Source organism: Pan troglodytes, chromosome 2 (assembly GCF_028858775.2).
Source record: "Pan troglodytes isolate AG18354 chromosome 2, NHGRI_mPanTro3-v2.0_pri, whole genome shotgun sequence".
Taxonomy (NCBI): Eukaryota; Metazoa; Chordata; class Mammalia; order Primates; family Hominidae; genus Pan; species Pan troglodytes.
Window position 1 is genome coordinate 187,383,595 of NC_086015.1, and position 67,698 is coordinate 187,451,292.

General features: G+C 50.3%; 4 protein-coding genes and 1 non-coding gene across 18 annotated transcripts; 3 read left to right on the forward strand and 2 right to left on the reverse strand.

Moving 5' to 3' along the window:
* Window positions 1-28,336: 28,336 nt before the first annotated feature.
* Window positions 28,337-41,483, forward strand: VWA5B2 (von Willebrand factor A domain containing 5B2). 12 transcript variants are annotated; one of them, XM_054681283.2, is made up of 20 exons: window positions 28,337-28,874; window positions 29,004-29,745; window positions 29,825-29,995; window positions 32,243-32,474; window positions 32,641-32,798; window positions 33,331-33,462; window positions 33,697-33,821; window positions 34,219-34,374; window positions 35,307-35,417; window positions 35,498-35,706; window positions 35,793-35,904; window positions 36,381-36,566; window positions 37,455-37,626; window positions 37,712-38,025; window positions 38,549-38,738; window positions 38,844-39,191; window positions 39,945-40,082; window positions 40,178-40,261; window positions 40,341-40,558; window positions 40,644-41,483. In XM_054681283.2, exons 2-20 carry the CDS (start codon window positions 29,607-29,609, stop codon window positions 41,190-41,192), a joined length of 3,744 nt encoding a protein of 1,247 aa, XP_054537258.1. In that variant the 5' UTR covers window positions 28,337-28,874; window positions 29,004-29,606; the 3' UTR covers window positions 41,193-41,483. The 12 variants fall into 12 exon arrangements, with proteins under 12 accessions (XP_054537258.1, XP_054537259.1, XP_016797886.2 ...); XM_054681284.2 differs by having other exon boundaries at window positions 28,337-28,791; XM_016942397.4 differs by having other exon boundaries at window positions 28,337-28,791; window positions 29,458-29,745.
* On the forward strand, window positions 40,559-40,643 carry MIR1224 (microRNA mir-1224). The gene has a single exon (NR_035530.1). It is a non-coding gene; the product is annotated as a microRNA mir-1224 (primary transcript).
* Window positions 41,484-41,576: 93 nt separating the features above from the next.
* ALG3 (ALG3 alpha-1,3- mannosyltransferase) lies at window positions 41,577-48,493 on the reverse strand. Of its 3 annotated transcripts, none has more exons than XM_054681289.2 (9): window positions 48,405-48,493; window positions 44,879-44,978; window positions 44,634-44,781; window positions 44,364-44,524; window positions 43,768-43,888; window positions 42,961-43,166; window positions 42,723-42,800; window positions 41,962-42,105; window positions 41,577-41,826 (listed from the first exon to the last, which is right to left on the reverse strand). In XM_054681289.2, exons 2-9 carry the CDS (start codon window positions 44,950-44,952, stop codon window positions 41,664-41,666), a joined length of 1,095 nt encoding a protein of 364 aa, XP_054537264.1. In that variant the 5' UTR covers window positions 44,953-44,978; window positions 48,405-48,493; the 3' UTR covers window positions 41,577-41,663. The 3 variants fall into 3 exon arrangements, with proteins under 3 accessions (XP_054537264.1, XP_054537261.1, XP_054537263.1); XM_054681286.2 differs by lacking the exon at window positions 48,405-48,493 and adding an exon at window positions 47,924-48,119; XM_054681288.2 differs by lacking the exon at window positions 48,405-48,493 and adding an exon at window positions 47,961-48,092.
* A 321-nt stretch (window positions 48,494-48,814) lies between these two features.
* EEF1AKMT4 (EEF1A lysine methyltransferase 4) lies at window positions 48,815-57,945 on the forward strand. Its single transcript, XM_003310148.7, has 3 exons — window positions 48,815-49,069; window positions 56,665-56,948; window positions 57,480-57,945. Exons 1-3 carry the CDS (start codon window positions 48,874-48,876, stop codon window positions 57,765-57,767), a joined length of 768 nt encoding a protein of 255 aa, XP_003310196.1. The 5' UTR covers window positions 48,815-48,873; the 3' UTR covers window positions 57,768-57,945.
* Window positions 57,946-58,404: 459 nt separating this feature from the next.
* On the reverse strand, window positions 58,405-60,743 carry CAMK2N2 (calcium/calmodulin dependent protein kinase II inhibitor 2). The gene is made up of 2 exons (XM_001149517.6): window positions 60,307-60,743; window positions 58,405-59,418 (listed from the first exon to the last, which is right to left on the reverse strand). The coding sequence occupies exons 1-2, from the start codon at window positions 60,473-60,475 to the stop codon at window positions 59,348-59,350; spliced, it is 240 nt and encodes a 79-aa protein (XP_001149517.1). The 5' UTR covers window positions 60,476-60,743; the 3' UTR covers window positions 58,405-59,347.
* Between the last annotated feature and the right edge of the window lie 6,955 nt (window positions 60,744-67,698).

Sequence of the window (67,698 nt, forward strand, 5' to 3'; positions counted from 1 at the left end):
TTCAGTGAGCCAAGATCGCACCACTGCACTCCAGCTTTGGTGACAGAGCGAGACTCCATCTCAAAATACAACAAGAGGAGTTTGGGGCTGAAAGATGTTGTTTTGCTTGGTTTAAATACCTGTGTGTGCAGAGATGGGGCAAGAACCCAAGTATCTGGGTCCCAGCCTTTTTACATCCAGGTCAACTGGTCTCAAATTTGTTTTGAGCCCCCTGTGGGGCTATACATGCAATGGGTGACATTCTCATGTCCCTCATGCCTTTGAGCACACCCAGGGGCATGCCCATCTGTCCTTTTAAGGAAGTATTTTGAACCCAGAATGAGGGATAGTGAATCTGATTTAATTTGTTTTTAACTTGTAAATTAGGGAGCCCACTCTGGAGTCAGGAAGAACTGCATTTGAGTCTGGATTCTATTATGTATTGGTTGTGTAACCTTGGCAAATGAAGCCTCTCTGCACTTCAGTTTCCTGTTCTATAAAATGGGAATGATAATAGTCCCTGCACTGAAGAATTATGGTGAATATTAAATAAGACAATACAAGCAGGCCAGGCACAGTGGCTCACGCCTGTAATCCCAGCACTTTGGGAGGCCGAGGCGGGTGCATCACGAGGTCAGGAGATCGAGACCATCCTGGCTAACATGGTGAAACGCCGTCTCTACTAAAAAATACAAAAAATTAGCCAGGCGTGGTGGTGGGCACCTGTAGTCCCAGCTACTCAGGAGGCTGAGGCAGGAGAATGGTGTGAACCTGGAAGGTGGAGCTTGCAGTGAGCTGAGATCGCACCACTGCACTCCAGCCTGGGCGACAGAGCGAGACTCCATCTCAAAAAAAAAAAAAAAAAAAAAAAAAAGAAACATCAGGTTGACTAGGGCACAATAAGCCAAAGAAGAACACAGTGATTGGAAGAACACGTGAGGTATGATCGGATCCTGCAATGGGGAAGGGTGTGACGGAGTGAGCTGTGGTCACGGGATCCCCAGCCCTGCCTTGGAGGAGGCAGACCCCATCTAGTGACTCGTCCCGCGAGCAGGACTGGGCAAGGCCCTGGGTTCCTCAGTTCATCAGAGCTTAACACCACCGGCCCCTGAGCTCCTCGTTCCCTAACTGCATTCCACTCTCGCGTAGCTCCTTTGGTGTATGACTCGGCTTCTGGTGTAACTTCTCACCCACAGAGGATGTGCTGACTTAGGAAGATGGACTTTCAGGCCACCTGTCAGCTGCGTTTCTAATGATGAATTAATAAACTGGCATCTAGCTTACATATCAGTCTCTATGTTTCACCAGTATAAGATAGAACCCCTTAGCTTGATCCAATAATAACACAAGCACTCTGTACGAAGCATTGTTCTAAGCATTTAACATGAATTAACTCATTTAATCCTTACAACAAGCCAATGAGGTATGATTTACACCCCACCCTTTTTTTTTGAGACAAAGTCTCACTTTCTCTACCAGGCTGGAGTGCAGTGGCGCAATCTTGGCTCACTGAATAGCCTTAACCTCTCTGATTCAAGCAATCCTCCCACCTCAGCCTGCTGAGTAGCTGGGACCACAGGCACACACCACCACGCCTGGCTAACTTTTGTATTTTTTGAAAAGACGGGGTTTTGCCATGTTGCCCAGGCTGGTTTCAAACTCCTGATCTCTAGCGATCCTCCTGCCTCGGCCTCCCAAAGTGCTGGGGTTACAGGCATGAGCCACCACACCTGGCCTTATCCCCATTTTATAAATGAGAAAATGGAGACCCAGAAAAGTTACATAAATGAATGTTTGCTCAGGTCTGCCCAGCTAGTAAGACTCTGTGTTGGGCCTTGAACTAAGGTCACCTTGGGCCCAAAGCTTAAGCATGCCGAGCTTTAAGCACAGCGAGACACCCCAACCACGGACACTGGGGACGTGAGGTAGAGGGACCTGGTGCTCTGTGCTGTGGTGACCTCTGAAGGTCATATCTGAACAGCCTTCCTGGGGCATACCACGTTTCAAAAGACTTTATCTATGAAACAAACCTAATTTGTTAAATAACAATTATTTTCCATAAAAATTTCATCAACTAATACTAATCATGGTTTCTGATCAGCCTTAAATAATCACAGTTGTCAACTCAAGTTATCTAATATCAGCTTCAAGAAAATAAATGTGGGCTGGGTGCAGTGGCTCATGCCTGTAGTTCCAGCACTTTGGGAGGCCAAGGCGGGTGGATCACCTGAGGTCAGGAGTTTGAGACCAGCCTGGCCAACGTGGTGAAACCCTATCTCTACTAAAAATACAAAAAGTAGCTGGTCATGGTGGTACACACCTGTAACCCCAGCTACTTGGGAGGCTGAGGCAGGAGGATCGCTTGAACCTGGTGGGTGGAGGTTGCAGTGAGCCAAGATTGTGCCACTGCACTCCAGCCTGGGTGATAGAACGAGACTCTGTTTAAAAAAAAAAAGAAAGAAAGAAAAGAAAAGAGAAAAGAGAAGGAAAAGAAAAGAAATGTGGCCGGGTATGGTGGCTCACACCTGTAACCCCAGCACCTTAGGTGACTGGGGTGGGAGAATCGCTTAAGCCCAAGAGTTCAAGACCACCCTAGGCAACACAGTGAGACTCCCATCTCAAAACATTCTCATTCACACTTTTTTTTTTTTTTTTTTGAGACAGAGTCTCGCTCTGTCACCTAGGCTGGAATGTAGTGGCATGATCTTGGCTCCTCATTCACACTTCTTAAAAACTGTCTTGAGGCCGAGTATGGTGGCTCACACCTGTAATCCCAGCACTTTGGGAGGTCAAGGTGGGTGGATCATTTGAGGTCAGGAATTCGAGACCAGCCTGGCCAACATGGTAAAATCATGTCTCTAGTAAAAATACAAAATTTAGCTGGGCATGGTGGCGCACACCTGTAATCCCAGCTACTGGGAAGGCTGAGGCATGAGAATTGCTTGAACTTGGGAGACGGAGATTGCAGTGAGCCAAGATCCTGCCACTGCACTCTAGCCTGGGCCACAGAGTGGGACTCTGTCTCAAGAAAGGAAACAAATAAAAACCTTCTTGAACTTTTTTGCTCATTATATACAGTAGCTTTATTTTTCTGCAGTATCTTAGAAATCTCATTTAGGGAAATTATCATGCTAGGAATTGTGAAATCATCTCTCTTTCTCCCCCTTCCCCCTAGTCCATCTTTATCTCTGTCTCTCTCTTTCTCTCTCTCTCTCATGGCGTTGTTTTCCCTGAAGCTTGTTGAGCACCGGAGATCCTATGTTTCTGAGACAGTGAACACTTAGACAAGTTTTGTGCAGCAAAATACATTCAGCCCCATAGAAAAGGTGAAATTAGGGTTGGCGTGGTAGCTCACACCTGTAATCCCAGCACTTTGGGAGGCCAAGGTGGGAGAATTGCTTGAGGCCAGGAATTTGAGACCAGCCTGGGCAATACAGAAAGACCCCATCTCTAAAAAAATTAAAACCCGCAAAAAAAGAAACCCCTTCCTCCTGAGTAGTCTCTCCCCCTCCTCCTCTGGCTTCCTATGGCACTTTGGTTCCACCCCTCTTGGTGAACTGGTTACTTGCGGCCTTAAAGGACCATCCTCTGCATACAAGTTGCAAGACAAGAGGCCCTGTCTGATTCATCTTTGAATCCCCTGTGGGGCCAGCATTGAGCCAGGAACACAATGGCAATACTCAAAAGTATGTGGAAAGGAATATTCTTAGGTCTCCATAGCTGCACTTCTCTAGCCTTATGGGTCTATATCCCAGCAAGTCCATGGAAGTATTTGTACAATTAACAGTGCTGTGTATGGTTCCTTGCGTTGGAACAGCTGGTGCAGCTCCTTTGAAAGAAAGACTATGGCAAGCACTTATTTAGCATCCTCCCTCCTTCTCTCTGTCTCTCTCAATCTCTCAGATTGCTGTCACCCCGGTTGCCACTGAAGATATTAGTTGTGCATTTCTGCTACCGCCTAATTTCAGGTAAAGCTTTCTCCTGATTTTGTTTTTGTTTTGTTTTTTTATAAGAGCAATTAGCACACTGGTTGGATTTTTGAAAATTAAAAAAGTCCTGCTTCTTCTTCTTCATTCTTCCCCTTCCCTTCCTGAGTAATTCAGTCCTGACGCCATTAGGTGGAGAAGAATGGGGTTAGGTATCTGCACTAGTGTTGGGGGCTCCCTTGGTATTTCAGAGCAGGATGTCCGACCCTGAGGAGGGCATCTGTGTAGGAAGGTTGCCCAGTGTGAGTGTCAGAGCCTGAGCAAGGTGAGGACATCCATGTATGGCCTGGTACCAGAGCGTCAGAGACTCAACAGCGTGAACCTGCAGCAATGGGGTGGGAGTGAAGCCCGGTGTGGAGAGTCAGAGCCCAGGAAGGGCCCAAGGAGGGCATTGCTGAGGAAGGAAGGGCCAGGGCAGGGTGTCTGGCAAGGCTGGGATGCAGAGGGCATTCATCATTTATCATAGGTGATGGGGAAAGCAACCCAGTGCAACCCAAGACTGAACAAAGTGAGAAGGGCACTGAGTGTGGAAGCGGGAGCAATGACAGGAGACTGATCTAGAGGTAAACGTGTGAAGGAAAATGACAGCCAAGATTCTCACGGGTGGAGAAAAAATTACAAATATAGAAAGAAGAAAACTAGAATGAACTCTGTGGTGCTGGATCAAAAATGTAGATACTGGTGTGAACTCACGATTTTCAATACAAAGAGGCAGATATAGAAATAAATACAGATTTAAGTGTGTATGTAAGCTCTGTCCCAGCTCTGTCCATTGAGAGGGTCTTGGAGAAGTGACACCCACGCCCCTCCCAATGAGCACACCCAGCGTCCAGATCTTGGGTTCCTTTATTTGAGATGAAGTCTCACTCTGTCACCCAGGCTGGAGTGCAGTGGCAAACATCTGTCTCCTGGGTTCAAGCAATTCACCTGCTTCAGCCTCCTGAGTAGCTGAGATTACAGGCGCCTGCCACCACGCCCAGCTAATTTTTTGTATTTTTAGCAGAGACAGGGTTTCACCATTTGTCCGGGCTGGTCTCAAACTCCTGACCTTGTGATCTGCCCGCCGCGACCTCCTAAAGTGTTGGGATTACAGGCGTGAGCCACCACACCCGGCCCCAGATCTTGGCTAAATGCCATTCTCTACTATAAGGTACCAGGGCTCCCTGGTGAAAAGCCTGAGACAGAAATTACAGGATGAGTCTAGGACTCTTATACTAGAAAGCAAAGAAGCACTGAAACAATGATGGAGACATCTAAAAAGGATACAGGGCTGGCACAGTGGCTCTTGCCTATAATCCCAGCACCTTGGGAGGCGAAGGTGGGCAGATCTCTTGAGCCCAAGAGTTTGAGACCCCTGTCTCTGCAAAAAATACAAAAATTAGCTGGTGGGCTGGGTGCAGTGGCTCACGCCTGTAATCCCAGCACTTTGGGAGGCTGAGGCAGGTGAATCACCTGAGGTCGGGAGTTCGAGACCAGGCTGAACAACATGAAGAAACCCCGTCTCTACTAAAAACACAAAATTAGCCAGGCATGGTGGTGCATGCCTGTAATCCCAGCTACTCAGGAGGCTGAGGCGGGAGAATCGCTTGAACCTGGGAGGCGGAGGTTGCAGTGAGCCAAGATCGCACCATTGCACTCCAGCCTGGGGAACAAGAGTGAAACTGTCACCAAAAAAAAAAAAAAAAAAAAATTAGCTGCTGTGGTGGCGTGCACCTATAGTCCTGGCTACTCAGGAGACTGAGGCAGGAGGATCAATTGAGCCTGAGAGCTCGAGGCAGCAATGAGCTCTGATTGCGCCACCGCACTCCCTGTCTCAAAAGAAAAGAAAAGAAAAGAAAAAAAGACAAAAAAGTCAGCTTGAGGTGCTCCCACTTCAAATTAGGGACTGTTTGAGCATCAGCATAAATAATGATAAGTCTGAGGGTAGTGGCTCATGCCTATAATCCCTGCACTTTGGGAGGACGAGGTGGGCGGATCACTTGAAGTCAGGAGTTTGAGACCAGCCTGGCCGACATGGTGAAACCCCGTCTCTACTAAAAATACAAAAATTAGCCAGGCGTGGTGGTGTGCACCAGTAGTCCCAGCTACTTGAGTGGCTAAGGCAGGAGGACTATTTGACCCTGGGAGGCGGAGTTTGCAGTGAGCCAAGATGGGGCCACTGCACTCCAGCCCAGGCAACAGAGTGAAGCTCTGTCTCAAAAAAAAAATATATATATATGTATGTATATATATGTAACTATATATACACATATGTGTATATATGTAACTATATATACACATATGTGTATATATGTAACTATATATACACATATGTGTATATATGTAACTATATATACACATATGTGTATATATGTAAGTATATATACACATATGTGTATATATGTAAGTATATATACACACATATGTGTATATATGTACATATATACACACATATGTGTATATGTGTACGTATATACACACATATGTGTATATGTGTACGTATATACACACATATGTGTATATGTGTACGTATATACACACATATGTGTATGTGTACGTATATACACACATATGTGTATGTGTACGTATATACACACATATGTGTATGTACGTATATACACACATATGTGTATGTACGTATATACACACATATGTGTATGTGTACGTATATACACACATATGTGTATGTGTACGTATATACACACATATGTGTATGTGTACGTATATACACACATATGTGTATATGTGTACGTATATACACACATATGTGTATATGTGTACGTATATACACACATATGTGTATATGTGTACGTATATACACACATATGTGTATATGTGTACGTATATACACACATATGTGTATATGTGTAAGTATATACACATATGTGTATATGTATGTATATACACATGTGTATATGTATGTATATACACATGTGTATATGTATGTATATACACATGTGTATATGTATGTATATACACATGTGTATATGTATGTATATACACGTGTATATGTATGTATATACACGTGTATATGTATGTATATACACGTGTATATGTATGTATATACACGTGTATATGTATGTATATACACATGTGTATATGTATGTATATACACATGTGTATATGTATGTATATACACATGTGTATATGTATGTATGTACACATGTGTATATGTATGTATGTACACATGTGTATATGTGTGTATGTACACATATGTGTGTGTGTATGTACATATATGTGTATGTGTATGTGTGTGTACATATATGTGTATGTGTATGTATGTGTACATATATGTGTATATGTATGTATGTATACATATATGTGTATATACATACATATACACATATATGTGTATATGTATGTATGTATACACATATATATGTGTGTACACACATATATGTATGTATGTATACACATATATGTATGTATGTATGTGTATACACACATATGTGTGTATGTATGTGTATACACATATATGTATGTATACACACACACGTGTGTATGTATGTATACACACACACACGTGTGTATGTATGTATACACACACGTGTGTATGTATATGTATACACACACGTGTGTATGTATATGTATACACACACGTGTGTATGTATGTGTATACACACGTGTGTATGTATGTGTATACACACGTGTGTATGTATGTGTATACACACACGTGTGTATGTATGTGTATACACACACGTGTGTATGTATGTGTATACACACACGTGTGTGTGTATATATACACACACGTGTGTGTGTATGTATGTATATATACGTGTGTGTGTGTGTATGTATATATACGTGTGTGTGTATGTATATACACGTGTGTGTATGTATGTATATATACACATATGTGTGTATGTATGTATATATACACATGTGTGTGTATGTATGTATATATACACATGTGTGTATATGTATGTATATATACACATGTGTGTATATGTATGTATATATACACATGTGTGTGTATATGTATGTATATATACACATGTGTGTGTATATGTATGTATATATACACATGTGTGTGTATATGTATGTATATATACACATGTGTGTGTATATGTATGTATATATACACGTGTGTGTATATGTATGTATATATACACGTGTGTGTATATGTATGTATATATACACGTGTGTGTATATGTATGTATATATGTATGTGTATATAATGATAGCAATGAATTATAACCCCTGAATAAAGTAGAAAACCACAGGTTCATACTGATATATATAAATACATTAATACAGTAAAAATTTAATGAGAAATGAGATACATATGTTGAACATATCTCCACCCCAAACATTAATTCACTATGGGGGTGGGGAAGAGTCACTTTGCAATGAAGGAGCCTGGCAGACACCGCTTTAATCAAGTAATCGAGTGAACATCATGAATAACGGGATAAATCAGCATCTTGTGCCACCCGATAGGAGGCAGTCAGAAGAACACAGCATTGCTTCTGTGATATTCTTGCCAAAGTTGCATAACCTGAATCTAAGCCCAAACTGAGGGACGGTCTACAAAATAAACATCCTGTACTCTTTCAAAATGTCAAGGTCAAGAAAAGACAGATAAATTGTTCTGGAGTGAAGAAGAGATTAAAGAAATATAACAAAATGTAGCATGTAATCTACACTGGCTTTTTTTGTTTTTTAAGAGACAGGGTCTCACTCTGTTGCCCTGGCTGGAGTTCAGTCATGAAATTATAGCTCACTGCAGCCTCAAACTTTTGGGCTGAAGCAATCCTCCCAGCTCAGCCTCCCAAATAGCTAGGGCTACTGGCACTCACCACTGTGCTGGGCTAATTTTATTTTTGTAGGCATGGTGGGAGGTCATGGTTTGCTGTGCAGGCTGGTCGTGAACTTCTGGCTTCAAGCGATCCTCCCACTTTGGCCTCAGAGCACTGGGATTACAGGCGAGAGATACAATGCCCAGCCAGGAATTTTTTTTTTTTTTTTTTTTTTAAGACAGAGTCTCACTCTGTCACCCAGGCTGAAGTGCAATCGTGAGATCTCGGCTCATTGCAACCTCCACCTCCCAGGTTCAAGCACCACCATGCTCAGCTAATTTTTGCATTTTTAGTAGAGACAGGGTTTCACCATGTTGGCCAGGCTGGTCTTGAACTCCTGACCTCAGGTGATCCGCCAGCCTCCGCCTCTCAAAGTGTAAAGTGTTGGGATTATAGGAGTGTAATCCCAGGCCCAGCCAATTTGTTTTGTTTTGTTTTGTTTTTTAGTCTCGCTCTGTCGCCAGGCTGAAGTGGAGTGGTGCGATCTCAGCTCACTGCAACCTCCGACTCCCAGGTTCAAGTGATTCTCCTGCCTCAGCCTCCCAAGTAGCTGGAACTACAGGCACCCGCCACCATGCCCAGCTAATTTTTGTATTTTTAGTAGAGATGGGGTTTCATCATGTTGGCCAGGATGGTCTCAATCTCTTGACCTCATGATCTGCCCACCTCGGCCTCCCAAAGTACTGGAATTACAGGCATGAGCCACTGTGCCCAGCCAATTTTTTAAAATTTAACTTAATTTATTGAGACACTAAACAAAACTGGAATGAAGTTTGAGGATTAGATGGTAGAGATATATCTAGGTTAATGGCTTGATTTTGATGGTTGTGCTGTGGTTATGTAGGAGAATGTTTGCATGAAATATACTGAAGTATTCAAGAGTGACAGGGCATCAGATTGGCTACTTACTTGTAAATGGTTCATGGGGTAAAAAAGCTATTTGTTCTGGGACTACAGGCACCTGCCACCACGCCCAGCTACTTGGGAGGCTGAGGCAGGAGAATGGCATGAACCTGGGAGGCGGAACTTGCAGTGAGCCAAGATCATGCCACTGCACTCCAGCCTGGGTGACAGAAGGAGACTCTGTCTCAAAAAAAAAAAAAAAAAAAAAAAAAGAAAAGAAAGAAAGAATAAAAAAAGCTATTTGTTCTGTACTTCCATTTTTCTGTATGCTCAAGATTGATTATAGCTCATTGCAGCCTTGAACTTCTGGACTCAAGCAATCCTCCCATCTCAGCCTTTCAAAGTGCTGGGATTATAGGCATGAGCCACTGTATCCAGCCCAATTTTCTTTATAGAAATATACAAACAGCTGGGTGCGGTGGCTCACGCCTGTAATCCCAGCACTCCAGGAGGCCAAGGCAGGCAGATCACCTGAGATCAGGAGTTTGAGACCAACCTGGCCAACATGATGAAACTCAGTCTCTACTAAAAATACAAAAATTAGCTGGGCGTAGTGGCACACACCTGTATTCCTAGCTACTCGGGAGGCAGAATCACTTGAACTGGGGAGACGGAGATTGCAGTGAGCCCAGATCCCGCCACTGCACTGGGGCCTAGGGGGTAGAATGAGCCTGGGGCCTGGTGGATAGAATGAGACTCTTGTCTCAAAACAAACAAACAAACAAACAAAACAAAAAACAAAAAACAATGTTTTTTTGATTCAGGATCCAATTCAGGATCCCATATTGCATTTAGTCATTACATCTATTTAGGCGTCCTTTTATTTGGAACAATTCTTTAGTCTTTATCTTTCATGACCTTGACATTTTGGAAGAGTGCAGGGCATTTATTAATTTGGGCTAGTCTGGTGTTTTCTCATGATTAGATTGGGGCTATGCATTTTTGGCAGGAACACCACGGAAATGATGCTGTTCCTTCTCAGTGCATCTTATCAGGAGGCATGTGATGCCAATTTGTCCCATTACTGCTGATGTTAACTTCGATTACTTGGTTAAGGTGGTGTCTGCCAGGTTTCTATGCTGTAAATCACTATTTTTCCCTTTGTAATTAACAAGTTTCCTGTAGAGAAGAAATATGTAATTTTTATCTAATACAAATTATCGATGTTTTGCAAGAATAATTTGTTCTTTTGAAGCTTTGAGTCCTTGAGATTTTCTACACCATTGTTTTCTATTGATAGTATCATTTTATTTTTATTTAGGTCTTTAATCCATCCAGAATTCACCCTGTACGTATTGTTGTATAGGAACATGGTTTTCATTTCTCTCCATAGAATGAGCTAATTTTTCCAACATTACCTATGAAACAGTCTGTCCTCTCTTCAGTGATGGTGATGCCACATTTACGCACATGATGTTCTCATTTATATTACATTGTGGGTCAGGTTCTGTTTTGGTCTCTTTGTTCTTACACCCGTACCATACTGTTTTGATTACTGTAGATTAGAATCTTTTTTTTTTTTTTTAAGACAGAGTTTCACTCGTCTCCCAGGCTGGAGTGCAGTGACACCATCTCAGCTCACAGCAACCTCTGCCTCCCAGGTTCAAGCAATTCTCCTGCCTCAGCCTCCTGAGTAGCTGGGATACAGGTAAGCGCCACCACACTCGGCTAAATTTTTTTGCATTTTTAGTAGAGATGGGGTTTCACTATGTTAGCTAGGCTGGTCTTGAACCCCTGACCTCAAGCAATCCGCCCACCTTGGCGTCCCAAAATGCTGGGATTACAGGTCTGAGTCACTGCGCACGGACTGATTACTGTAGTCTTTAGTCTTGTAGTATGTCTTGATATCTGGTAGAGCAAGCCTCATTCTTTTTTTTTTTTTTTTTTTTTTTTTGGAGTTGGAGTCTTACTCTGTTGCCCAGGCTGCAGCGCAGTGGCACAATCTGGGCTCACTGCAACCTCTGCCTCCCAGATTCAAGTGATCCTCCTGCCTCAGCCTTCTGAGTAGCTGGGACTACAGGCACATGCTGCCTGTGCCACCACGCTCGGCTAATTTTTTGTATTTTTAGTATAGATGGGGTTTCACCATGTTGGCCAGGCTGGTCTTGAACTCCTGACCTCAGGTGATCCACCCACCTCGGCCTCCCAAAGTGCTGGGATTACAGGTGTGAGCCACTACACCCTGCCCAAGCCCCACTCTTTACTCTTCTTTTTATATATTGACTTTGCTAATTTTGAAAATGAACTTCCGCAAATAAATACTAAAGTAAGTTTAAGTTTTTCAGAAAATTCCCATGGATTTTAGGTGGAATTGCATTGAATATACACATTAACTGGGGAGAACACTAATATCATTTGTTATTAAGCCATTCTGTCCAAGATAATGAAATATCTCTCTATTTTATTTGGATCATCTTCTGTGCCCTTTGAGTTTTTTTCCCCCATAACGCTTCTATTGGACTTTGAGTTTTAATGTTTTCTTCAGAGTTTGCTGTGTTTTGCTTTGCTTGAGATGGAGTCTTGCTCTGTTGCCCAGGCTGGAGTGCAGCGGTGTGATCTCGGCTCACTGCAGCCTCCGCCTCCCGGGTTCAAGCAATTCTCCTGTCTCAGCCTCCCAAGTAGCTGGGATTACAGGCACCACCACCACACCTGGCTAGTTTTTGTAGTTTTTAGTACAGATGGGGTTTCACCATATTGGTCAGGCTGGTTTCGAACTCCTAACCTCAGGTGATCCACCCGCCTTGGCCTCCCGAAGTGCTGGGATTACAGACGTGAGCCACCACGCCTGGCTATAGAGGTCTTATATTAATTAAGTTCCTAGACACTTTATAGTTTTTGTCATTATTGTGAATGGCTTCTTTGATTGTCATTTTCTAGTTGGTTACACCTGGTATAGAGATATGCTATTGAGGCCGGGCGCAATGGCTCACACCTGTAATCCCAGCACTTTGGAAGGCCAAGGCGGGTGGATTACTTGAGGCCAGGAGTCCAAGACCAGCCTAACATCGTGAAACTCTGTCTCTACTAAAAATACAAAAATTAGCAAGGTCTGGTGGCGGGTGCCTATAATCCCAGCTACTTGGGAGACTGAGACAGGAGAATTGCTTGAACCCAGGAGGCAGAGGTTGCAGTAAGCCAAGATCAGACCACTGCACTCCAGCCTGGGCAAGACAGCAAGACTCCATCTCAAAAAAAAAAAATAAATACGCTATTGATTTTTGTAGATCTTCTATCTGGCTACCTTGGTGAATTCTCTTACTAATTACAACAGCTTCTTAACTCTATTGGTATTTTGAAGTATACCACATAAATAATTATGGTGTTATGTATATGAATACATACCAATAAATATTTTTACATGTGGCTATCTATATCTACAGTAAGCTACACATGGATTCATACTGATGACTCCAACTCCAATCCATTACTGCATGGAACATTCTGACCTATCCCCCTTGCTCACCTATATGTTCTCATTCTTTTTTTTTTTTTTTTTTTTTGAGATGGAGTCTTGCTCTGCCACCCAGGCTGGAGTGCAGTGAGACGATCTTGGCTCACTGCAAGCTCTGCCTTCCGGGTTCACACCATTCTCCTGCCTCAGTCTCCTGAGTAGCTGGGACTACAGGCGCCCGCCACCATGCCTGGCTAATTTTTTGTATTTTTAGTAGAGACGGCGGTTTCACCGTGTTAGCCAGGATGGTCTCGATCTCCTGACCTCGTGATCCGCCCACCTCGGCCTCCCAAAGGCTGGGATTACAGGCATGAGCCACTGCGCCCAGCCTACGCTCTCATTCTAACAGCAAAAACCTGCCTCTTGGCTGGGCACAGTGGCTCACGCCTGTAATCACAGCACTTTGAGAGGCCAAGGAGAGCAGATCACTTGAGGTCAGGAGATCGAGACCATCCTGGCTAACATGGTGAAACCCCGTCTCTACTAAAAATACAAAAAATTAGCCAGGCATGGTGGCGGGTGCCTGTAGTCCCAGCTATTCGGGAGGCTGAGGCAGGAGAATCACTTGAAACCAGGAGGTGGAGGTTGCAATGAGCTGAGACCTCATCACTGCACTCCAGCCTGGGTGACAGAGCAAGACTCCGTCTCAAAAAAAAAAAAAATCTACCTCCCACCATGCACCACTGGAACTTAATTGTTCAAATCCAGGATACACGTGGAGTGATCTCAACAATTGTTAACCTATTTCCTCAAGGAAACAGCTGTATCCACAAGAGTACAGTACTTGTGTACAGTTCATTTTACCTTTAGTCTTACAGACTCTACACATTTCCAATCGACTGAGGTCAGCACCATTCTCCCCACTACTCTTCTGCAGTTATTTCACATGTTTGTAATACAGGTAGATTCTTTTATTCCATTCTTCACTCCATCCTGGGATCTCTCAATCTCCTAAATGATTTTTTAAAATTTGCATACATGATGTTTTACTCTTTGAGCTGTAAGGGTCTATGGGTTTCCACAAACACATAGTGTCACGTATCTACAATCACAGTATCATACAGAAAAGCTTCAATGCCCCCCTCCGAAATTTCCTGTGTTTCCTCATTTAACCCTCACTGCCCCCTCCCTCCCAAACCCTGGCAACCACTAATTTGTTTGTTATTTCTATAGTTTTTCCTATTCCAGAATGTCATATAAGTTACATTATACACTCGGTAGCCTTTTCAGACTGACTTCTTTCGCTTAGCACCGTGCATTGAAAATTCATCTATGTATTTGTGTGGTTTGATAGCTCATTGCTTTTTATTGCTGAATAGTATTTCATTGTAGAGATGTATCACAGTTTGTTTACCCATTCACCTATTGAAGGATATTTTGGTTGCTTCTACTTTTCAGCAATTTTGAATAAAAATGCCATAAACATTTATGTGCTAGTTCGCTAGTTTTTGTGTGAACACAAGTTTCGCATCCGCTGGGTAAATACCTAAGAGTGTGATTGCTGGATTGTGGGTAAAACTGTGTTTGGTAAAACTATGTTTGGCTTTGTAAGAAACTGCCAAACTATCTTCCAAAGTGGCTGCATCGGGCCAGGTGCACTGGCTGACGCCTATAATCCCAGCACTTTGGGAGGCCGAGGCTGGCGGATCACCTGAGGTCAGGAGGTCAAGACCAGCCTGACCAACATGGCGAAACCCTGTCTCTACTAAAAATACAAAAATTAGCCGGGCATGGTCGTGGGCGCCTGTAATCCCAACTACTCAGGAGGCTGAGGCAGGAGAATCGCTTGAACCCAGGAGGCAGAGGTTGCAGTGAGCCAAGATAGTGCCATTGCACTCCAGCCTGGGCAACAGAGCGAGACTGTCTCAAAAACAACAACAAAAACCGAAGTGGCTGTATCATTTTACATTCCCGCCAGCAATGAATGAGCATTCCTGTGTCTTCACCTCCTTGTCAGCAATTGGTATTGTCAGTTTTCTGATTTTTGCCATTCTAAAAGATGTGTAGCAGTTATTTATGGTATTTTCAAAGTGTTCTTTTTGTTATTTATTTTTAGTTGTACTGCATAATGGTTAGGGAACATAGTCTATGTGACATTGATGTGGATCTAATGGTGGAATGAATTTTGGTCTTTCTTTGTGACCTAATGCATGGCTTATTTTTGTAAATCTTCTGAGTGTACATGAAAAGAGTATTTCCTGTTTGTGCAATCCAGCAGAACACAGGAGTTCAGAGCATAAGCTTTGGAGTCAGCCTGCGTAGTTTCCCATCCTGCTCTAAGGTTAGTAACAATATGAGCTCAGGCAAGCTTTATTCCCTATGCTTCAGATCCTTTAATAAGTGGAAATAATAACAATAGTATCTACCTTTTAGAGTTATCGTAAGGATTAAAACAGCTACTATTTGTAAAGTACCTAGAACGGTGCCTGGCACTGTAGTAAGTATGATATAAATGTTTGTAAAATAAACTAATGTATCTAAACTTATTGTATATTTTAAGTCTTTTACTATTTTCTTTCTATTTATTTATTTATTTATTTATTTATTTTTTGAGACAGTCTCGCTCTGTCACCCAGGCTGGAGTGCAGTGGTGCAATCTCAGCTCACGGCAACTTCCGCCTTCCAGGTTCAAGCGATTCTTTTGCCTCAGCCTCCCGAGTAGCTGGGATTACAGGTGTGTGCCACCACGCCCAGCTAATTTTTGTATTTTTAGTGGAAGTAGGGTTTCACCATGTTGGCCAGCTGGTCTCGAACTCCTGACCTCAAGTGATCCACCCGCCTTGGCCTCCCAAAGTGCTGGGATTACAGGTGTGAGCCACCGCGCCCAGCCTGTTTTTATTTTTTTAGGGAGAGGGTCTCACTCTGTCACCTAGGCTTGAGTTTAGTGGCACGATCATAGCTCACTGCAGCCTCAAACTCCTGGGCCCAAGTCATCCTCCCGTCTCAGCCTCCTTAGTAGCTAAGACTACAGGCATGCACCACCACATCCAGCAAATTTTTATTTATTTATTTTATTTCTTACAGACAGGGGTCTTGCTATGTTGCCTAAGCTAGTCTCAACCTCTTGGCCTCAAGTGATCCTCCTGTCTCAGCCTCCCAAAGTGCTTGAATTACAGGTGTGAGCCACTTCACCTGGCCTATGTTTTTGATTTTTCCTCTTTTTTTTTTTTTTTTTGAGACAGAACTTCAATCTTGTCACTCAGGCTGGAGTGCAATGGCACAATCTCGGCTCACTGCAACCTCCACCTCCCAGGTTCAAGCAATTCTCTTGCCTCAGCCTCCCCAGTAGCTGGGATTACAGGCGTGCGCCACCATGCCAGGCTAATTTTTGTATTTTTAGGAGAGACGGGGTTTCACCATGTTGGTCAGGTTGGTCTTGAACTCCTGACCTCAAGTGATCTGCCCACCTTGGCCTCCCAAAGTTCTGGGTTTACAGGCATGGGCAAACATGCCCGGCCTTAACTGCAGTTTTCATATCTAAGAGGTCCACAATCATTTACTGAAAATCCATGGGTCCGGGCCCAGTGGCTCATGCTTGTAATCCCAGCACCTTGGGAGGCCAAGGCGGGTGGATCACCTGAGGTCAGGAGTTCGAGACCAGCCTGGTCAATATGGTGCAACCCCGTCTCTACTAAAAAAAAAATACAAAAATTAGCTGGGCGTGGTGGCATGCGCTTGTAATCCCAGCTACTCGGGAGGCTGAGGCAGGAGAATTGCTTGAGCTTGGGAGGTGAAGGTTGCAGTGAGCTGAGATTGCGCTATTGCACTCCAGCCTGAGTGACAGAGCGAGACTCTGTCTAAAAAAAGAAAGAAGAAAAAAAGAAAAAATCCATAGGAACACATATTTTTCAGAATTCAGAATATTTCAAATTTTAGAAAGTTAATACAATAATACCTTAACACAGGAGTCCTAACCCCTGGGCTGCACATCAGTACCCTATTAGGGTGGCCTGTTAGGAACCGGCCGAACAGCAGGAGGTGAGCCACGGGCCAGGAAGCATTATCACCTGAGCTCAGATCAGCCCCGCATTAGATTCTCATAGGAGTGCAAACCCTATTGTAAATTGTGTGTGCGAGGGATCTAGGTTGCCTGCTCCTCGTGAGAATCTAACTAATGCCTGATGATCTGAGGCGGAGCAGTTTCAACCAGAAACAGTCCCCTGCATCCGTGGAAAAACTGTCTTCTAAGAAACTGGTCCCTGGTGCCAAATAGGTTGGGGACCACCGTCTAATGCAATACTGCCTGTTAGGTAACATCCCCAGTGGGGTCTGGAATGGTACTCTGTAATCAGACACATTCTTACTTCTGAAGCAAAACATGAATATTCACCCTGAATGGGATAACTACTATTATTATATAAACAGCCCTTGTTGGTTCAGATTTTGCTACCCAATGAGTATTGTCCTCAAAATTATTATTATTGTTGTTGTTGTTATTTTGAGACGGAGTCTCACTCTGTTGCCCAGGCTGGAGTGCAATGGTGTGATCTCGGCTCACTGCAACCTCCGCCTCCCGGGTTCAAGCAATTCTCCTGCTTCAGCCTCCCGAGTAGCTGGGGTTACAGGTGTGAGCCACCACATCCGGCTAATTTTTGCATTTTTAGTGGAGACAGGGTTTCACCATGTTGTTCAGGCTGGTCTCAAATTCCTGTCCTCAAGTGATCCACCCACCTCGGCCTCTCTAAATTCTGGGATTATAGGCATGAGCCACCATGCCCGGCTAATAAAACTTCACTTTAGAATGTACATGTTGTTCAGTTTGTTGTCCTTCACCTGGACTCCCTAAGTGTGTGATGATTTTGGCCTGGGAGCTTATATTCCGCTGGGGGGGTCTCAGCCATTCCATCTGGTAGAGGGTGTTGGGAAAGCTCTGAAGGCTGTGTCACCCAGTCTATGGTAGTCCTGGTGAGTTCCAGGAAAGAACCCTACGGCAGAGAGCAGCACACTACATGACTAATCACTCCCATTTGCTGCCACCCACCAAGACATTTAAGCCCTTTAAACTCACAGGGAGAAGCAGGTGGGGAGGAGGTAATCTCCCAGCCCTGGGGTTTTGGAAAGAGGAAATGGCAGAGTGGTGCCAAGGTGATTCAGTCCCCTTCTGTTCTCATCAGATCCTCTTGTGGCAGGACTTCTGCACTCTCCTGATATTAGACGTAGTGGTAATTTTTTTTTTATAAAACAGGTCATAAAAGTGATAAACGTGATCTAGAAGACATTGACAATTATTTGTTTTTATAAAAATGGAATCATACTATAAAATCATTCTGCACTCAGCTTTTTAAAATTTTATCGATATACATAAATAGAACCCATTCTTTTTTTTTTTTTTTTTGAGATGGAGTCTCCCTCTGTTGCCCGGGCTGGAGTGCAATGGCATGATCTTGGCTCACTGCAACCTCCGCCTCCCGGGTTCAAGCAATTCTCCTGCCTCTCCTGATTGGCTGGGATTACAGGTGCCCACCACTACACCCAGCTAATTTTTTGTATTTTTAGTAGAGATGGGGTTTAACTATATTTGCCAGGCTGGTCTCGAACTCCTGAGCTGGTGATCCACCTGTCTCAGCCTTCCAAAGTGCTGGGATTACAGGGGTGGGCAATCATGCCCGGCCAGAACCCATTCTTTTTAACAGCGGAACAAAACTGCACAATATTTTCTGGTATGGATGCACCATCATGTATTCAATGGTTCTCTCTTTGGTGAACATTCAAGTTGTTGCCCTCTTTTTTTGCCCCTTCAGACAGGTTTGTATCTGTGACTATATTCCCTTACCCAATAGTGTGCTCATTTCTGTAAGACAGCTTCCCAGTGTATTATGGAAGGATCATAAGAGATACCGATAGCATTAATTACTTCTAGGAGTGGGACAGAGAAGGGAAAGGGGGGTACTTTTTACTTTCCACTGAATACCCATTAAGACTTTATATCTGGAATGTGAACTAATTTTACAATATTAAAAATAATTAAAGCACAACAATGTGAATGTACTTAGTGCCACAGAGGTGTGTACTTAAAAATGGTGAGAACAGTACATTTTATGTCATGTATATTTTACCATTTAAAAATATAAATATGGCCAGGTGCAGTGGCTTATGCCTGTAGTCCCAGCACTTTGGGAGGCTGAGGTGGGTGGATCACTTGAACGCAGGAGTTCAAGACCAGCCTAGACAACATGGCAAAACCAAAAAAAAAAAAAAAAAAAAGAAAGAAATACAAGAAAGCTGGGCATGGTGGCGCACACCTGTAGTCCCAGTTACTCAGGAGACTGAGGCAGGAAGATGTCTTGAGCCCAGGAGGTTGAGGCTACAGCAAGCAGAGGTCATGCCACTGCATTCTAGCCTGGGCAACAGAGCAAGACTCTGTCTCAAAAAAAAAAAAAAAATATATATATATATATATATATACACACACACACATATATATACACACACAGGTGCACACCTGTAGTTCCCAGCTACTCAGGAGACTGAGGCAGGAGGATCACTTGAACCCAGGAGGAGTTCGAGGTTGCAGTGTGCTGTGATTGCGCCAGCTTGGGTGACAGAGGGTCTGTCTAAAAAAACAAAACAAAACAAAAATAACCCTCCACTAGTTTCCAAACAAGTTTGAAAATCCTTATCAAGGTTCCAAGGCCCTGAGTAATCCAGCACCTCCTGACTTCTCCAGACTGTCTGGCCTCACTCTCCGCTTGCTCTCACAAGACCTTCCCTTCACCCCCTGTTAGGCTCCAAGCTTCTCTCAACGCATGGCTTCTGCACACACAGGTCCTTGTGCCTGAAAACTTATCCTTCATCTTGTTTGCTTTACTAATTTTTTTTTTTTTTTTTTTTTTTTTTTTTTTTTTTGAGACGGAGTCTTGCTCTGTCGCCCAGGCTGGAGTGCAGTGGCGCAATCTCGGCTCACGGCAAGCTCCGCCTCCCGGGTTCACGCCATTCTCCTGCCTCAGCCTCCCGAGTAGCTGGGATTACAGGCGCCCGCCACCACGCCCGGCTAATTTTTTGTATTTTTAGTAGAGACGGGGTTTCACCGTGTTAGCCAGGATGGTCTCGATCTCCTGACCTCGTGATCCGCCCACCTCAGCCTCCCAAAGTGCTGGGATTACAGACGTGAGCCACCGCGCCCGGCCATTTTTAATTTTTTTATTTATTTTTGAGACAGGATCTCGCTCTGTTGCCCAAGCTGGAGTGCAGTGGCATGATCATGGCTCACTGAAGCCTCAACTTCCCAGGCTCAAGCAATCCTCCCACTTCAGTGTGCACCACCACACCCAGCTGATTTTTGTATTTTTTGTAGAGATGGGGTTTCACCATGTTGCCCAGGCTGGCCTCAAACTCCTGGCCTCAAGTAATCTGCCCACCTCAGCCTCCCAAAATGCTGGGATTATAGGCATGAGCCACCATGCCTGGCCAGCTCACTAATTTTCCTTTTTTAATTATTGTGGGTAAATAGCAGGTGTATATATTTACGGGGCACATGAGATGTTTTTATATACCATGTTGCCCAGGCTGGTCTCAAACTTCTGGTCTCAAGCATTCCTCCTGCCTTGGCCTCTCAAAGTGCTGAAATTACAGGTATGAGCCACCGTGCCTGGCCTTTTCTTTTCTTTTTTTTTGAGACAGAATTCCGCTCTTGTTGCCCAGACTGGAGTCCAATGGCACGATCTCAGCTCACCACAACCTCTGTCTCCTGGATTCAAGTGATTCTCCCGCCTCAGCCTCCCGAGTAGCTGGGATTACAGGCATGCGCCACCACGCCCAGCTAATTTTGTATTTTTAGTAGAGATGGGGTTTCTCCATGTTGGTCAGGCTGGTCTCGAACTTCCGACCTCAGGTGGTCCGCCCTCCTCGGCCTCCCAAAGTGCTGGGATTACAGGAGTGAACCACCGTGCCCTTGTCTTTTCAACAAGTGGTGCTGGAGCTATTGGATATCCACAGACAAAACTAACAAACAAAAAGTTGACCTAAACCTCATACCTTATACAAAAGTTATTTCAAATGGGTCGAAGATTTAAATGTAAAACTATAAAACTTTTATAAGCTAACTAGAAGAAAATATCTGGGATGTAGGGCTTAGTGAAAAGCTATTAGACATGATACCAAAAGTATGATCTATAAAAGAACAAAACAATAAACCGAGGTTTTGGCCGGGCGCGGTGGCTCACACCTGTAATCCCAGCATTTGGAAAGGCTGAGGCAGCGGATCACCTGAGGTTGGGAGTTCGAGACCTGTCTGGCCAACGTGGTGAAACCCTGTCTCTACTAAAAATACAAAAGTAGCCAGGCATGGTGACAGGCACCTGTAATCCCGGCTCCTCGGGAGGCTGAGGTGGGAGAGAATCACTTGAATCCGGGAGGCAGAGGCTGCAGTGAGCCGAGATCACGCCATTGCCCTCCAGCGTCGGCAAAAAGAACGAAACTCCATCTCAAAAAATAAATAAATAAATAAATAAATAAATAAACTGAGGTTTGGATTTGTGTTGGTGAGGCTGTGGGGAAATAGAAACCCTTACACATTGCTGATGGAAATGTAAAATTGTCCAACTCGTGTGGAAAACTTCAACGAGTTAAACACAAAATTATTCTCTGACCTAGCAATTCTATTCCTGGGTGTACACCCAAAATAACTGAAAACAGTTGTTCAAACAAAAACTTACATACCAGTGTTCACAGCAACATTATTCACAGTAGCCAAAAGGCGGAAACAACCCGAACTTCTATTTACAGATAGATGGATAGATAAAATGTGGGATAGCCATACAATGGACTATTATTTAGCCATAAAAAGGAATGAACTGGCCAGGCGTGGTGACTCACGTCTGTCATTCCAGCAATTTGGGAGGCAAAGGTGGGCGGATCACCTGAGGTCGGGAGTTTGAGACCAGCCTGACCAACATGGAGAAACCCTGTCTCTGCTAAAAATACAAAAGAATTAGGTGGGTGTGGTGACGCATGCCTGTAATCCCAGCTACTCGGGAGGCTGAGGTAGGTGAATTGCTTGAACCCGGGAGGCAGAGGTTGCAGTGAGCCGAGATCATGCCACTGCATTCCAACTTGGGCAACAAGAATGAAACTCTGTCTCAAAAAAAAAAAAAAAAAGGAATAAACTGATTAATACTACAATGTGGATGAATGTTGAAAACACTATACTAAATGAAAGAAACCAGACACAAAAAGTCATATATTATAGGATTCCATTTATATGAAATATACAGAATAGGCAAAGCTACAGAGACAGCCATATTGGTGGTTTTTAGAGACTGGGAAGAGGGGACATAGAGAGTGACTGCTTAATGGATACAAGGCTTCCTTTTGGGGTGAGAAAAATGTTCTGGAGCTAGATAGAGGTGAATGAGTGCACAATATTGTGAATGGGGCCAGGAGCGGTGGCTCACACCTGTAATCCCAGCACTTTGGGAGGCCGAAGCAGGCAGGTCGCCTGAGCTCAGGTGTTTGAGACCAGCCTGGCTAACATGGTGAAACCCCATTTCTAATAAAAATACAAAATTAGCCAGGTGTGATGGTGGGCGCCTGTAATCCCAGCTACTTGGGAGGCTGAGGCTGGAGAATTGCTTGAACCCGGGAGGCGGAGGTTACAGTGAGTCCAGAAGGCTCCATTGCACTCCAGCCTGGGCGACAGAGTGAGACTCCATTTCAAAAAAAAAAAAAAAAAAAATCAATTAATCACTATTGCAAATGTGCTAAATATCACTAATGGCAAATTTTACGTTATGTATATTTTACCACAATAAAAAATAGTGCATTTTACTACATGTAAATTATACCTCAATAAAACTGATGTAAAATATTATTTAGGTAATTAATGGATGCTAAAACTGATGGGTAAAATTTTGATGACGATTAGAATAGTTACATACAATCAAATTGTCTCCCTACAAATGTACTTATTTAATTATAAAAAGAAAAATAGTAGCATTATAGTGGAAAATCTGGCAAGCAACACCCGTGATGGTTAATTTTATGTGTCAACTTGAAGTGTTTTTGAATGAGATTAACACTGAAATTGGTGAATTTTGAGTAAGCACATTGCCCTCCAGAATATGGGTGGGTGTATGAGTCACAGTTCTCCAGAGAGACAGAACCAATAGGGGATAGATGATGGATGGATGGACAGATAAATAGATAAATGGATGAGAGGGGATTTATTAGGCGAATTAGCTCACATGACTATGGAGGCTGAGAAATCCCACAGCCAGCCCTCTGCAAGCTGGAGACCCTGGGATGTGGCAGTCCAAGTCCAAGTCCAAATCCAAAGGCCTAGAGCCAGGGAAGCCAATGGCGTAACTCTCAGTTTGAGGCCATCGACAACCTGAGAACCTGGGAGGCCTCTGGTATAAGTCCCAAGGCCTAGAGAGAGCCTAGAGTTCTGATGTCCAAGGGCAGGAAAAGGAGTGTCCCAGCTCCAGGAGAAGGAGACAGAGGAAATTCTTTTCTCTCCTTTTTTGTTCTATGTGGGCCACCAGCAGATTGGATGGTGCCCTCCCACAATGAGGGCAGATCTTCCCTACTCAGTCCACTTACTCACATGCCAATCTCTTCTAGAAACACCCTCACAGATGCACCCGAAGGAATGTTTTACCACTTCTCTAGTCTTCTTTTTTTTTCCAGACTATAGTCAGGCTTCTTTTTTTTTTTTTTTTTTGAGTTGGAGTTTCATTCTGTCACCCAGGCTGAAGTGCAGTGGCGTGATCTCAGCTCACAGCAACCTCCGCCCCCAGACTCAAGCAATTCTCCCACCTCAGCTGGGATTACAGTTGTCCACCACCACACCTGGCTAATTTTTGCATTTTTAATAGAGACAGGATTTTGCCATGTTTGCCAAGCTGGTCTCAAACTCCTGACCTCAGGTGATCTGCCCACCTCGGCCTCCCAAAGTGCTGGGATTATAGACGTGAGCCACCACGCCTGGCCCCGGCTTCTGAATAGGTCTTCCTTAATTTAGTCAAGCTAAGACCCAGAGTTAACCTTCACAATGTTCCTCATCTAATCACTTGAGGCCTGAACAGAACAAAAAGATGGACCTCCATGAGAAAGAGGAAATTCTCCAGCAGGCTGCCTCCAAATTTCATCTGCACCATCCGGTCTCTTGGGTCTTTAGCCCGCCAGCCCGCACTGGACTTGCCTGTACAAGCACACGAGCCAATTCCTTATTTTATATATACGTATTCTCTCTCTCTCTCTCTCTCTCTCTCTCTCTCTCTCTCAATCTCTGTTGGTTCTGTTTTCTCTGGAGAACCCTAACACACCACCTTATTGAAAGGATCAAAGTTAAAATCGCCAGTAACAGTAACTGACATGTACATCCTCCCAATGAGATATAGTGAGAAGGGTACAACGTCACTTATGTGGTGTTCCTACGGGAAGTGCATATCCTGAATCTAATTATGAGGAAACAACAGACAAACTCAAACTGACGGACATTCTACAAAACAACTGGCCAGTACTCTTCAAATGTGTCAGTATCACAAAAGACAAAAAGGAGAAACTACTCCCAGTAGAAGACTCTTAAAGGCTGGGAGCAGTGGCTCACACCTATAATCCCAACACTTTGGGAGGCTGAGGCAGGCAGATCACTTGAGGTCAGGAGTTTGAGACCAGCCTGACCAACTTGGTGAAACCCCATCTCTACTAAAAATACAAAAATTAGCTGGGCATGGTGGTGGGTGCCTGTATTCTCAGCTACTCGGGAGGCTGAGGCAGGAGAATCGCTTGAACTGGGAGGTGGAGGTCACAGTGAGCTGAGATTGCACACGCACCACTGCACTCCAGCCTGGACGACGGAGTGAGATTCCATCTCAAAAAATAAAAATAAAAACAAAACCACAAAAATTAGCCAGGCATTCTGGCGTGCACATGTAGTCCCAGCTACTCTGGAGGTTGAGGCATGAGAATCACTTGAACCCGGGAGGCGGAGGTTGCAGTGAGCTGAGATTGAGCCATTGCACTCCAGCCTAGGCAAAACAGTGAGACTGTGTTTCAAAACAAACAAACAAACAAACAAATAAAAAAACTACCCCCCCGACACACCAACTGGCTGGGCATGGTGGCTCACACCTGTAACCCCAGTACTTTGGGAAGCCAAGGAGGAAGGATCCTTTGAGCTCAAGAGTTCAAGACTGCAGTGAGCTATGATTGTGCCAGTCCACTCCAGCCTGGGCGACAGAGTGAGACCCTGTCTCTGGAAAAAAAAAAAAAAAAAAAGAAAGAAAAGAAAAGAAAAGACAAACCGAAGTGTTTAGGGGTAAAGAGGTAGGATGTGTAAAACTTAATTTGAAATGGTTCAGAAAAAAATGCTTTATTTGCAACTTTTGTAGAAGTTTTGAAGTTATTTTGAAATACAAAGTTTAAAAATTAATTGTGTAATTGTTTGACGTCTTTCGTGAGGGGAGGGGCTACCACTGTCTTGTTTTCTGCTGTAGTTCCAGCTCTAGCACACCACAGGCTTCAACAAGAAATATTTCTTGAGTGAACAAATGAATGAATGAATTAAACCATCTTCCAATTTGGGTTTCAGGCAGGGGCTGGGATTTTGGAAGTCAAGCTTTAGACAGCAAGAGGCAAAATTCCTCTTTTTCTCTAGGTATATCTCTTCTGGAGCTCCAATGTGAGAGGGTAGATCATCTATAGTTTGGGGAAATAAGACCTCTGCCCTCCAAAGGCCGACAGGCAGCCCACAAGCAGGAGATAATTGAGTTGTGCTTTGCAACAAGAAGACCTGGCTGAGTGCCATTTTCTAAGTCGGTTCCCTAAGGTTCACCCTATTCCCCACATCACCACCACCCTTGGTTAAGATTTTTTTTTTTAATTTTTAATTGTTATGGAGATAGGGTCTCCCTATGTTGTCCAGGCTGGTCTCGAACTCCTGGCCTCAAGGGATTCTCCTGCCTTAGGCTCCCGAAGTGCTGGCATTACAGGTGTGAGCCACCGCCAGCCAGTTAAAAGCTTTTATAATATCCATTACTATTACTCTTGTAATGCAGCACTTATCTCAAGCTACTGTAACTGTATATTTGTCTGCCCTTTTCACTAAAGTGTGAGACTCTCCTTGGCAGAGGCTAAGTCTTTTCAGCTCAATATCCTCCTATGGGCCAGGCGCAGTGGCTCATGCCTATAATCCTAGCACTTTGGGAGGCTGAGGCAGGCAGATTGCCTGAGCTCAGGAGTTCAAGACCAGCCTGGACAACATGGTGAAACCCTGTCTCTACTAAAAATCCAAAAAATTACCCAGGCATGCTGGTGCTCGCCTGTAATCCCAGCTTCTCAGGAGGCTGAGGCAGGAGAATCACTTGAACCTGGGAGGCAGAGGTTGCATGCAGTGAGCCGAGATCGCTCCACTACACTCCAGCCTGGACGACAGGGCGAAACTCTGTCTCAAAAATATATCTATATATCTATATCTATATGTATATAATCTATATCATCTATTCTCCTATGACTACCACGTAGCCCACCCCATGCTATCCCTCAGTCCGGCCTCAGATCTCCTGGAATCTGGTTCCTGTGCTGTCCCTTCTGCCCTTGGCTGTCATGCTGCTGCCTCACCACCAGAGGGCCTTCCAGCTGGGCCTCAGAGACCCTTCTTACTACCCCACCCAAGGTGCCAGGCAGCAGCACTGGCTCCCCACCCCCTGCCCCTCATCCTGCAGGGTGCCCTATGCTTTTTGTGGAGCCATTCACCTGTCTCTCCCTCCATTTGCCTCAGCTAAGGAGACCTTCCTAGCAAGATCTCAGGGTTGGTCCAGCTTTGCAGCAAAGTTTGACTTCTGCCAGTGTGTGTGTCTGGTCTCTGATAGGGATGCTATCTTCCTGGGAGGCTATCTTACATCTAAGCTCTCCTCAGGACCAAACAGAAGGACCTCTTTTTCCATTTCCATGTGTCGGAGACCTCCCTAATGACTGCTATTTGCAACCTCATGTTTGTCCAAGGGCTACATGTAGCTCTTGGTTCATTTGTAGAAGGGGCAGAGCACAAGGTGCTTGTGGAAAGGTGGCCACTGCCTGGACCTTTGTGAGGCCCTCAGGGCCAGGGCTGGTCCTACCTGAGGCCCTAGATCACCTGGAGGGACCATCAGCCCATCCACTGTTTCTCCCTAGGCCTGAAAGAGGGACCCTCGTTCAGGATGAAGCTGAGAACAGACTCAGTAGAGAAAGGGGGAGACAGGTGAATGGAACCATGACCCAGGCAGTATGGAAAGAGGGCTAGGACCCAGCTGGAGCTCCCCGTGTGTTGGGTACGTGTGACTGTGTCTGTGCTCCCTGTATCATTCCTGTGCATTTCCACCCATGAAATTCCCTGGGAAAACGTCAAGCTCTCTCCACCATGCTAAGTAGGGTGAGCAAAGGAGATGGTTGGGGTTGAGGGCTCAGATGCTCAAAGAGGCAGGGATTCCCCCGGGGGATGATCCCTGGTGATAGTGATTGAAATCAGAGGGAGAGAGTTAATGCGGAGGAGTGAGAACCATGGGCCCGACTCGAAAGCTCACTTCCTACTGGCTGTCCTCCATCCCCAGCTCTCCTCAAGCTCTCTCTGCAGAATCTCAGTATGGCATCTGCCAAAAAGCTTACATGGATGATCCCCAAACATGGTCATCTCCTCTCACTTCCCCAGGGCTCTCAGACTCTTCCTTGGGGGACCTGGGAGAGGTTTTCCGGACCTTCCTACTTTTTGACAGCATAACGCTGTCAAGCACATGCAAAGTCTGCCAATAACAAGGGGCCCTCCTGACAAGCAGAGATGTTTTCTCTTCAGGGCTGCGGTGATGGGTGGGGGTCACTGCTATGAGGGGACGGTCTGCAGCCATAAGAAGGCTCTTCAGGCTAGAAGGCTTCACTCCCAAGGCCCGCACAGCTGAAGAGACCAAGGGGTTATAGGCTGAGGGCGCTATTGTGCACACCCTCCCACCCCAGCAGAAGTGGTTGGCACTGCGGCGATGCCAAGGCCGGCTGGGAGGAGGTCGCTGCAGTGATGAGGAATCCCTGCTTGGAGTGAGTGGTCACTGAAGTGGCTGCATGAACTAAAAGTACCTGCAGGGATGGGGGAGGTTTTCTGCAGTGATGAAGAGCACTTTGCAAAGGAAAGGGGCCAGCTTCTTGGGGGAAGAGTCCTGCGGTGACGGTGATGGGGGGCTGGGGGGTTCGCTGCAGTCAGGAGGGAGGGTCTCTGCAGCGATGGGAAGCAACCCAGGGCAGGGGGTGGGGTGGGCTGGGGAATGGGATGCGGTCGTGGTAATGGGATAGCTGGGGTCGCGGCAGTGTCGGTGGCACTTGCAGGACGCCTGATTCCTGAAGAATGGAAAGGGTGGGGTCTCTGAGGCCTCGGTCCTGCAGTGACGGGGATCCGTGCGGCGGCGGGGACGCGGTCCCTGCACTGCGGTGCCCAGTCTGGCTCGGGCTGCCGCGGCTGGCGCGGAGGCGGTACCGCGCCCGAAGGAGGGGGGAGCGCCAGCCCCGCCGCAGCAGCAGCAGGCGGGGCCAGGGCAGGCCGGAGGGGCGGCCTTTCGGAACGGGGGCGGGACCACCGCCGGCAGGGCCCGCGCCCCTGCCGGGACTCAGAGCCGCTGCAGCCACAGTCGCGAACTGGCGGCCGGCAGGTGCCGGGACCGAGGGCCACCCGGAGCGCAGAGGCGGCACCACCCACACGGATCCCGTGGGCACCTAGAACTCCGCGGAGGACGCGACGGTGAGGCTGAGACTGCCACAGGGAGCGGGGCGATCCCCAGAGCCAGCCCGCGGCATCCCCTGCGCGGGCCGCGGCCACTGCAGGTGCCCCCTCCTCCCACATCAGCTCTGCCGGGGTAGGGAGCGGTGCCCTGGCGGCTCCCACGGACTCTCCCTGGCCCGACACCTCTCCCGGGCTTGCCTCCCAAAGACCCCCTCTTTTCGCTTTCCCAGCTCGTTCTTCCCACCCTTAACCCCTCCACTCCGGCCAGCACCCCCGTCGGATGAGGCACCAGGGAGAGAAAGACCAAGGCCCTTTCGGCGCCCCATCCACCCTCCCCCCGCGATCCCTCGCAGGGCCGGGGGCCTCCGGGGGGATTCGGGCCCTTTAAACCTCCGCCTTCCCGGAGCATCTTCCATCTCCACCCGCGCCGCTTCCGACAGCTGGCGGCCGCGGGGAGCCCCGGGGGGCCGGCAGGTACGGGGGTGGCTGCGAGGTTGGGAGTGGGCGGTGGAACAGCTGTGACCGCCCCCACCCCCGGGGGAGCCGCGGCGGGACTGCTGGGCGCCGAAGCGCGCGTTAATCATTAACCCTCCGCGGCCCGGCTGCCCAGGTAACGCGTGAGGATGCCCTCCTCGCCACCACGCCTGCCGCCCCCTTATCTCCCCCGCCACCTGTCGCCCTCAGGAGCTCCCGCTCGGCCTCGCGCCCCGGCAGGCCCCGTCCGGGTGCTGGAGTGAGACTCTCGCGCTGGCCTGTGGAGCGCGGGGTGGGCGTCCCGTCACCCTGCGCCCAGCTTCCCCGGCCCGTTCCCGCAGGGCCGGCCTCCCGGCGCCATGCCCGGCCTGTACTGCCCCTCCAGCTGGACGCCGCTGCCGCTCACGGACTCCTGGGTCCGGGCCTGCGCCAACGGCCCCTGCCTCAGCGTGCGGGCCCGGCTCACCTACCGCAACCCGCAGCCGCAGCCGGTGGACGGTGAGGCCCGGGTGGGGCGCGGGCGCGGCGGGGGGTGCGCCGGGCAGGGTCCGACGCCGCCTCCCGCCGCCCTCCCCAGGCGTGTTCGTGTACCCGCTGGCCGAGGCCGAGGTGGTGTCCGGCTTCGAGGCCGAGGCCGCCGGACGGCGCGTCTCCTTCCAGCTGCAGAGCCGGCGCCGCTCGCAGGCCGCCTGCTGCCGCGCTCTGGGCCCGGGGTTGGGGACCCCGACGCCCCGCCGCTGCGCGCAGGGTGAGTCCCGCGCGCCCGCACCCGCGCTCCTGAAAGCCGGGCGCAGCTCAAGCTCCCGCACCCGCTCGGCCTCCGCCCGTCCCCCGCCTTCCTCCGGGCACTGCCTTGTGCATTCATTGGCTCATCCTGGTATTCAGCAGTCGTGGGCTGGGCACCTGACCTGCGCCAGGTGCTGGGAGAACATGGCCCGGAGGTTCACAGCCTGGGAGACAGACACAGCAGGCAGCACAGGGCTTGCGGGGGCGCCAGCAGCCCTTACAGCCCAGGAGACCGGTCTCTCTAGGGGGCTGCAAAGGGAGCCTTCTCCCCTGGTCCCCTCCGGCCCCTTACTATTTTAGGCTGCACACCTCAATCCGGCCCCGCGTGGGCCACTGAATCAAGTGTAGACTCCAGTGCCTAGCAGCCAAGGCCCTCGCTCTCACCCCATTCCATCCCTCTCCCCGCGACCCCATACACCAGGTACCGCTGCCGCTGGCCACACTGACTGACAGGTCCTTTCCCAACTCTCTGCTCTGTCTTTCCATCTTCTATTGAGCAAATTCCTACTTGTCCTTTAAGATCCACTAAACGTCATTCCTAGGGAAACCCTCCCTGACTCTCCCACAAATAGCTGCACTGTTTCCTGGCTCCCCAGCCTTTTGTGCCCCCTCGTTATGGCACTTACAGGGGGAGTCATTGTCACAGATCTGCCTGTCTGTCTCCCCGCTGGAGCATCTCCAAATCCCAGCACCTCACACAGAACCTGGCACTATGAGGCCCAGCGAGTGCCCGGGGAAGGGACAGAAGCCCAGCCCTGTGCTGTGTGCTGTGCTTGCACCTGGTTCTTTCATTGATTCATTCATACATGCCTTTGATTCCTGCCCAGGGGATTCGCAATCCAGGTAAGAAGAAGAGGAACAGAATCCAGTGGTGTTGAGAGCTGGCATAAGCCCAGCAGGTTAGAGGCTTGTGGTTAGAGGCTAGAGTGAGCTCTGGGCTGAGGCCCCAGGAATGTTCCAGAAGGAGGTAGAGCCAGCATTTGACTGCAAGAAAGGGTAGGACTCAGTTAAGTGGAAGGTAGGGGCAACAGTATAAGCAAATGCTTATAAGTAGGTTACAGTGGGTAATGACAATAAAATGTCTCATGTTTATAGTGATTTACAGTTTACAATCGCTAGTATCACCTCATTTGAATCCCAAGTAGTGGGTAATGCAGGCTTCTTCCTGTTATGGGGGATGGAAGGGGGATAATCCCCCTTCCTCCTGTTATGGGGGATGAAAGTCATAGCAGGGGTCACTGACTTATATGTTGGGTGCTTTGCATACATTGCCTCATTTGTTCCTCACCACAATCACAGAGTTATTATGATCCCCACTTTATGGATGAGGAAACAGGCTCCTCAGAACAAGAGAGCTGCCAAAGGACTCAATTAGAGGTCACCAAGCTGATATTTAAAACTTGATGCTGTGCTGTCTCCCCTGTGTCGGTTGGCTGGGATGGAAGCCCCTTTCTTTCTTTCCTTCCATCTTTTTCTTCCCTTCAGTTATTCAGCAAGTATTTATTGAAAGGATGAACAATTGGTCATTGTGAGGAAGTGAGGTACAGTAGGGCTGTGAAGGTGGGCTGGGGCCAGACCACGTCGGTGGTGTACACAGCTGCCACTGTACATGGCTGGTCATTATTCCTTTAGCAGCCCCACCAGTCCCCAAACAAACCTAGGAGCTAAATAAAACAGTGTGTGCGGTGTGCAAATGGAGCTTTATGTCCTCCAGCCTGCTTCTCTATTCCTCCTGCCCGGGAGGAGTAGAGAATTCTGGAGCCACCTTAGTGGGCAATGGGGGAGCTCCTGATGGTTCAGGAGCAGGAAATTTATGAGCAGAGTGGGGTCCCAGGCCACAGGGAGATGTCTATCCACAAGGGATGGTGGCCAAGGGTTGAATGGAAAGAGGCAGGCAGGGGGAGAGGGGCAGAGGGTGTGGGTATTCCCAGGGCCTTGAGAGTGGACATGGCCCCTTCTCAGCCTTCCATTAGCAAGGATGTCACTGCTGCTCTTGCCTGATGACAGCCAGATCTGTTCACAGTTAGTCTGCCTCTCCTGCCATCATTCATCTCATGCCTCCATCCTGCGTCACCAATGCATTAGCCTAGTGCCAACATGCAAAGTCCCCCTTGCCCAGGCTCCCTGACCCAATGCCTGCTTCCACATCTAGCTTCCTCCCTCTCCTCTGCTTCCAGCATGCTCTGACCCCATTTCTCACCCATCATAGGTCATCTTGTCTTGGATCTGGCCCAGGCCCGGTCCACGTTGGTGCTGCCCACAGGCATTATCGCCGCGGCTGGCACCATGACGGTGACCCTGCACAGCAGCCGGGAGCTGCCCTCAAGGCCTGACGGGGTGCTGCATGTGGCCCTGCCCACTGTGCTCACCCCGCTGGCCCCGCCAGGCCCGCCAGGGCCCCCCAGGCCTCCGGGGCTCTGTGACGACAGGTTGGGCCTATGGTGATTCTCTTCGTCCCTCCCTCGGCTTCTCTGGGTCTAGTGCGGGTGAGGGGGCACTGGCAGGGTACCCAGGGATGGGAAGGGTGAGGAAGGGCTGGGGCCAGTCAGCCGGAGGGTTTAGGGGCCTTCACAGTGGCCCAGTGACCCTCCTCATGCTCCCTTCCAGCCCCACCAGCTGCTTCGGGGTGGGCAGCCCTCAGGAGGAAGGGCTGGCCTGGGAGGAGCCGGCTGCCCCTCGGGACGTGTTCTCAGGCCCTGCCCGCTGCCCTGCCCCATATACCTTCTCCTTCGAGATGCTGGTGACTGGGCCATGCCTGCTTGCAGGTGGGTGCATCTGGCTGGCCTGCCCTCTTTTCAGATGCCCACTCCACCCAGTGTAGTGACTGGAAGGGAAATAAGGCTCAGGGATAGGAGGGACACAGGACAAAAAGACAGGGACCCAAGCCTCCGGAACATCTGGGTTAGTGGTGGGAGCATCCCCTGGTCACCTCTACCCAACACACACACCCCAATTTTATCAAGGTAATTTATTTATATCTCATCCCACCCACCAGTGGGAAGAGAGATACTTACAATGGGACTAGTACCTGTGATGAAGTAGATTTTCCTTACACAGAAGGTGGGGGGTGGATGCTAAATCAGCACCTGGCTGATGCATGACTCTTCGACCAGCCAGAAACCCCGCTGGAATCTACTTCCCAGCCCGTGAAAGCAGGCACATCCTCCCTCGTCCATCTGACCCCATATAGATCAGACTCTGAGAGCTGACTGAATCAGCCATGACCCCTGCCAACATTTGCTGTCCCTGGGAAGGTGTTATGGCTACATCTCCCCTTCCTGCCTCTATGTCCCTCAGGCCTGGAGAGCCCCTCTCATGCTCTGCGGGCAGATGCCCCCCCTCATGCCAGCTCTGCAGCCACCATCTGTGTCACACTGGCAGAGGGCCACCACTGTGACCGGGCCTTGGAGATCCTGCTGCACCCCAGTGGTGAGAGACTGGGATACACCGTGGGCCGGCTCTGACCTGCTTCTATATGAATGGGGGAAGCATTTCTTAAGTGCAGGTTTCTGGGCCCCGGCCCAGATGGACTGAGTCATCTGTGAGGGCAGAGCCTGTGGTGCGGGAAGGCTGGACCTGCAGGCTCCTCCTGGACAGTGAAACTGGGCACTTGGGGTCCAGAGGCAGGGCCTTCCTTGACAGAATTGTGTCCTCTCCTCTCAGAGCCCCATCAGCCACACCTGATGCTGGAGGGCGGCAGCCTGAGCTCAGCAGAATATGAGGCCCGGGTGAGGGCCCGCCGAGATTTTCAGAGGCTACAGCGAAGGGACAGTGATGGGGACCGGCAGGTACCGCCATAGGAGCCTGGCCTGGCCCCTGGCCTTGGCTGCATTTGTGCACAAGGAGCAGGCAAGCAGGCTTACATTGGAATGGGTGCGGGGAGGCCTCTTTTCTCGGCAAGATCTCTCCACAGCTGCCACCAACCATCACAGAGGACAGATGAGTATTGTCATTGGAGGGCCGATGTGAATCTCTCTGGGGTGTGTCTCAGAGGATGGAGGCTAGGTCTGATATAAACAGAAGACAGCCACCTGCCTTTGCCCCTGCCTTTATTCGAATTACTACAAAAAGATGTCCCCTCTGGGTGGATCAGACAGAAAAAGGCCCCAGAGCCAGTCCCACTGCCCACCCTCAACAAAGTAGCACTAAGCCTTGCCCAGGCTGACTTGGGACTCCCCCGCTCAGGTGTGGTTCCTGCAGCGACGCTTCCACAAGGACATCCTGCTGAACCCCGTGCTGGTGCTGAGCTTCTGCCCAGACCTGAGCTCCAAGCCCGGACACCTGGGGACAGCTACTCGGGAGCTACTCTTCCTTTTGGATAGCAGCAGCGCGGCACACAAGGCCCGTGGGGGTGTGGTGTGGGCGGGCCTGGGGGTTGGATGGGGCAGTGGGTCTGAGGAGGGCTGGGGGCAGCCTCTTGAAGCCAGGAGTTACCTTGTTGCTTCAAACACCATCTTCCAAAGAGGAAGCAGATGGCAACTCCTCAGGGGATTCCCTTAGACAGGAGCCCTGCTCCAACCGCCAAACAGACACTGTCACGCTCTCTTGCTCATATTCACGCACACACATCTCTCCAGGATTCCAAGAGCCTCTCACACATAGACTTGCACTCAGTCACAGGGAGTCACTCCAATCACAGGGACACTCAAGTTTCATGTGTACCTCCAGAGTCCCACACACAGTCATGTGTACCTCCAGAGTCCCACACACAGTCATGTGTACCTCCAGAGTCCCACACACAGCCATGTGTACCTCCAGAGTCCCACACACAGTCATGTGTACCTCCAGAGTCCCACACACAGCCATGTGTACCTCCAGAGTCCCACACACAGTCATGTGTACCTCCAGAGTCCCACACACAGCCATGTGTACCTGCAGAGTCCCACACAGTCATGTACACCTCCAGAGTCCCACACACAGTCATGTGTACTTCTAGAGTCCCACACAGTCATGTATACCTCCAGAGTCCCACACACAGTCATGTACACCTCCAGAGTCCCACACACAGTCATGTATACCTCCAGAGTCCCACACACAGTCATGTATACCTCCAGAGTCCCACACACAGTCATGTGTACCTCCAGAGTCCCACACATCTCTCACACACACTTGGGGGCTCACTGGCACACTTTCCCTCACACCCAGGGCCTCTCCTAGGTTACCACAGCCTCTCACTTGAATCACAGCCTGGATAAGGCAGTGATCTGGCTTCCCTTGCTCTGTATCAGGGCCCATGGGGCTGGCCTCACGCCGCCCTCCCTGGCCCTCCACAGGATGCCATTGTTTTGGCTGTGAAGTCCCTCCCGCCCCAGACGCTTATCAACCTGGCCGTGTTTGGGACGTTGGTGCAGCCACTCTTCCCAGAGAGCCGGCCTTGCAGTGATGTGAGTGTGGTCCAGGGATCTGGAGGCCTTACAGAGAGGTTTCAGCCCAGTGCGTCCCAGCCTGTGCCTTCTCGCTCCAGGATGCTGTGCAGCTGATCTGTGAGAGCATTGAGACCCTGCAGGTTCCGAGTGGGCCCCCAGACGTGCTGGCTGCTCTGGACTGGGCCGTGGGGCAGCCCCAGCACAGGGCCTACCCTCGGCAGCTGTTCCTGCTCACTGCTGCCTCACCCATGGCCACCACTACCCACCGAACCCTGGAGCTCATGAGGTGGCACAGGGGGACAGCCAGGTATGGGATGGGCAGAGCCAGATGCGTAAGACTGAGCCCCCACAAGGGGCTCCTGAAGATCACAGCTGCTTCCTTTCCTTCATCAGATGCTTCTCCTTTGGGCTGGGGCCCACCTGCCACCAGCTGCTCCAGGGTTTATCTGCCCTCAGCAGAGGCCAGGCCTACTTCCTGAGGCCTGGGCAGAGGCTGCAGCCCATGGTGAGCTTGAGCCTGGGCCCTGTTCCCTACACCTGGAAGTTTTTCTCCCAAGTTACACATCAAGTCTGAAACAGAACTCAGGCAGGCCATGGGGGCTCCTGGCGCCCTCACCAGGCCTTCTCCCCACTCCAATCAGGGGAAGAGCTGTTGGTGCTGTGAAGGCCAAAGGTGTCAGGACACTGTCTCTGACCACCCTCTGAATCCCATTTAGTCCTGGAACGGAGCCTCGTCCTCACAGTCTTGCCCCATCCATGTGGCAAAGCTCAGGCCAGGAGACAGACCAAATCCTGAGGGCTGAGCACTCAGCCCCCTGCTTGCTCCTACCCTCATTCCTTCTCCTGACCCCAGCCTGGCCCTGTGCCCCATCAGCTTAGGGGCTGGGCAGATGGCATCAGGGGAAGGGCAGCCTTCCTGCTCTGTCTGGCTGTATGACACCTCTTTCCTTCCCATGTCTTCCCTGTGGCCACTCCCCACAGCTGGTACAGGCTCTGCGGAAGGCACTGGAGCCTGCTTTGAGTGACATCTCTGTGGACTGGTTTGTGCCTGACACTGTGGAGGCACTGCTGACCCCCCGGGAGATCCCAGCACTCTACCCTGGGGACCAGCTGCTCGGTTACTGCTCACTCTTCAGGGTGGATGGCTTCCGGTCCCGCCCACCAGGGGTAAGCTTGGGCTGGGGTGTGGTAGGGGGGCTAGGGTGAGGTAGGGGGGCCTGGGATGGCTGAAGTCCCCGCATCTCTTCCAAACCCTTTTTCCATTCTCTGTGCCTCTCTCTACCAAGCTTCTCTACTATCCCCTAGGACTCCACAGAGATCACACTGGGCCCCCTAAGATGACACACCCTGTCCCCTTCATGGAGTCTTCCACTGAGTTGTCCTGCAAAGTGTTACCCCGAGTTTTTACCCAAGGTCACTAAAGCACAGCCACAGAAAACAGCACCTGCATTTGCTACGAGGTTTCCATCAAGGCTTGCTCATGGCTTCACATAGTTCCCTATAGAAAGCACCAGCCAGCGTATTTTCTGGGACACGCAGTGATGGATGAGCATAACCTAGGCACAATCTCTAATCCCAGCTCTGTCACTTACCAGCCATTTGATTTGAGCAAGTCACTTCACCTCACTGACCCATTTCCTCATATGGAAATGAGGTTTTTCACAGGTGGTTGTCATCAGGGGTCATAAAGTGAGTACTCCTGGCAGAACACTTGACACAGTAGGAGCTGGGGACATGGTAGTTATTCTTTAATGAAAAGCCTTATCTCTTTAGAAGAACTCTGCATGCTTCCTCCTTTTTGATCATGAGAGCTGCATAACAGACTTTTTTTTTTTGCCTGGCTGCCAGGGAGCTCAGGGCCAAACTTAAAGCTCAGCTTCCCAGCAGCTCTATTAACCCTTACAGTGAACATGTCTGCTTCCTCCTTCTTTAGTACTGGTCTTTTGTTTCTGGTTTATTAGCTTTGTTGCCTCTTGCTGTGAGCCATCTAAAAATGTTTGGAAAGAGGTAGCACATAACTGCAGTTAATTTTTTTCCCAATAATATTCTCTCTAGGGCCAAGAGCCTGGCTGGCAGAGCTCGGGTGGGTCCGTGTTTCCATCCCCAGAAGAGGCCCCGTCTGCTGCCAGCCCTGGCACTGAGCCCACTGGCACCTCAGAGCCACTGGGAACAGGCACTGTCTCAGCAGAACTGTCCAGCCCATGGGCTGCCAGGGACTCAGAGCAGAGTGAGTGCCCAGGTGTATGTGTGTGGCTGTATTGGAGTGGGCACTGGGAGGGGTCAGGGCTAGGGTCCATTCTACTGCCTCCCAGCAGGTACTGATGCTCTGACAGACCCAGTCACGGATCCTGGACCTAACCCCTCTGACACAGCCATATGGCGCCGCATCTTTCAGTCCTCGTACATTCGGGAGCAGTATGTGCTCACCCACTGCTCTGCCAGCCCCGAGCCAGGCCCAGGCTCCACAGGCAGCAGTGAGTCCCCAGGCTCACAGGGCCCTGGCTCCCCCGAAGGTAGTGCTCCCTTGGAGCCACCTTCTCAGCAGGGCTGCCGCAGTCTGGCCTGGGGAGAACCTGCAGGCTCCCGCTCCTGTCCCCTGCCTGCACCTACACCAGCTCCATTCAAGGTGAGATCCAACCCACATTCATTCGCCTTGTATCCAGCAAATATTTATTTACCACCTGCTGTGCACCAGATATTATGTAGAGTTTACTATTAAGTCTAGCTAGAGAGAAAGGTGGGTAAATCCCCAACGATAATACCATGTAACAACCAGTGATGAGCACAAGGACATGTATTAAGGGGGCTTAAAGTCAGGGTGACTAATTCTGCCTGAGAGAGTCAGGAAAGTCAGAGCCATATCTGGAAGAATAAGCACGAGTTAGCCATGCAGAGAGGGAGAAGACATAAACGAAAATACAGAGACAAGCAACAACCACAAGTGGGAAATAGGGAGTGGAGTGGGATGATGCTGGGAAGGGGCCAAGGCCAGAGGTCACTGTAGGCCATAAGGAACTTGGCCTTCCTCCTCAAGCTGGTGAGCGGCCACCCAGGGTTTCAGACAAGGGGCATGGGCCAGCTGTGCACCCATGTATGATGGTCAAGGGTTCTGCATTCCTTGACCAGTGGCCCCCATATCTCACATGCAGGTGGGGGCCTTGAGTACTGAGGTGCTGGGCCGTCAGCACAGAGCGGCTCTGGCTGGCCGAAGCCTCTCATCCCCTCCAGGCCGGGCAAACCAAGTCCCCGGCCGACCCCGGAAACCCTCTTTGGGTGCAATACTAGATGGCCCAAGTCCTGAGCCAGGCCAACAGTTGGGACAAGGCCTGGATGACTCAGGTAAGTGTTGGATGGGGAGCTGGTTTCCCTGACACCAAGGAGGCCTTGGGGAGGTAAAGCCCAGAGGACCACTCTGCCCATGCCCCTGCTGTCTTGCCTCCCCAGGAAACCTGCTCTCCCCAGCCCCTATGGACTGGGACATGCTGATGGAACCACCCTTCTTATTCATGGCTGTGCCTCCTAGTGGGGAGTCGGCTCCTCCAGCAGTGCCTCCCCAGGCTCCACGCTGCCATGTGGTGATCCGGGGCCTGTGTGGGGAGCAGCCCATGTGCTGGGAGGTGGGTGTTGGGCTGGAGACACTGTGGGGACCTGGAGATGGCTCACAGCCTCCCTCACCTCCTGTAAGAGAAGCTGCTTGGGACCAAGCACTCCATCGGCTGACAGCAGCCTCTGTGGTCCGGGACAATGAGCAGCTGGCCCTCCGAGGAGGGGCAGAGACCACAGCTGACCGGGGTGAGTTGCTCGTGGGTCCAGTCAGGACCCAAAGGCATGGGCTAAAAACAGCAAAGGTAGAGGTCTGTGTGTTTGATCACTCTCTATACCTCGCTTTGATCACAAAGGATTTGAGGCTCATCACAGACAAGATAAAAAATTAAGCAGGACAATGGGAAAAAGTAAAAATAAAGGAAACTGAGAATGAGGTTATATTAAAGGTGCATGCTGTGAGGTTATATACTCTTGCAAGGATCAGATCCAGAACTGACAAGCTTCCTAGCAGCCAGCACAGAGGGCAACGTGATCCTGTCATGATTCACAGCACCCACAACGTAAAAACAAATCTTTGTCATTTAGGAAAATACTTAAAGTTCATTTCCTCAGTTGCACTAGCCACAGCTGAAGTACTCAATAGTCACATGTGACTAGTGGCTACCACATTGGATCATGAAGAGAGAGAACATTTCCAAGTTTTATTAGTGCAGAAGCAGGTGGAGGAAAATGTGCCAGCTAATGCTTCCTCTGGGTGTTGTCCAGAGTGCTGAATTTCTGGGCAGCCAGGGGGCCCTTGCTCTGCTATGGGTTGAAGATTCAGCCTGATCACTTCTTGTCAAAGTTGGGGAGTCTGAGCTGGTTCTGGGCCTAGCAAGGCAATCTACTCTGTTAAAGTCGATAGAGGGAGAAGCTGGGGAGAACACCGCAATTTTTTCTATGAGCCCTCTGTAGAGGGCGGGTGGTGGGGGCTCCACAGACTGCTCCTTGGTTCCACAGGCCATGCCCGGAGGTGCTGGCTTCGAGCCCTTCAGACAAGTAAGGTCAGCTCTGCCCCCTCCTGCTTCACTTGCCCTGTAGCTGTGGATGCTACTACTAGGGAGGTCCTGCCTGGGGCCCTGCAGGTGTGCAGCTCAGGTAGGGGCCTATTCTGGTGACCTCTCAGGTGCAGCTCTCACCTCACTGGCCACTCTCCTGGACAAACCTGACTCCTGTCCCATGTGCCCCTGCAGAGCCCGCTGAGCCCCCAGGAACCCCTCCTGCCTCTCACAGCCATCTAGATGCAGCTCCTCTGCCCACTGTTGTCTACTCTAAAGGTAACACCCAAAGGTAGGGAAAGGGTAGGGGCACTTGGGCTTAGAGACCACCCCCTGGCACTGATGATCCCCACTGCAGGACTTCAGAGAGGCTCTCCAGCAGGCGCCTGGGACTCGGACCAAAATGGCAACTCCAAGCGTGCTTTGGGGGACCCTGCCACTCCCACGGAAGGTCCTCGCCGCCCACCTCCCCGTCCTCCCTGTCGGCTCAGCATGGGCCGCCGTCACAAACTCTGTAGCCCTGACCCGGGCCAGGCCAACAACAGTGAAGGCAGCGACCATGACTACCTGCCCTTGGTGAGGACTCGGGAGGTGGAGGGTGGTGCCGCCGGGGCCGGGCGCTGTTTCAGCTCGCTTCTCCCCCCACCTCCTCTCTCCTCAGGTGCGGCTGCAGGAGGCACCAGGCTCCTTCCGCCTGGACGCGCCCTTCTGCGCCGCTGTGCGCATCTCGCAGGAGCGCCTCTGCCGTGCCTCGCCCTTTGCCGTGCACCGCGCCAGCCTCAGCCCCACCTCGGCCTCATTGCCCTGGGCACTTCTGGGCCCTGGTGTTGGCCAGGGTGACAGTGCCACGGCCTCCTGCAGCCCGTCCCCCAGCTCGGGCTCCGAGGGGCCAGGCCAGGTGGACAGTGGGCGGGGCTCAGACACCGAGGCCTCCGAGGGGGCGGAAGGGCTGGGCGGCACCGACCTGCGGGGCCGGACCTGGGCCACTGCCGTAGCACTCGCCTGGCTGGAGCACCGATGCGCCGCTGCCTTCGGCGAGTGGGAACTGACAGCGGCCAAAGCTGATTGCTGGCTGCGGGCCCAGCACTTGCCTGACGGCCTTGACCTGGCCGCCCTCAAGGCCGCAGCCCGAGGGCTCTTCCTGCTACTGCGCCACTGGGACCAAAACCTGCAGCTACACCTGCTGTGCTACAGCCCAGCGAACGTGTGAAGGCTGCCCCCTGCTGCTTGGGCTGGCGCCCCACCCAACACACTCAAGTCACTGCCGCCCAGGGCTGGCCTCTTGGTGCTGGGAAAGTGTAGGCTGGTGCCAGCCTGCCCCCCACTGCTTCTTACTCCCTCCCTAGAGCCCTCTTGCCCCCACAAAAAGTGCCTGCCTGTGCTCTCTCCCGCTCCTCCCACCCCACTCACACTCCCCTCCATCCTCTGAGCTCCCTGCAGCACAGTGGAAGGGTAGAGAGCCACAGTCCCCAAATCCTATGCAATAAAGTGCCTCCTAGGACTGCTTGAGTGAATTCTTTATCTGCTCCATACATGTCCCTCACAGCCTGGACCAGGCATCGGCTGCCCCCACCTCCATGTAGGTTGCACAGAGTTGGACTTAGCAAGGTTTATTTGGAAGGGCACAGAGTCCAACCCACCCCAGGTCCTGAGGGTAGACTGGAGGGAAAGGGGGTGGACTTCAGTGGGCTTTCTTGCTGTGTTGGGTGCTCTTGGGGAAAGGCTGCGGGCCCAGCCAGAGCTGCAGCAGGATGACGGCATGGCATATGTGCAGGGCAGCAGAGCTGCAGGATGTGGAAGGGTATGTGTTCCAGGAGAGCTCAATGAGCCCCAGCACCAACAACCTGGAGATGAGAAACAGGTTCCACGTTTCATCCAGTTTCAAGGCCTGCAGACCTGCAGCTCCTCATGCCCCAGACATAAACCCCCAACAGGAACTCCCTATCCCTTCCCACTCCCCCAGTTGTCCCAGCTGGTACCTGAGCAGGTGTGTGAGCCAGCGTGCAGGCATAGCCCACAGGAGGTAGGGCAGTGTGTGGAAATACCAGACGTAGAACTGGTAGTGGAGGGAGCGGCTGAAGCAGATGCCAATGAAGTTGGAGGTGAAGAGGGTAGAAACGATCTGTATGCGGTGGTCAAGGTCAAGGGCAGGAGTGTGTGTGGGGGGACTATCCCAAAACAGAGGGGCAATAGTTTTTAGGTCACATAGCCCCCTGGCTCTGCCATTCCTTGATGCATGCCTTTGGGCAAGTTTATTAACCTCTCTGGACCTGCTCCTCAACCGAATATGGAATATGGAGAGAGTAATACCTAGGGCCATAAGGTCTTGTGGGTTTGAACCCCTAACTTACTGGCTGTGTGGCCTTGGTAAGTTACTTAACCTCATGAAGTCTTAATTTTTCCATCTGTAAAATGAGAATAGTAAATGTAAGTGTACCTCCCTGTCTCGAGGTCTCTTGTGAGCTTTCAATATTAGAACATATGTAAATCTCTTATGATAGTACCAGGGAGAGGTACTCATAAGAGTAGCTCGTATTTAGAATTAAGAATCAAATATACTTCAATATGTGAAGTGCTCAGCACAGTGGTGCAGAATAGGACTTCTATGATTGGGGTCCCCTTTCCTCGCCCAGGTCACCAGCTGTCAAGGGATACCTGACCAGCTGGCATCCAGTCAGGATACCTGACTCTGTCAGCACCTAGAGAGGGCAAGACTTACCTTCCCACAATTTAAAGGATATGGTTGGGCGTAAGGGGCTGGGGTGGAACCTTCCTTTTGGAGGGATCCCTCAGCAGCGACAAGATACTTTCCCCTGTCCTGGGGAAAAGCCATTCAGACAGTTATCAAGCCCCTTTTGTGAGTCAAACTCTAGACTCACCCCATGAGCTTAACTGACACTTCCCCCAAGCAGCCCCTAAGGCTTAGGCCCTTCACTCCTTCCCCCAACTCTGCCCATGGCACTACTGCCTTTTCTCACCTGTGCCACCTGCAGAGGGCAAACAGCAGGAGCAGGGTGAGGTGGGCAGTCAACAGGGCCAGGTGGAAGGCTCGATGCAGGAAGAGCGCCTCTGGGAGGAAGCGCCAGTTCACTGTCCAGCGGAACAGAAACTGGCGGCCAAGGTCAAAGGAGCGGGACAGGTAGCCGCTGGGGTTCTCCAGCAGGAAGGGCAGCCCCAGCACCACCTGAGGATTGGTGTGATGTCAGCAGAGCTGCCAAGGCTCGTTCCCAATGACCAGCCTTCATGCTACTCATTGAGGGGTGTGGGACTGGGATGTAGGCCTCAGAGGTTCCCCAATTCCCACTAGAAATAGCAGGAAAACCACGTCCCCCACCCCTACCCCAGGCCAGTGCCTGGGGCCAAAGAAGCTTAGGAGGCAGGTCATAACAATGCTTTAAGGTGTGGATTCACCTTAAAGTGTGGGCAGAGCAAGGAAGGCTCTCAGAAGCCAGGCAGGGTGGCTCATGCCCGAAATCCTAGCGCTTTGGGAGGCCAAGGCAGGAGGTTTGCTTGAGCCCAGGAGTTTGAGACCAGCCTGGGCAACCCAGCAAGAGCCCATCTCAAAACTTAAAATTAAAAAAAGCAAAAAGGCTCTCAGAGACCATCAAATTTAATACCCTGTTTTACAGCTATGGAAACTACAGCCTAGAGATAGTGGCTCCCTAGCTCAGAATCAACTCTAAAACCCTGTCTCTTGGCTTTGAGGGAGTCTCAGGGATAGAGCCCCTCAATCAAGACAAGTGGCTTCTCCTTGATTAGAAAGAGGAAGGGTGAGGTGGGGGTACCTGAAGGCCAGCACAGATGCCCAGCTTGGGGAGGGACCCACGGAAGCCAAACTGTGTGAGGAGAAGAAACAGTAACCCAGGGGCGAAGAGCAGCACATTCATCTTCACAGAGACTGCCAGGCTGGGGTGAGCAGGGGAGAGGAAGGGTGGAGATCAGCTCCAGGGCCGTGCACACAACACCCAAAGACATACCCCCCACCATCACCACAGCAACCTCCCCCCCGCCGCCACGCCAGCAAACTCCAGGATGGGACCTACACTCACAACTGTTGGAGGGAAGAGCCTGGAGTAGGCAGGAGGCAGATACATAGTCTCTATGCCTACTAGATGTGAATGAGCATATACTGAGTATTTAGAATGTGAAGGACTAATTCCAACAAGGAATGCTGTCTGGGAGGAAGACAGGATGGAAAGAGGGCATGTGTGTATGTTGGGGGATGGCAGGGCAGAAACTTTCTATAGATCCTGGACTCGCTTTGTGGAGCCCTGAGTGACCCATGCTGTCTTGGCTACTCCTTTACTCCCTCTGCTGCAGGAAAATGGGAAGAGATGGAAATGCAGAAAACGAGAGGGGGCCAGAAGGAAGAGGTGTTGACCTGAAAAAGCAGCAGCCCCAGCCCCAGCGCTGGGCCAGCAGGAGGTTGATACTGAGGAAGAGCAGCACCATGGCCACTGGGTCATTGAAGAGCCGCAGCACAAAGATGGAGTGGACACGGTAAGAGGCGCAGCACATGAAGAAAAAGACGAAGGGAGGTACCTAAAGGGAAAACACAGTAAGGTACAAGGTCAGCTCAGCAAGCCTGAGCCATCCCCACCACCCAGCCCTCCCAGGCTGGGGCCCTCTAGCCCTGGTAGCATGGACTTACCTTGCAGGTCTGGTGATAGATCAAGAAGACAAGCAGCAAGGTAGCCAGGTAGAGCACAGCAAAGATGTTCTGGGCCATGCGGATGTCAGTGCCTCGGCTGGTGGCATAGTACAACCCCATAAAGATGTACACGAAACCAGCTGGGTACCTGGAAGATGAGAGAAAATGTGAGCCTGGGTCAGGTCACACAGACTAGTACCTAACCAGCCCCTCGCATCCTCCCTGAACTTCCTGTCCCCACTCACACAAGTGGTCCGGTGTCACCCCGCAGTTGGGTATAGTCATAGGTACCATTGATGACGCCTTCTACCTCGGCCATGTAGGCCTTCCAGTCAATCTCTGTGTCTGGAAGAAGACAAGATGATCTGGTTACTTCTGAGTCTAGAACTTGTCTGCCACCCTCCCCATGCCTCCAGACCATCAAAACACAGACTTTCAGCCAATTCCCAGGGCTTCACTACCTCTTAATCTAACTCTTTATCTGAGATTCTCTGGGTGAACCCAGACATCTCAAACTCAACATTTCTATAAGTGAATTTGTGATCTTTCTTCCCATTCCAATCTACTCCCTTTCCTGGGTTCCGCAAATGGCACCACCGACCTCTTAGCTACCAGGTCACGGACCTGAGTAACATCTTTGATACTCCCTCCTCTCTCATTTGCAACCCTTCGTCAACAAGTTCTGCCTGTTCCTCACCGTAAATATCTCTATCTCATCCTTCTCTGCTACTACATACTCAAATTTGAGCCTAAAGTAATCTCTAGCCCCAATGATTATACAATAGCCTGCTAATTAGGCTCCTGACTTCTACTTTCACCCTGCTACAATATATTTTCCACCTCGTACACCAAAGAGCTCCTCCTAAAATACAAATCGTAACAGGCCTCTGCTTAAAACCTCTCAATGATTCCCCAAGACCCTTAAGATAAAGAAAACTCTGTATTATTCCCATTTTTAGAAGGGGAGCCTAAGAATTAATTAGGTTAAGTGACTGGCTTAAGATAATTGAGCTAGGATGGTGGAGTTGGGATTGAAGCTTGCAGGGTCCCAAGTTCTTAATTATCATGCTATCTTCTTAACAAAGCTTTCAAATTCCTTCATGATCTGGCCTCAGTTTCTGCATTCCCATCTCTTACTACTCCCTTCACTTGATTTCTACACTCTAGCTCTAAAAAAAATCATTTCAGTTCCTCAAAGGAACCAGGCTGTCTTTTTTTTTTTTTTTTTGAGACAGAGTCTCACTCTGTCACCCAGACTGGAGTGCAGTGGTACGATCTCAGCTCACTGCAACCTCCGCCTCCCGGGTTCAAGTGATTCTCCTGCCTCAGTCTCCCGAGTAGCTGGGACTACAGGTGTGTGCCACCATGCTTGGCTAATTTTTTAAGTTTTGTATTTTTAGTAGAGATGGGGTTTCATCGTGTTGGCCAGGCTGGTTTGTTTGTTTGTTTTTCTTTTGAGACAGGGTCTCGCTCAGCCACCCAGGCTGGAGTACAGTGGTGCGATCTCAGCTCACTGCAACCACCATCTCCCCGGTTCAAGCCATTTTCCCATCTCAGCCTCCCAGGTAGCTGGTATTACAGGCACTTGCCATCATGCCCAGCTAATTTTTCTATTTTAGTAGAGACAGGGTGTCAACATGTTGGCCAGGCTGGTCTTGAACTCCTGACCTCAGGTGATCTGCCCGCCTCGGGCTCCCAAAGTGCTAGGATTACAGGCATAAACCACCATGCCCAGCCAGGCTGGTCTTTAACTCCTGCCCCCAAGTGATCCGCCCACCTCAGCCTCCCAAAGTGCTGGGATTACAGGCATGAGCCACCGTGCCCAGCCTAACTGAATTTTTTTTTTTTTTTTTTTTTTGACACGGAGCTTGCTCTGTCACCCAGGCTGGAGTACAGTGGCGCAATCTCGGCTCACTGAAACCTCCACCTCCCGGGTTCAAGCAATTCTTCTGTCTCAACCTCCCGAGTAGCTGGGATTACAGGCATATGCCACCACACCCGGCTAATTTTTGTATTTTTAGTAGAGACAGGATTTCATCATGTTGGCCAGGCTGGTCTCAAATTCCTGACCTCAGGAGATCCACCCGCCTAGGCCTACCAAAGTGCTGGGATTACAGGCGTGTGCTGCTGCGCCCGGCCTAGCTGGAAATTTTTAATAGAGGATCCTCTGTCCACAGCACTCCTTCCCCTCACCTTTTTCTTCTTTCCTTAAATAGCTAATTCCTACCTTCCAAGGGTGGCTCTATGAAGCCTTTGCTGACTCCTCCAACCTGGTTTAAGTGACTTCCTATGCCCTTTATGGTATCCTGTGTTACTACTACCATGATTATGATGCATTATAATTGCCTGCTAACTTACTGTCCAGGCCCGAGTTAGAAATGCATCCTTTTTTTTTTTTTTTTTTTTTTTTTGAGACGGAGTCTTGCTCTGTCGCCCAGGCTGGAGTGCAGTGGCGTGATCTCGGCTCACTGAAAGCTCTGCCTCCCGGGTTCACGCCATTCTCCTGCCTCAGCCTCCCGAGTAGCTGGGACTACAGGCACCCGCCACCATGCCCGGCTAAATTCTTTTGTGTTTTTTTTTTAGTAGAGACGGGGTTTCACCGTGTTAGCCAGGATGGCCTCGATCTCCTGACCTCGTGATCCGCCCGCCTCGGCCTCCCAAAGTGCTGGGATTACAGGCGTGAGCCACCGCGCCCAGCAGAAATGCATCTCTTATTCACCACTGTACCTCTCTCTGGTAACCAGCATAATGCTAGGCATATAATAAGCACTAAATAAATATTTGTTGAATTAAGAGTCTTTAGCAAGAAAGCCAAGTGCCTTAAGCCTAGAGTATAGTTTCAGCCTGGAAAGGAGTAGCCAATAATGCCTAATGGACTCAAGTGGTCACAAGATGCCATCATTGAGAAGGGACGTTCAAAGATCACAGAACTGAACACATGGAAAAAGCTGAGATCCAGGAGGAGACCTGAGGTGTCCAAAGCCACAGAGAAAAGCGGCAGCAGCAGCAGTACAACAATTTTGGCTCAAATCTGACTTCTAAGCTGGTTTGCAGGCTGTAAGTTCAGTGCAGAAGGCCAATCTCTAGGGTATCCACCTCTGCCACGCGGGCAGATTAAGATCCGGTTTTCTATAGAGCAGGCTTGGCGCTCAGGTAAGGGAAATGGATGGGTTCGCAATTGACAAGTGAGTGGATACAGAGTCTGGTTTGGAGTTCCAGGTCTGAGATCCAGTTTGGGTCGCGGGTTCAGGTCTCCCTCCCTCCCCTCCCCTCCCCCTCGGCGCACTCACATGCCACCCTGTGAATGACCCAGAAGGTGATGCCCACCTCCGCCAGGCAGAGGCAGGCGGCCACCAGCAGCGTGTAGCGCGGCTCCCGCAGCAGCAGGCGCCGCTCTTGCCAGGCGCGCTGCAGCCATTGCTTGCAGAGTCCCGCTGCCTGGGCCGCGGAACCGGACCGGCCGCGTTTCCGCAGCCCAGCCGCCATCTTAACGGTGCGCCGCTTGTGTGGGCCCACCAACCCCGGAAACCCGAACCTTCGACACTTAGGTTCCGCTTCCCGTGCCTGGCGTCCCACCAGGCTAAGCGCCGATCCGAGTAGCCAGTCTTCATTTATTCCACTAAAATGTAATTTTTCTGCATTTGTCTCCTCTGATGCACTCCACGCTCCATAGGAGCAGGGACAATGTCTTACTCCTCAGTTTATACCCAGCCCTGGGTACACAGGCGCTAATTTAGAACGAATGTCCAGAAAAGCAACATTCCTGCCTACCTCCCCCACAACCGCTGAAGCCAGCATTCTACTTCGCCTGCGCTGGGAACATCTGTGTTCATGCTGTCTCTCCAGGAGGGCAAAGCCCCTGTTCGCGCCCCTCCTGCCTGCCCTTCGAGCCTTCCGGATGCTGAGAAAAATGAACCTTTCACTAATTTTCAGATTTCCTGATAAAAGTCATTCACATTGAAAATATGAGAGGACGCAGTGATGAGCCCACGTGAGTCTGACACCATGAGTGCGGCCCTAGGAAATGACTTGGCAGTACAGCCGGAGGATTCAGGGTCTGGACGATGGTTTTCCCAGCCGGAGGATTCTTCGAAGAGCGCTTAGTAAAGGACGGAAGTTCCACGTGTTTGTGTTGAGCAACTGCAGATGGTGGGCGGAGACACCAGGGCCCCGCCTTCTGCATCCTGCCTTCCGTATTGGCTGAAGGGCCGGCGGCTCTGGCTGCCCGGCGGTTGAGAGCATGGCCTCTCCAGGGGCCAGTAGGGCGCCTCCGGAGTTACCGGAGCGGAACTGCGGGTACCGCGAAGTCGAGTACTGGGATCAGCGCTACCAAGGCGCAGCCGATTCTGCCCCCTACGATTGGTTCGGGGACTTCTCCTCCTTCCGTGCCCTCCTAGAGCCGGAGCTGCGGCCCGAGGACCGTATCCTTGTGCTAGGTGGGTAATCCCGGGGCGGCCCCGCCAGGTAGAGCTGGCAGGACCGGCGCTGCATGGGCTTGGCCCGGTCCGCTTTCCTCCCGCCTGTCTACCCCTCTTGGAGGACGCCTGAGTTGGGACGCGAGATCCAGCTCCTTCAGAGTGCCGGCTGTATTTAGTCAAGGCAAACAGGAGTAAGAGATTGTTGGTCCCGGGGCCCTCTGGAGAAAGACAGTCCCTCAGAGTTTGAGCGTGGGGGGTACCCAAGACCCTGTCCGGACCCTCGGGAGGCAGGCAGCCTTGGGGACCGGATTGCTCAGAGGACCTAGTTCAAGTCGTAGCGCTAATTGACTTGTATAACTTAGGACAAGTCATGAACCCGTTCTGAGCTTTAGATTCAGTTCTAGAAATGGGACTGCGAGTTCACATCGGAGGCGGCACGCGCAGGCACCTCGAGAATAATGCCAAGCGCTTTTCTTTTTGCCCCTGGGCACTGGGAGCCAGAGTCACCTAGAGAGAGTCCTATCTGAAACTTGGTCCTATGCCTTAGAGAGTGAGAACAGCACCCTCTAGGGGTGGAGGGGAGATTGCCGCCCAGGGTGATACGATTCCCCAAAGGGAAGACGTGCTGGAGGAAAGGTAGGGCTCTGGGGTGTTCGGCTGACCTCTTGAGGTTCTCTCCTACTGTCAGCCTTGGAGGCGCTAGTAAAGTTTGAATGAGCAACAGGTTTTCTTCCAATTGTCGTTTTTACTTTGCTCTTTGTAAAAGCCTTTGTATGTTTAAGTGAAGTCTTTAATAAATAAAAAAGGTATATGTAATATATATGTAAGGTATAAATAACAAATCTAATGTGTGTGTCTATTCCACTCAGTTTGAGAAATAGAACATTACTAGGGATAGAAAAAAAGTATAATTTAGTGGTTAATAACTTGGCTGGGCGCGGTGGCTCACGCCATTAATCCAAGCACTTTGGGAGGCCAAGGCGGGTGGATCACCTGAGGTCGGGAGTTCGAGATCAGCCTGACCAACATGGAGAAACCCCATCTCTACTAAAAATACAAAAAATTAGTCGGGTATGGTGGTGCATGCCTATAATCCCAACTACTTGGGAGGCTGAGGCAGGAAAATCACTTGAACCAGGGAGGCGGAGGTTGCGGTGAGCCAAGATCATGCCATTGCACTCCAGCCTGTGCAAGGAGAGCAAAATTCTGTCTCAAAAAAAAAAAAGAAAGAAAAACTTGGACTCTGGGCTGGCCTCATGATTCACGCTCATAATCCCAGCACTTTGGGAGGCCAAGGTGGAAGGATCACTTGATCGCAGGAGGCAAGACCAGCCTGGGCAACATAGTGAGATCCCATCTCTACAAAAAATTTAGGCCAGAGCAGTGGCTTATGCTTGTAATCACAACACTTTGGGAGACCAAGGTGGGTGGATCATTTGAGGTCAGGAGTTCAAGACAAGCCTGGCCAACATGGTGAAACCCCGTCTCTACTAAAAATACAAAAATCATCCAGAATTGGTGGCACGTGCCTGTAATCCCAGGTACTTGGGAGGCTGAGGCAGGAGAATCACTTGAGCCCAGGTGGTGGAGGTTGCAGTGAGCCGAGATTGCACCACTCCACTCCAGCCTGGGTGACAGAGTAAGACCCTGTCTCAAAAAAAAAAAAAATTAAAACTTAGCTGGGCATGGTGGCCTGTGCCCATAGTCCGAGTTACTCAAGAGGCTGAGGCAGGAGGATCATTTGAGCCAGGAGATCCAGGCTGCAGTGAGCTGTGATGGCTCCAATGGGCTCCAGCCTAGGTGACAGAATGAGACCCTGTCTCAAAACAAAGCAAAACAAAAAACAAACAAACAAAAAACCACCTTGGACTCTAGAGGCAGTGAATTATGTTGGAATCTTGGCTCGGCTTATACTGGCTGTGTAATCCTGGACAAAATACTTGAATTTCTGTGCTTCCATTTTCTCAAACTTAAAAACATAAGTATGTTTATTAATTGGGCTTTAAGATGATTAAATGAGCATGAAGGATACCTAGAACAATGCCTGGCAAAATGAAAAGTATATTAAAGGTTCTCTGTGTGGTCCTCCTAAAACCCCTTCTCCCCACAAGTAAACACTTCCTTGAATCTGTGATTTTAAACCATTGCACTTATTTATAGATTTACCTTAGATCTATGTTTTCTCAAGCTTTAGTGTGTATCAAAATTACCTGGGGAACTAGACTGCACTGTGAGATTCTAATTCCAGGGATGGTCTAATGTGGGTCTCAGGAATCTGTATGTTCAACAAGCTTCACAGCAGATTCTTATGCTGGTGATTGGCAGAGTAACACTGCCTTAAAATCTGCTTGACTGGTTTTTCACCAAACTGATGCTTTAAAAAAAATCTGCTTGACTGGGAACTATCCTTTTCTGGATAGGAGGGGCAAGAAGTCTAAAAATCAAAAGGGGAATTTCTAGAATCCCCAAGATGTAAGAACAGGACCCACAACTTGGGGAATACTCTTCGTTACATTCCACCTCAACAGACTTAAGTTGAGTGCCTGATAAGAGCCAGAGAATGTGCTGGGCCCTTTCTAACTTACTTAATCCTTATGACAACCCCTAAAGACAAGTCAAAAGTATTAAGAGACTTACTCCAGGTTAGGGGTCTGTAAACTTTGTTTGAAAATGGCCAAACAAGTAAATTTTTTAGGCTTTGCAGGCTACACAGTCTCTTTTACAATGACTCGGTTCCGCTATTGTAGTGGAAAAGCAGCTACAGACAATACAAAAGTGAATGACGGCCGGGCGGGGTGGCTCACGCCTGTAATCCCACCACTTTGGGAGGCCGAGGCGGGTGGGTCACCTGAGGTCAGGAGTTCGAGAGCAGCCTGGCCAGCATGGTGAAACCCCGTCTCTACTAAAAATATAAAATCAGCCGGGTGTGGTGGCAGGCACCTGTAATCCCAGCTACTCCAGAGGCTGAGGCAAGAGAATTAATTGCTTGAACCAGGGAGGCGGAGGTTGCAGTGAGCCAAGATTTCACCACTGCACTCCAGCCTGGGTGACAGGGTGAAACTCCATCTCAAAAAAAAAAAAAAAAAAAAAAAAAAGTGAATGAGAATAGCCATGTTTCAATATAACTTTATCTAGCAAAATAGGTGGCAAGCTGCATTTGGCAACCCCTGCACTCATTGTCTTAGATTGAGTTCCCCAGAAGCAAATCCTGAGATGAGGATTCATGTCCAAGTTACTTGTCAAGAATGTGCTCCCAGGAGAATTGGTAAGAGCTAGAGGGAACAGAGAAAGGGAAGAAGCAAAGTTTCCCTGAAGGTAGTTTCAGCCTGAAGAGTCACAGATGTACACCATTAGAAGCAAACACACACCAAAACCCAGGGATATAAAAATTAAAATCGGTAAAAAGACTCCCAGGGCATCTGGTCAGAACACTGACAGTGTCCACTACTGTCATGCAGCAAGGAAGTGGTAAAGTAAGGGTGCTTTGTGACACCACACAGATGGGAGTAGGGAGGCATCTGGAACTCTTAAAACTGGTAAAATGACTACATTGTGAATTATAGCCTAATGGTCATATTGATATAGCTAACAATGGAATGTTACGACTGAAGGTGAGTGGGCCTCTTGAAAACTGGGAGGCAGTTGAACACAGTGGTTTAAGAGCTCTGGCTCTGGAGCAATAGAGGCCTGGGTCCAAATTCTGGCTCTTCCACTGACTATGTGACCTTGAGAAAGTTTCTTACCATTTTCCTCAATTTTCCCATGTAGAAAATGGGAATGGTAATAATAGTGTCTTTTTTTTTTTTTTTTTTACATGGAGTCTCGTTCTGTTGCCCAGGCTGGAGTGCAGTGGTGCAATCTCAGCTCACTGCAAACTCCACCTCCTGGGTTCAAGCGATTCTCCTGCCTCAGCCTTCCGAGTAGCTGGGATTACAGGCGCCCACCACCACACCTGGCTAATTTTTGTATTTTTAGTAGAGACGGGGTTTCACCATGTTGGCCAGGCTGGTCTCCGATTCCTGACCTCAAGTGATCTGCCCGCCTCGGCCTCCCGAAGTGCTGGGATTACAGGCATGAGCCACTGTGCCCAGCCAATAGTATCCTTTATATGGCTCTACCGTGAAAGTAAACTGAAATAATTCTTATAAATGCTTAACATAGTACCTAGTGTTCAATGACTGTTAGCTATTATTATTTTTATTGAAAATGGGAATCAGAGAGGCAGTTTACCCAGGACTGTTCAGAGAACAGAGTACCCTGTTGGAAGACTCGTGTGTCTGGTCCCCATGGCTGAGACATCCTCATAGCAAATGAATGTATATGGATGGCTGGCCCCACTTTGCTGTTATTGAGCTTCTCCAATTTGCTATGCTTGCTTGACTTCATGCTCTGTAGGAATCTTCTTGTTTTTTTAGAGACAGGGTATTGCTCTGTCCCCAGGCTGGAGTGCAGTGGTGTCATCTTGGCCCACTGCAGCCTCTTGAACTCCTATGCTTAAGCGATTCTTTGGAATCTTTTGATCATAATCAAAAATTAATTTGGAAGCAGCCGGGTGCGGTGGCTCATGCCTGTAATCCCAGCACTTCGAGAGGCGGAGGCGGGCAGATCACAAGGTCAGGAGATTGAGACCATCCTGGCTAACACGGTGAAACCCCGTCTCTACTAAAAAAAAAAAAAAAAGAAATTAGCCGGGCGTGGTGGCGGGCGCCTGTAGTCCCAGCTACTCGGGAGGCTGAGGCAGGAGAATGGCGTGAACCTGGGAGGCGGAGCTTGCAGTGAGCGGAGATCGAGACTCCATCTCAAAAAAAAATATATTAATTTGGAATCAATTTGACTTCCAATTTAGATTTCCTATAAAGAGAAAAGGGACTGGCCAGAGGATTCAACTCCTGTTCCCATGATGGCTATTTTTCTTGTTATAAATTAGTAAATTGGCATTCTGGCTTATATTTCAATCTCTTGGTGTTGAGTTAGGATCCACTCAGCTCTAGGCCCTCATGTGATGTATTCTTGGATATGGATCAATTCTCCAAGGCTCTACTTCCCTCAGGCTCCACTTTGGAAGGCAGTGGCTTTCCCAAGCCCCTTCTCAGTTGCTGGCCCCAAATCTCTGAGTCAACAGAATCAAAAGTCACTGCATGTAAAAATGACTGCCCCAGTGACCAGCTTTTGTTTCCCCTTCACCTTTGGTAAAGTTATCTTGGAAGATGCCATCCTGTACTAAGGAGAACAAAGGAAGGAAAGCTGGATTTGTCCACAGTTTGGCAGAGCTCTACAGGTATATGAGGTCAGGTGTGGGGGTAATGAAGGGATTGTGGGTCAGCAAACCCAGTGGGATTTCAACCTGGAACTAAGTCAGGTTCTGCCACCCTTACCCCCATCCCATGTGCTGTATCTATCATGGCTTTTTGTGGCTTCAACTTTGGGAAGCACATGTTGGGTTTTCCTAGGCAAGATAGTTTTCCTTGAGCCCCAGGGCTTGAAGAGGAACATGGGAAGGGGCAGCTGGGGAGCAAGCAGCCAGCTGCCTCTGGGTACATTGTCCAGGTGCCAAACCCTGATAGATTAGGGCTATCCCAACTGCTGATCCCATGATCCTCTTAGGGAGGCAAGTGGGGATTAAAGGAAATCTAATCCCAAGAGCTGAAGATCCCCAGTGGGGCTGTCAAGAGCTGTCACCCAGCTCCATTGTCAAGCTGGGACTGGCCATAGGAGGGCCTGGAAGAGGCCACTGGATCTTCTAAGGAAGTCATGCCCATTGGACTATAGATCCACATCCACTCCTCTCACCTCTATCCCTTCTCCATCCTGACCTTACCCCCTTTGGGACTGCTTTCCAGGCACTTCCTACCAGAGTGTTGGGAAGTTGTCAAGACTCTGTTCTTCAAGACTTTGCTTGGTTGTCAGCTCCCCGGAAACTCTTGGCTGACTCACCTGAGGTGAGGTCCAGACCTTCCTGTGTGCTCTCACAGCCTGTCTCTATTGAAACACTCATCATGTTTTGCAGCAACTGTCTGATGACACATTTGTTCCTCCTACTGGAGCATGAGCTCCTTGAGGGCAGGGACTTTTATTCATGGGCAGAGCCTAATATGTAGTGCTCAATACATACATTAAGAATTGCGGCCAGGTGTGGTGGCTCATGCCTGTAATTCCAGCACTTTAGGAGGCCAAGGCAGGTGGATCACCTGAGGTCAGGACCAGCCTGACCAACATGGTGAAACCCCGTCTCTATTAAAATACAAAATTAGCTGGGCATGGTGGTGCATGCCTGTAGTCCCAGCTACTTGAGGTTGAGGCAGGAGAATTGCTTGAACCCAGCAGGCGGAGGTTGCAGTGAGCCGAGATCGCACCTCTGCACTCCAGCCTGGGCGACAAGAGTGAAACTCCATCTCAAAAAAAAAAAAAAAAAAAAGAAAAAGAAAAGAAAAGAAAAGAAAAAAAGAATTGCAAGGAATTAGTCAGCTCCACTGTGTGTCCCCACCTAGTTTCCCCTTCACTTGTTAATTCTGTTTTGGAAAACAAAGTAGAATAACCCCTAACATGAGGCCTTCCCAGGGTTGATATCTTCTGAGGTTTTCTAAGAGGTTGGGGATTAGGATAATACTAATTCATATCATTATTATGCTACTAATAATATTATGGTCCTAATGATACCAGTATTATCCCCATTTTGAATTTGAGGAAACTGAGGCTCAAAGAGTTGAATGATTTGCCATGGCTGTGTGACTAGGAATATCAGAACCCAAATCTCTGAACTCCTAACTTTAGAGCTCCTTCAGCTACTCTACAGTTCTTAGTTCTTTTTTTTTTTTTTCTTTTTTTGAGACGGAGTTTCGCTCTTGTCACCCAGGCTAGAGTGCAATGGCACAATCTTGGCTCACCGCAATCTCCGCCTCCCGGGTTCAAGCAATTCTCCTGCCTCAGCCTCCCAAGTAGCTGGGATTACAGGCATGTGCCACCATGCCTGGCTAATTTTGTATTTCTAGTAGAGATGGGGTTTCTCCATGTTGGTCAGGCTGGTCTTGAACTCCTGACCTCAGGTGACCCGCCCTCCTCGGCCTCCCAAAGTGCTGGGATTACAGGCGTGAACCACTGCGCCCGGCCCCTAGCTCTTAGTTCTTAAGTTTAATGCATCACATCCTGTATATGGCCTACGTATTATTATCTTCATTTTTCTGAATAGGAAATCCAAGTTTTAGCCAGGCGTGGCGGCACGCGCCTGTAATCCCAGCTCCTCAGAAGGCTGAGGCAGGAGAATCGCTTAAACCCGGGAGGCGGAGGTTGCAGTGAGCCGAGATTACACCACTGTACTCCAGCCTGGGCGACCGAGTGAGAATTCATCTCAAAAAAAAAAAAAAAAAAAAAAAATCCATGTTTCTACTATTTAAACAACTTGTCCCAGCCCACACAGCTAGGAGTGATAGAGCCAGGGTTTGCACCCAGGCCTGTGCGATTCCAAGGCTTGTGCTTTTTCTGCACTCTGCCACCTCCTCTCAGTACTGGAGGGTTTGGACTGAGAGAAAACGGGGCCAAGAGTGGATGGATATTCAGGGGGAGGTGAGAACCAAAGCTAACGTAGCTCTTTTGCTACCCATTCCCTCCCACCCCAGGTTGCGGGAACAGTGCCCTGAGCTACGAGCTGTTCCTCGGAGGCTTCCCTAATGTGACCAGTGTGGACTACTCATCAGTCGTGGTGGCTGCCATGCAGGCTCGCTATGCCCATGTGCCGCAGCTGCGCTGGGAGACCATGGATGTGCGGAAGCTGGACTTCCCCAGTGCTTCTTTTGATGTGGTGCTCGAGAAGGGCACGCTGGATGCCCTGCTGGCTGGGGAACGAGATCCCTGGACCGTGTCCTCTGAAGGTGTCCACACTGTGGACCAGGTGTTGAGTGAGGTGAGGGAGCAACAAGAGAGGAAAGCAGATCAATAGGTGGGGCTGCGGGGTTGAGGTTTCAGGGGACTGGAAGAAATCAGAAGCCAGCAGCATGTTTTGGAGCAAGTAGTGGGTCACCCTCAGGAGTGTGGCTCTCTGAAGGAAGGGAAGGGTTAAGCGGGGTCGAGATTTATAGAGGCGGCTGGAGTAGTCAGGCTCACAAAGGCTGACGTGTGGTTACTGGGTTGCCATAGGGATGAGGTAGCAGCCAGGTTCCTGACAGGTGACAGAGACTGCCAAGGTGAGCAGTTATAGGAAAGTGGTACCCCTATACCTGATATCACTCCTATACCCCTCCCTGAATAGAATATAGCCCTAATCCCAAGGAATGGCCAGGGGCAGAGAAAGTGGCTCACTCTTTGCCATGGAAAGCCTGAGCTACAGATGTGGGGTGGTTCCTGAGGTTTGACTGGGAGGGCATCTGGAGCAGTACTGACCTTTGAGAACCTGAAGATCCACTTCTCACCAATGGCTTCTCTGTCTGCCTTGCAGGTGAGCCGCGTGCTTGTCCCTGGAGGCCGGTTCATCTCAATGACTTCTGCTGCCCCCCACTTTCGGACCAGACACTATGCCCAAGCCTGTTATGGCTGGTCCCTGAGGCATGCTACCTATGGCAGCGGTTTCCACTTCCATCTCTACCTCATGCACAAGGGCGGGGAGCTCAGTGTGGCCCAGCTGGCTCTGGGGGCCCAAATCCTCTCACCCCCCAGACCTCCCACCTCACCTTGCTTCCTTCAGGACTCAGATCATGAGGACTTCCTTAGTGCCATTCAGCTCTGAGGCCAGAGCATGGTCCTCCGCCCTTCCTGCCATTCTGCCCTGGGCTCCTCAGGTAGCTGGAATTCCTGACTCAGGACTTGGGGTTGGGTCCAAGGTGCTTACATCCCAGGGGCCTCATGCCTAAGATAGAGGGTGGGAGCGAACCCACATGAACCAATACAGCCCAGCTCCAACTAGATCCAGATTCCAGGTTTCTTGCTTCTTTCTTGGGTTCCTCAGTTCTCTCCTGGGTTCCCCAACCTCCTCTGCCACCACACCAAACCACCAGTGATGCATCCCCTGGGGCAATGCTCATTATAACCCCTCTGCACACCAGCCAGCCTGGAGACCATTGTTCCTGGGGCCTGTTACTGATCCTCATCTAGCCTTGATTTATCCACAGGAGACTGCAGGCTTTGAACCTAGATTGCTTTATGTTTCTCACCCTAGCTCCATCCCCAACACTGGTGACCAGTCACGCCTGGGTTGTATCTCTACCCAAGGAGGCCACATCATAATGATATTCCCAGGCCAGGCTGGCCTGTCTGTCTTACTTGGCAACCGTCCCTCACCAGCAACATGCACCTGAGATTCCCAAGTACCTGCCCCCCCTCCCATTTTGGCCTGGCTCCTGAGACCTAAGCAGCGGCCACACACACACAGGGGGGTCTGTGTTTATTCACACACTCCTGGTACAGTGAGGATGGAGGAACATTTACAAAGGGCACCCCTGGGTTGAGAACATCTCCGGGGCCACAGATGTCATCCAAAGGTTCAGAGCAGTCCCCATTTGGGTTCCCAGGGGCAAGACGCAGGGGTCCAAGGTAAAATCGGATCTGGGCCCTTGGAAGGTGATGATACCTTGGGGAGAAGGGGTCTGCCAGAAAGCCTCCTGGGGTCAGGCCTGGGCAGACTGGCCATGTGGTTGGTAACCGTGTCGGGGGCTTGTCTCACCCCAGCCTCAACACCCATCCTATCTGCCAGGCGCAGAAGAGCGTGGCCGAGACTGAGGGGAGGGCAGGAACCATGAGCAGAGCCAGTAAACAAAGAGTCGGATATAAAAATACAAATGTGCTGAGGAAGTCCCTTAGAAAGAGGCTGAGGCTGGGGTCACGCCAGACAGGGGTGGGGGCGAGGAACGGCCCGGAGGACTGGGCTCAAGTGGGTGGAAAGCTCATGCAAGTACGCAGCCAAACATCCCTGGCCGCGCGCGGTCCGACACCGGCGGCCGCCCGGTCTGCAGACCAGACTGGCCGGAGGGGGGCGGGGCAGGGGAGCCGTGCGGGAGGGGGCGGGCCGGGGGCTGGGGGCCGCGGGTCTCCGTGTCCGTTCCGGTGTGCGGGGTGGGGCTGCGGCCCGAGGTTTTAAAGTGCATGAGCGCGGCGGCGGGTTCCGGGCGGGTCCGCGCCGCCGCTACCGCGGCCGCCGTGGTGCTGAAGCGGACAGCTCCGGAGTGCCTGGCGGCGGCGGCGGCACGGCCCCGCAGCCCCCGCCCGCGGGCGCCTGGGCCGGGGCGGGGGGGCGCCGGCAGCCGCATCGCCGGCCCGCGCTCCTGGCCGCTGCGAGGCTGGGCCCGGAGCCCGCCGCCCGAGCCGGCGCGTCTACACTCCGGACGGCGGCTTCTCCCCCATCCCCTTCAGCACGTCGTCTATCCGGTCATCCTCGATCACCACTGCGCAGGGAGAAAGCGCGTCAGCCGCGCAGCCTCGGGGGGCGGCGGCGATGAGAATGAGCCCCGCGTCCTAGCTTCCCGCGCAGCTACTGCCCGTGGCCCAGCGACGCCCCTCGGAACCCTGTGCCGCGGTGTCCTCCCCGTCCGAACTCTTCTGGAGACCCAACCTGCCGCCAAGCCTAGACCCCCTCCCCTCCCGATGGCGGAACGCCCCTCTTCCAAAGGCTCCAGCTATTCTCCCTCCCAGTGCGAGCCCTCCTGCCACCTGAGCCTTCCTCCCTCTGAGTTGATCAGAAACCTCTTGCTCACGGAATCCCCCTCTTCAACCCGCACTTCAACAGATCCCCCTGCTCAAATGGGGCTCAAACCGAGTATCCAGCTGGTCCAGCCCTCTCCTCAACCTGAGCCCTCTCGCCGCTGGAACCCCTCTTCCGATCCTGGCACCAACAGAGCTCCCCTCCCCATGCAAACAACCAAGACAAGCGGACCCCCGGCCTCCTGCCCTCTCTTGTTAGACGCCCCTCTCGACCCGAAGGTTCTTCGTACTGTCCACCGACTCAGTATTTGATCCCAAAGAATCAGCCCGTTACCCCGTGTTCCCACTTCCGTGCAGCCCCAAATGCCCCGACCGGCCCCTCCCCCTCGCCCGGGTGCCAGGGCTCTGCTTCCAGAGGTGGCGAGCATCGAATCCGGGGCACCGTGTTCCCGGGAGAAGGGAAGAGGGGGACACACACTGCAGCGGGGACCCCCCCCTCCAGCCCGGGCCGAAGAGCGGCTGGTGCGCTGGTCTGCGGCAAGAGCTGCGGGCACTCGGCGGGGAACGGCAGCCGGGGGCGCCCGGCGGAGGGTTTCTGGGTCAGGCGGCGACTCCGGGCCCGGGCCGCGTACCTCGCTTGGCTCGGCCGATCTGGCCCAGCTTGGGGGGTCGCTTGGCCTGGTTGCCCGCGAAGAAGGAGTTGGTGTCCTGCAGGCGGCAGCTGAAGGAGAGGTCGGAGCCCTCGGGGTCTGCGCCGAAGCGGCCCATCTTGTCTTCGCTGTAGGGCAGGATCTCGGACATGGCGGGCGCGGGGTGGGCGCGGGGCGGGAGCGGGACTGCGGCGGGGCGCGGGCGGCGGGCTTGCTGCCGGACCGGCCCTACCTCAGCAGGGGAGCCGGCGGAAGGATGAAGTCATGCAGCATCCGGGGCTGAGGAGCCAAGCGGGGCCTCCTCCCCCGCGCCTCCGCCTCCCGGGCCGCTGGGCAGGCGGCGGCGGCGGCGGTGGCGGGGACCGGGCGGGGGCGGGGGCGGGGGGCGGGGGTGGCGGCGGCGGCGGCAAGAGCGGAATGACGATGAGCGCCCGACTGCGGCAGAGCACGGCGGGCGGGGCGCGGTGGAGGCGGGGCGGGCACTGGCCAGGGGAAAGAGGCGGGGCCGGGGGCAGGAGCGCGCCCAGCTACCCCCGGAACAGAGGCAGCTGGAGTGGGAGGTTCCCGCACTGTGGCGGGGAATGGCCAGCACGTGGGTCTTGGGGAATAGTACCAGCCAACCCGGCTGGGACCTGGCGGGGAGGGGCGGGACCGAAGGGGGGTGGGATCGAGCCTGGTACTGGAGGAGCTTGGGGGAGGGTCTGACCCCTAGGCTGGGAGAGGCGTGCAAGGGGGACTGGGAGCAGGGGGGCAAAAGCTGGCCGGGCGCGTTGGGGCGGGAAGGCGGCCGCAGGGCTGGCAATGGAAAGCGGGGAGCGGGAAATGCGCGGGGAGGAGACTCGGGTACAGGGTGACTGGGGAAGGCACGAACCCACAGCGCGGGAAGAGCTCGGGCCAGTGGGATGGTGCCCTTGCCGCTGACGCGCTCTTGTACTAGTTGCTCTGGTCTTAAGTAGATCGTCAGGGTCCGTGCGTCTCTGAGTGCCGGTCTGTGTCTCTGTCTCCGCCTTTGTATGTGTCAGTCCATCTCTAAGTGTCTGTATCTCTGTCTCTGTGCCCCGTATCTCTTTCGCTGTGTTATGGCCTTTGTCTATGCCTGTCCCTTAAGTGTCTGCCTTTCTCCATCTATCTCCATTCTTGACTCCTGTATCTCTGTGCCACAGTGTCTCCGTCTCCTGAATCTGGGTATTTCAGTCTCTCCTAGGAGGGGTCTATAGTAACTGGGCCGACGCGCGCACACCAGGGCAGACACCCCCAGCCCTAGTCCGGTGGCTGGAGCCCCCCGCGGCTCTGGAGTGGTGCGCTCGCAGTGTAGGAGGAATGAATGGCGGCGTCGCGGGGGGCGCCCTGGCTGCGGGTGACGCGGGGAAGCTCGGAGCACCTGAGGACGCGGAGCGCGCCAGTGTATGCCCCGAGGGAGTGCGGTAGAGATGGAGGGTGCCCCCCGCCCTCGTTGCTTTGGACCACGGGTGAGTTCTCGCTTCACCGACGGGAACATGCCCTCTTCTCCCCTTGCCTCCCGCCCCCACAACCCCCGCCCTGGCTGGCCGTCACCCGCGGCGTCACCTGCTTGCCAGCGCGCAGGAGCTCTGGCGCAATCACTGGCCTTGGGGAGGAGGGGGTGTCTCACATGCGGCGACAGTGACGGCAGCGCTGATAACTGTAAGTTCATTCCACACTCCAGGCGAACGCGCTTTCCTTCCTTAATCTGGCCAAATTACCAAATCACACAGCTGGTGAGGCTGCCTTGTAGTGGGTCTCCTTCCAACACTTCCTCGCCAGGTGTTAATACCGGAGACACAGGGACAAACGCAATGGTGGCTGCCCAGGGAACTGGATGGGGTGGGGGGCGGTATGCCACAGGATACCTTGATGCCAGCCTCACTCAAGGGCCCAGGCCTGGGGGCCCATCACTATGAAGCCCTCCTCTGCTCTGTCCTAGTCTCCGGGATGAGGGCCACAGCTGGAGGTGGAGGCCCAGCCTGGAGTGAGAGGAGCCCTGAAACTGGAAGGACAATAAAGGCGGAAGACTGGGGTCACTGGAAGAGAGTCCAGAAAATTCCACATCCACTGGAAGTTGTCCAGTAATGGGTTCCAATCCTGACTCCCACTTTCTCAGTGACCTTGAACTGAAGGACCCATAATCATGGTTTTAAAAAATTAATTCGTTTGTACTTAAAACATTTTAGGAGGCCGGGCTCAGTGGCTCACGCCTGCAATACCAGCACTTTGGGAGGCGAGGTGGGTGGATCACCTGAGGTCAGGAGTTCAAGACCAGCCTGATCAACATGGCAAAACCCCGTCTCTACTAAAAATACAAAAAAAATTAGCCAGGTGTGGCACACACCTGCAGTCCCAGCTACTTGGGAGGCTGAGGCACAAGAACCGCTTGACCTAGGGTGGCAAAGGTGGCAGTTGGCGGACATTGGGCCATTGCACTCCAGCCTGGGCGACAAAGCGAGGCGAGACTCTGTCTCAATAAAAGAAAGAAAGAGAGAGAGAGAGAGAGAGAGAGAAAGGAAGGAAGGAAAAAAATTTTAGGAAAATTAAGAAAATCACATAACATCTTTTTTTTTTTTTTTTTTTTTGACACGGAGTCTTGCTCCGTTGCCCAGGCTGGAGTGCAATGGCGCGATCTTGGCTCACCATAACCTCTACCTCCAAGGTTCAAGCGATTCTCCTGCCTCAGCCTCCCGAGTAGCTAGGACTACAGGCACACGCCACCATGCCCAGTTTTTTTTTTTTTTTTTTTTTTTTTTTTTTGAGACGGAGTCTCACTCTGTCGCCAGGCTGGAGTGCAGTGGCGCCATCTCAGCTCACTGCAACCTCCCCCTCCTGTGTTCAAGTGATTCTCATGCCTCAGCCTCCTGGGTAGCTGGGACTACAAGTGCGTGCCACCACTCCCAGCTAATTTTTGTATTTTTAGTAGAGACAGTGTTTCACCATGTTGGCCAGGATGGTCTCAATCTCTTGACCTCGTGATCCGCCCACTCGGCCTCCCAAAGTATTGAGATTACAGGTGTGAGCCACTGCGCCCTGCCAGTCTTTGTATTTTTAGTAGAGATGGGGTTTCACTATGTTGGCCAGGCTGGTCTTGAACTCCTGACCTCGCGATCTGCCCGCCTTGGCCTCCCAAAGTGCTGGGATTATAGGCATGAGCCACCACACCCGGCCTTATAACTATATATATACATATCCTTCTAGTCTTTTCACCATGTGTCTGCATGATATGATACCTCTGTAAGCCCCATGTTCTAGTCTGAAGCATGGGGATGATAAAACCTACTTATTAAGGAACGTTTTGCTGGGCAACATTCATGGCTCACACCTGTGAATTCCGCCACTCAGAAGGCTGAAGCAGAAGGATCGCTTGAAGCCAGGAGTTGGAGACCAGGCTGGACAACATAACTAGGCCCCATCTCTAAATAAATAAGTAAATAAATAAGCAAGCCGGGTATGGTGGTACACACCTGTGGTCCCAGCTACTTGCAAGGCTGTGGTAGAAGGATCACCTGGGCACAGGAGTTTGAGGCTGCAGTGAGCCATAATGGTGCCACTGCACTCTGGCCTGGGTGACAGAGCAAGACCCTGACTCAAAAAAAAAAAAAAAGAAAAGGACAGTTTTGTAGATGAAACTCTCCTGGGGTAAAGTGGGTTGTCTCAGGAGGTAGTGAGCTGCCCCTCACCTAAAATGCCAAAGAAGAGGCATGAGGGTTCTTGCCAAGGATGAGATAAGAGCATTGTGTGAGGAATTGAAACAATTCTTCTTTCTCTCTGCACAATGAGGGAGATTGGAAAAATGACAGTTTAATCCAGAATTCACTTGGTTACCTCCTTCTTAAATAATTATATTCCCGTCCCTGCCGTGCCTGCTGGATCATGGTTAAAGCAAAAGTCCTAAGTACAAACCTGTGGACTATTACGATATATAAGCTTCAGCTATGTTGTAAAAATGTGGGGATTTCTTTAAATTCTGCTCCTCTCTTTAAAATTCTTATATTCTGCTTCCTTCCCATGAGAGGAAAATACATTTTCTCTAAAATGAAATAAAGCTTGTATAGAGTTGCGTGACAGTGCATTGAGTATCTCAATTGGAAGTCCCTCAAACCCAGTATACTTGCTCCACGTGCTCTACACAGATAACATGCCTTTTGACAATTGAGTATTAGTGACACTTTTAGTCAAGTGGAAACTGTAGACCCCTGTAGTGGATTGAATAGGGACTCCCACAACAATTCAATGTTCACCTGTAACCTCAAAGTGTGACCCAGGGCCAGGTGCAGTGGCTCATGCCTGTAATCCCAGCACTTTGGGAGGCCAAGGCGGGAGGATGACTTGAGCCTAGGAGTTCAAAACCAGCCTGGGCAATATAGTGAGACGCCATCTCTACTAAAAAAAAAAAAAAAATTAGTTAGGCATGGTGGTGCATGCCTGTAGTCCCAGCTACTTGGGAGGCTGAGATAGGAGGATAACTTGGGCACAGGAGCTAGTTGACAGTGAGCTATGATTGTACCGCACTGCACTCTAGCCTGGGTGACAGAGCAAGACCCTGTCTAAAAAAAAAAAAAAGTGTGACCTTATTTGGAAGTAGGGCTTTTGCAGATACAATTAGTTAAGATAAGGTACAGTCAGGCTAGGTGGCTCATGCCTGTAATCCCAGCACTTTGGGAGGCCCAGGCGGGTGGATCACCTGAGGTCAGGAGTTCGAGACCAGCCAGGCCAAGATGGAGAAACCCCATCTCTATTAAAAATAGCCCAGATTATGCCACTGCACTCCAGCCTCTGTGACAGAGTGAGATCCTGTCTCAAAAAATAAAATAAAATAAAATAAAATAAAATAAAATAAATAAAATATAGGCCGGGTGTGGTGGCTCATGCCTGTAATCCTAGCACTGGGAGGCCAAGGCAGGAAGATCCCACGAGCCCAGGAGTTGAAGACCAGCCTGGGCAACACAGGGAGACCCTGTCTTATATAGAAAGAAAAAAATAAAAAATAAATTAAGGTGGGGTTATACTGGATTATGGTGGGCCCTAAATCCCATCACCGATGTGTTTATAAGAAGAGAACAGACACACACGGAAAAAGGCCACATGAAAGACACAGAGATAGGAGTGAGGGAACTACAAGGTAAGGAAAACCAAGAATTGTTGGGAGCCACCAGCAGCTGAAAGAGGCAAGGAAGAATTCTTTACTAGAGTCTTCCAAAGGAGCTTAACCCTACCAACACCTTGATTTTGGACTTCTGGCCTCTAGAACTGTGAGAGAATAAGTTTCTGTTGTTTTAAGCCCTCGGTTTGTGGTACCTTGTTACAGCGGCCCTAAGAAACAAATACAAGCTGTTAGGAATATTTTGGGGTAAGCCGGGTGTGGTGGCTCACACCTGTAATCCCAGCACTCTGGGAGGCCAAGGCAGGTGGATCACCTGAGGTCAGGAGTTCAAGACCAGCCTGGCCAACATGGCGAAACCCCGTCTCTACTAAAAGTACAAAAATTAGCTGGGCATGGTGGTGGGCACCTGTAATCCCAGCTACTGGGGAGGCCGAGGCAGGAGGATTGCTTGAACCCGGGAGGCAGAGGTAGCAGTGAGCCAAGATCGGCCACTGCACTCCAGCCTGGGTGGCAAAACAAGACTCCATCTCAAAAAACATAGGCCGGGTGTGGTGGCTTACACCTGTAATCCCAGCACTTTGGGAGGCCGAGGCGGGCGGATCATGAGGTCAGGAGATCGAGACCATCCTGGCTAACACAGTGAAATCCCATCTCTACTAAAAATACAAAAAATTAGCCAGGTGTGGTGGCAGGCTCCTGTAGTCCCAGCTACTTGGGAGGCTGAGGCAGGAGAATGGTGTGAACTCAGGAGGCAGAGCTTGCAGTGAGCTGAGATTGCGACACTGCACTCCAGCCTGGGTGACAGAGTGAGACTCCATCTCAAAAAAAAAAAAATGCATATGTATATATTTTTTGGGGGGGTAGTATTTTTACTATCATTTCTCATGATCATGTTTCTCCTTCCTTAGACTCTCTCTGGGCCTTTTGGTCCTACCCTATCCACCTGATGGAAGCCCACACCATGAGGGTATTTCTAGGGCCCATTCTATTTAAAAGAAACTGATAAATTACTGTATCAGTCTGTTTTCACACTGCTGATAAATACATACCTGAGAGTGGATAATCTATACAGGAAAAAGAGTTTAATGGACTTACAGTTCCACATGACTGGGGAGGCCTCACAATCATGGCAGAGGGCAAGGAGGAGCAAGTCATGTCTTACATGGATGGCAGCAGGCAAAGTGAGAGAGTTTGTGCAGGGAAACTTTCTCTTACAGAACCATCAGATCTCATGAGACCCACCCACTATCACAAGAACAGCACAGGACAGACCTGCCCCCATGATTCAATCACCTCCCACCAGGTCCCTCCTACAACACATGGGAAGTCAAGATGAGATTTGGGTGGGGACACAGCCAAACTATATCAATTACCAAAAAAAGAATGAGAAAGATCTATGTGAACAGACATGGTAAAATCCTCAAGACCTGCCAAAATGTCACCAAATAACAAGTTTAGAGTAGAATTTTACATATGTGGGAAAAGTACACATACATACATATGTATACACACCTACATTCACATATATACATACAGTATATGTAGGAACATAAATGCACATAAAAGAAAGATCTGGGCAGGCTCAGTAGCTCACACCTTTAATCCCAGCACTTTGGGAGGCTGAGGCAGGTAGATTGCTTGGGCTCAGGAGTTTGAGACCAGCCTGGGCAACATGGCAAAACCCCATCTTTATTAAAAATACAAAAATTAGCCAAGCATGGTGGTGAGCACATATATTTTCAGATGCTCAGGAGGCAGGAGGATTGCTTAAGCCCAGGAGGTAGACGTTGCAGTGAGCTGAGATTGTGCCACTGCACTCTAGCCTGGGCGACAGAGTGAGAACATGTCTCAAAAAAAAAAGAAAGAAAGAAAGAAAGAAAGATTTGGAAAGATACATACCAAAACGCAAATGATAGTTATCTCTGAGGATGGTACCAGGATCCCAACAGAATGAATTTCATCTTTTATTCAATATAATTCTAGAGTATATTACATTTGCAATAAAAACGTTTAAATATATTTTACATTTTATTATTTAATTTTCTTTATTATTATTATTATTTTTGAGACAGCGTCTCAGTTCCATCACCCAAGTTGGAGTGCAGTAGCATGATCTTGGTTCACCGCAGCCTCAACTTCCATGGCTTAGGTGATCCTCTACCACATCTGGCTAATCTTTGTGTATTTTTAGTAGAGACGGGGTTTCACCATGTTGCCCAGGCTGGTCCTAAACTCCTGGGCTCAAGCAAACCTCCAGTCTTGGC

Coding starts and splice junctions, on each gene's coding strand:
- VWA5B2 (XM_016942394.4), top strand. CDS start 29,607: ATGCCCGGCCTGTACTGCCCCTCCAGCTGGACGCCGCTGCCGCTCACG. Junction 37,627..37,711: donor TGCCAGGGACTCAGAGCAGA/GTGAGTGCCCAG, acceptor ACTGCCTCCCAG/CAGGTACTGATGCTCTGACA. Junction 38,026..38,548: donor CTACACCAGCTCCATTCAAG/GTGAGATCCAAC, acceptor TCTCACATGCAG/GTGGGGGCCTTGAGTACTGA.
- ALG3 (XM_054681286.2), bottom strand. CDS start 48,119: ATGGCGGCTGGGCTGCGGAAACGCGGCCGGTCCGGTTCCGCGGCCCAG. Junction 44,525..44,633: donor TCTATCACCAGACCTGCAAG/GTAAGTCCATGC, acceptor TTTTCCCTTTAG/GTACCTCCCTTCGTCTTTTT. Junction 42,106..42,722: donor CAGCCCCTTACGCCCAACCA/TATCCTTTAAAT, acceptor CCACCGCATACA/GATCGTTTCTACCCTCTTCA.
- EEF1AKMT4 (XM_003310148.7), top strand. CDS start 48,874: ATGGCCTCTCCAGGGGCCAGTAGGGCGCCTCCGGAGTTACCGGAGCGG. Junction 49,070..56,664: donor GGACCGTATCCTTGTGCTAG/GTGGGTAATCCC, acceptor CTCCCACCCCAG/GTTGCGGGAACAGTGCCCTG. Junction 56,949..57,479: donor TGGACCAGGTGTTGAGTGAG/GTGAGGGAGCAA, acceptor TCTGCCTTGCAG/GTGAGCCGCGTGCTTGTCCC.
- CAMK2N2 (XM_001149517.6), bottom strand. CDS start 60,475: ATGTCCGAGATCCTGCCCTACAGCGAAGACAAGATGGGCCGCTTCGGC. Junction 59,419..60,306: donor GATCGGCCGAGCCAAGCGAG/GTACGCGGCCCG, acceptor CTCCCTGCGCAG/TGGTGATCGAGGATGACCGG.